The sequence below is a fragment of the Coregonus lavaretus genome (genome assembly GCF_964263955.1).
Source record: "Coregonus lavaretus genome assembly, contig: HAP1_SCAFFOLD_2351, whole genome shotgun sequence".
Lineage (NCBI taxonomy): Eukaryota > Metazoa > Chordata > Actinopteri > Salmoniformes > Salmonidae > Coregonus > Coregonus lavaretus.
The window spans coordinates 1-72,089 of record NW_028160015.1 but is presented as its reverse complement, the minus strand read 5'-3'; the positions used below and the strand labels follow the sequence as shown (position 1 = coordinate 72,089).

General features: G+C 45.6%; 1 protein-coding gene across 1 annotated transcript; it reads left to right on the top strand.

Moving 5' to 3' along the window:
- Positions 1 to 28,103: 28,103 nt before the first annotated feature.
- LOC311122271 (retinoic acid receptor alpha-B-like) lies at positions 28,104 to 71,393 on the top strand. The gene is made up of 3 exons (XM_084196660.1): positions 28,104 to 29,134; positions 57,223 to 57,371; positions 71,187 to 71,393. The coding sequence occupies exons 1-3, from the start codon at positions 28,957 to 28,959 to the stop codon at positions 71,376 to 71,378; spliced, it is 519 nt and encodes a 172-aa protein (XP_084052786.1). The 5' UTR covers positions 28,104 to 28,956; the 3' UTR covers positions 71,379 to 71,393.
- Positions 71,394 to 72,089: the final 696 nt, after the last annotated feature.

Sequence of the window (72,089 nt, the reverse complement as noted above, 5' to 3'; positions counted from 1 at the left end):
GTGGGGACTGACCCGGCGTGGAGCGAGCCAAGTAGACCGGGGGTCACAGTGTTTGTTCCTGTCCTACACAGACACACACACACACGCACGCAAGAACACACACACTTCTCCCCCCCTGGTCTGCAGCTGCTAGACTGATGGGAAGTGACCCGCCGGAGAGGCGACTGGACGTGTGTGTGTGTGTGCGTGCGTGCGAGGAACCAAAACAGGCAGGATGCCATGTGCTGTGGGGATTCCCCATCCAGCACTGATACATTTCTCAATGCATACATACATTTATGTTATATGAGTCTGTCAAATTAAATTAGCCCTGTTGGCGAAATGCCCACTGCATGCTTTTTCTACAACATCCCGCCGTGCTGAAGAACCTTAGTGTCTAGTAATGCCACACACAATGACTTCATAGTTGGTATCAGATTGTATGGCAAGATAAGGACCTGCAGAATGTCTGCTTTCATCCATTTTTAGTCAACTTCACCTATGCGTTAGAATTGTTTTGAAGCAGCTGGCTTTGTGTTTAGGATTGAAATTGTGAATGAATAGAAGAGACAGAGGGAGCGAGAGATTTGAAACAGCTGGCCGTGTGTGTGTGTGTGTGTGTGTGAGAGAGAGAGAGAGACTTACTATTGGTAACGCTGAGGTATTAGTGCAATCCAAAGGGACGAGCTGATCTTGAGATTTTGATCTGAATAAAACGATGCATGTGGGATTCAAAAGAGCCAGGAATGGAAACCTGCTAACAAATATTTTGGATGAGAGACACCAGCACTTGGTTAAATAGGGAGGCTGTGTTTGTTGACGTGTACACAGTGTACTGTACAATTATAGAGTGTTTTGAGTCCGAGAGATTGTACTCCACATGTCAACATATGTCCCTCTTAAGTGTTGCGTGTGAGGCCTACAGCCAGGCAAAGTGGGGTAGTGTTGTTCTGACAGTAACATATGGTGTGGGAAGGAAGTCAACAAGAGTAAGATGGGGGAGCTGTATGGGAGGGGAGGTCATGTAGACTTGAACAAAAGCCTAAAGTTGAAATATTGAATCAGGGAGGGGTGAGAGAGAGTGGAAGGGGGGAGCTACAATGGGCAGGCCCAGATGTGTATGGAGAGAAAGAGAGGGGTGGAGTGAAGGGAAGGAAAGAGATGGAGTGAAGGAGGCAGGGAAGGAGGGGAGTTTTGTGTTCTGTTCCAGATGGTTAAACATTATCAGGCTAGTGAATGTGTCAGGGTCCACCATCAGAGGCAGGACTAGTGAGGTATGGGATAGATGGGTTTCTCCCCGTCTCTGTCCCTCTGTTTGTAATATAGGCCTACTAATGTTGCTTTACCTTCTTTAATTAACATTCTCTCCTCTCCCTTGTTCATTATTACTCCTTCTGTTCTGATCTCTCCGTCAGTCTTTTGAAACACTTTGCAAACCTGAAAAGCCTCCAAAGTAAAATGAAATGCACTAAGAAAAGTATTCATAGTATTTTACAATTATTTACCTCCTGCTGCTGTTACTGTTGCCTGAGCTGCTCATGTAATTCTGCCTCCTAATTTGCATTGAGGTAATTCACTATCAGGAGAGTATCGTCTTACCGAAGTCCAAAATGAACAAAAACGTCACAATGTTGTCATAATATATGCACAAACTCTTCCAAACTGTTTCGGCTGGGAAGCTTGCGGACGCCTTGAGTCTACAGACATTAGGATCTCGTTGAGAATCAATGAGATGATACCTTCCGTATCTGAATACTAATCGCTAGCTACTGAGCTCAGCTCCTATTGATATGCATGGTTCTGAAGGATGAAAAAGCGCTGCCGCTCACTTCTCTCTTCTGTTACTGGCCCTGGCTGTATTGTGTATTGCCCCGAGGCTCTGGGCCAGGGCCCCCCACTGATGCTGTTGTTGACAGAGATCAGGGGCTTTATGGGAAGTTGTTGTCCTTTTGATAAAGGATGACCTCTCTGTCCCCTGGCCAGCGTCCTCCATTGACCCGTACTCAAAACCACCCCATCTGACATATAGATATAGGAATATATTTACACTATGGAACATTGTACTGTGTATCTGCATAGAGAGAACATTATCAGTGTGGTCCTCTATATCTCAGTTTATAGAGTATTCATAGAGCTCTTGAAACGGCAGGATTGTGGGTTCGATTCCCAGGACCACTCATATTCAAAATGTATGCTTGCATGATTGTAAATCGTTTTGGATAAAAGCGTCTGTTAAATGTCATATTATTTTATTCTTATTCTGTTCCATTTTGTAACAGGGTAACAAAGAGCCTCTAGCAATGAAAAGCTTCTGGCAAGCTGTCATCTAATAGACTTAAAGCTCATAGTCCTACAGCATACATGTGTAACTAATGAATATCTAGGTTTATACCAGAATCTGCACTGCTTTGCCAGCCATCAGAGAGCTGCAACAGTTTCCTGGGTCGGTCTGGTACAGGGTATATGTGGAGTTGAGGTCTGTTTTTGTGGCTGTGTCCCCCAAGTGTGATGTCCATGATGAGTGATGTAACGGAGTCTTCCTGCTCAGGCCCCCATTACAAAGCCTTCCCACAGGGCCTTTCTCTACTCTCCGGGCCTGCCGGCCCAGCCCTGGGGGAGGATAGTGGGGTGTGCGGGACACTGTACTACCGACAGGGGTGAGGTGGGGGTCAGGCTAACAGGTCTGTTTGTGGATCAAAACTTCCCTCCTGGTTTCTCTCTCCTTGCTCACATGCTCTCTTTCTTTTCTTGCTCTGTCTTTCCCTTGTCTCTCGCTCCTTCCTTCCCTCCATCCTCATTTTCTCTGTGTCCAGCGGGAGATGATGGGGGTCATTTTCATTTCCATCTACAGAGGTGGATTAGTCCAGCGGGGCCCTGGAGGTAGGGGAGGGGAGAGGGAGAGAGAAAGAGGGAGCAGGAAGTTCCCCCCCTATACTCCTCCACCCCCCAACTTTGAAATGGTGATGATATGACTCCCTTCACTCTAATCCCCCTCCCCACCCCACATCAATATCTCCAGGCCTTCGTGGGGTTGGGTGGAGTTGTGTTGGGGGGTTCCTCTGCCCCCTTGCCCCAGCATTGGTCCCAGCAGCATTTGTCATGTTCAGGGCCTGGAAGGCTGCAGCTCTATGGGGCTTTTGTTCCTCGACCTGCTGGCTAAGCAGGGGATTTCACATGTCCCATTACCATTTGAACTGGCTCGGCACATTTCCACATTTCTAAATCGCTCGCCGGGGCTATTACAAGTGAAAAAGCACACCATCCATAACACCCGACGCAGGAGGTGATCATTTATAAAGCCCCGCTCTATATATATGTGTGCGTATGTGGGCAATTCCACAGTAACGGAATTAGACTTTTGACTCATATTTTTCACTTTAAAATGAATGCCAAACAAAAAACATTGATTTAAAAGTTTAATAAACCATACAACTCTATGCACAAGGACTACTTTGAACAATTTACACAGAAAATGTCACAAACTGTGCAGATGCAAAGTTTGGTAACAGAATTACGGTCAAATCTGCTTCAGATTTTTTCTCTCCAAAAACTCAGTTAAATATCGGCTCCAAATTAAGATTCAAAGATGTCTGCAGAACAAATGGGGTGTCAGCTATGACATGACACCTTGACATTTTTGGGGGGGATATTTAACTACAGTAGGTGAAGTGAATTTACATCTGGTAAAGGATTTACGGTAACGGAATTACATCATGGGTGCCTGATCTGTACTATACAGAAATTCATAATTATAAAAACATTTATATAATTCTCTTCATGGTGGTGTATCCTGAATAGGTACATAAAGGTAGAAATATATGCAATATACTTATTTTGCATATTTGGTTATTATTCTACAAACTGGCTATTATTGTAATGAGCTCTGTCCCCAAACAAAACAACATTTGGTTGGTCCGGGCCAGACCAAATCTGAACCAACCATAGACATCTATGTTTCACAAGTTTGGACATCACAGCACAGTAGAGTACAGTGCAGCACAGTACAGTAGAGTACAGTAAAGTAAAGTAGATATCTACAGTAGAGTACAATACTGTACTGTTTCTTACTGTGCTCTGCTGTATTGTACTGTACTGTGCTGTCCAAACTTGTGAAACATAGATGTCTATGATTGGTTCAGATTTAGTTTGACCAGGGTGGACTGACCAAATTTCAACTACTTTTCAACGTCCATGGATGTCCGGTGTCGGTCGGTGCTCAGTGGGTGAGGATGCTTGTTACAGTAAATGGAAAGAGGGTAGGTGTCATGGTTGGTGTCAGTAAAAGCCGGGAGAGGTGACATTAACTGGAGAGAGAGAAGAGAGAGAGCGGCAGGGAGAGAGAGAGGGGTAGAGTGAGAGGGAGGGATTATCCAGACTGTTTTCACAGTCTCGCTTTGACCATCAGACTACTAAAAAAAGGCATGAGCTGAGCATAACAGTATGCCAGTGGAAGGGAGGACTGTAGCAGGTGACCCAACTGTGGTTTGTGACTAATATGATTTCCCATTGTAGCCAATTAAATTGCAGTAATTCCGTTACAGATTTTAAGGTAATTCCGTTAGAGTAAAAAAAAAAGTTTACAAATCATAAACTTGATATCAGTAAAAACACTATAACTAATTGGTAGGTCTACTTTTACTTGTTACTTCTGTGAACTTTCATTATCCTCCCTCCTCATGAGGAAGAGAAATTAGAAAATATCTTAGATATGTGGGTTTTTGGTAACATAATTATAAGGCACAAGGCAGTGTTTCTTAAACTTACAGAAAGTAAACAATTTCTCCAAAACGAAATATAAGTGTTGATATTAGTTTGCAGTGGTCTTTACTTCAACATTATTGTGTTTTGATGTATTTCTGATACCTTGCAATACTTTTTTCTGATAGGTGTTGTCTAAGACCCCTTTGACGTCTGTTTGATAAGAAAACAAAGCCTTTACTTATTCGTAATATTTAGGATGGACAATTTTTTTGTTGTTGTATATATATATATGCTTGAATTTCTCAAATATAGACTCTTATCTTTCATTTGACACCCAGTTTGACATAATCCTATGAACTTCACATGTTGGTGCTCATGGGTCCTTTTAGATGGAAATGCCAGTGTGTATTGTGCCATTACAGCGCATTAGGCAGGCAGACACACAAGTGCAGTTGCAAACACACACTCCTACACACCTGCTGGCATGTAGCACCACTCTTTGTTATCTGTCAGTACAAAGACTATTTGCACACACACATAAACACACACATACACACAATCCTACACTCATGCTCATATGTACAAAGGGTCATTGTGTGTGTAGCCTAATCCGGCAGCACAAAGCCCCCCCCCCCTCACCCACACACACCTCACACACACGGGGTATGATCAGGCTTTAAAGGCGTCAGGGAGGAGGATACATCTGGTGTTTGGGGTCATTACTGTAGGTCATCAGGGTGTTATAAAGCACTGGCCTTGGAGCACATGGTGCACACACACTGCACTCAATGCCCTCTCCCTCCCTCCATCTCTCTCTATCAGTCTCTCTCCATCCCTCACTCCATTTCTTCCTCCCTCAATTTCTCTCTATCAGTCTCTCTCCATCCCTCCCTCCATTTCTCCCTCCCTCAATCTCTCTCTATCACTCCCTCCCTCCCTCCACATCTCCCTCCACTTCTCTCTCCCGCAATTGCTCTCTCCTGCAATCGCCCTCCTTTCATCTCTCCTTCCCTCTATCCCTCCCTCCATCTCTTGCTCTATCCCTCCTGCTATCCTTCTACAGCACTCTCTCTGTGCTCCACAACTCACATCAAATCAGAAACCAAATGCATATTTTATAATACTGTAACTACACTATCCTACTATCGTACTTAAACATATTACGCCCTCTATAGCCTCTCCCTCCATCTCTCCCTTCCTTCCCTTTCTACCACCCTCTCTCTGGGCTCCACAACAAGTATAAAATCGGAACCAAATGGTGAATATTTTGTGGAGATCAGTTTGAATTGCACACAGCGACGAGAATCGAAGAAAATCCACCTCCTTCTACCTGTATACTATCCTTGAAAAATGAATCACTGAAAAACTGGATGCTCTGAGATTTTTTTATAGATCTCGATCATCCAAAGGCACACACAGATGTCCACATAACACTCAGAAATGGGTAAAACCATTTGAATTCAATAACTTTTTGACAGCATCCCTTTTGATTTTAACAAAACTTTCATGTTTGCCCATGAAAGAAGTTGTCAGAAAGTGACTTTTTGGACCTGAATGTCAACAGGTGAGTTTGATATAATTTAAAAGCTTACAAACTGTTCTGTCAAACTATTTAATTATTTCTAAAAAATATATATATATAAAAAAATATGATTTTTTTTACAACATTTAACGTCAATTAACTACAGACGTTAAGATTACAAGACAGCTCTGGCCTCTTCAACACGTCCTCTGGCCCATTACGGAGATAATGAGACAGGTTTTCACAGGCTCAAACCTCCAAACGTAGTGTGTGGTTGTGTGTGTGTGTTTCTTTGTTTCTCCATTCATGCGTGTGTGCATGTACATGTGTGTGTTACCCTTCCCAGAACCTTCCCAGAACTCAGTATGCCCACATAACCTCTGCACATATGGAGGAGCCAGGCAGAGGCTAACAGTAGCTAATCCACGCCATATGCTAACAGCTAACTCAAGACATCACCATTACCCTTGGCCTAGCTACAGAGTACACAGACATGTCACCACTCTCTTGCAGGTAAAAGCTCTTATTTTCATTCTGAGGTGTTTGGACAAGGGATTTTGGGGGATTTGCTCGTAAAAAATTGATTTCATGCAATGCAACCGCCATATGGTCACGGATTTAGAAATGTACACACACACCCAATCCATACACATACATGAGAATATATTATCTATACTGCAGCTGTCTTTCCCATACAGTTATGTAGCTTATAACATGTCACACACACCCCACTCTTCTTTCACCCTTGCCCACAGACCGAGCGATGAGCAGGGTGATAAGGGAGGTGTGAGGCAAGCGATTGAGCAACATGTCAAACCCACTCTGCTGTCAGATAGGGGAGGCTCTGCTACATCTCAAAAGGCTCCCTATTCCCTATGTAGTGGACTACTTTTGACCAGTGGCCTATCCCTAAATACAGAATAGCATGCCATTTGGAACTAGGGCTTGGCGATATACTGTATTTTACGATATACTTGTATTGATGCACAGACGGTTTGAGTTTTTATGTTACTTTCTATAACGATATTTGAATGTTTGGTTTGTTAAATGTGATACGCCGTGTGTAACGTCATTTGTTTTAGTTTACTCTGCAACTTCAGTAATCTCTCTGCTCTCTCTCTCTCCATGCCGCTTTCCACACAGACCTAGCCCCGCCCCCTGTCACTCAAGGAGCATGTTTGTTGTTCCTGGACAAAGACACACTTGCATTCAGCCTGCATGGTCAATGCAGCACATGCAGCAATGTTGATGACAATGATATTGTTTTCACTTTGGTTCTTAATATAAATCCACTAGCGTTCTATGATTACACTATTCGTTTGTTTCTTACATCTGCAAACGGCTAGTTTGCCTTTTCTTAGTAAGTTGGGCCTGAATCGTGTTAACCGCTAATGCTAATCGCTAGTTAGCTGGCTAGCTAGCTAATAAACGTACTGAGTCAGAGCAAACGTAACTAGCTATACAGCCTGATAATACCAGTGATGGTGTAGACCTAAATCAGTATGTTGTTTGTGCAACAGTATCTTCTAAATCAAAGAGAAATACATGAAGCATTAATATGTTAGCTACATGAAGTTGCTAAGTGAAAACATTAAATATAGCTAAAGATTATAGGGTCCCCTCGGAAACACTTATTAAAACTTGGTTCCCACCCTGTCATAAAACTCCTGGCATTTTCATTCGTTGTCATATTAAACAACACGGTATTCAAAGTGCCCACTATTCTATTCTAACTATAGAATTAGAATAATAATTATATTTCCATGATTCCAACAGTTCACCCAAGTCTTTTGCTCTAAATTGCAAGTCAAATCGCAATTGCAACATTTGGTTAAAAATAAGGCCTAGGTTGTTCGGCAATATCGTGCAGCCCTACGTGGCAGTGTGGAAATTACCTCAAATGAGTGCAGGAAATGCAGAAATTGATGAAAATGCTGAAAATAGTTTTTGGTTGAATTGAACTGTATAAAACAAATGGAGAAAGACCCATTGAATTCACTTATAATGTATGTGTTGCCACTTTAGGGTCACATACTACTCATGAAGCAAATTTTGAACTTTTATTATTCAAAAACATAAAATACCGTCAAATACCGTCATACTGTAAAGAATTATAATATATGAAATACCGTGATATGAGATTTTGCCCATATCGCTCAGCCCTATATGGGACACAGTCCAGCTCTTCAAAGTGGAGCTCTTTAATGGGTTCATTACACCATCCACTCCTCTCTACAAAGTGGAGTGGAGAGGAGTGTATGGTGTAATGAACACATAGCATAGCTGCAATGCATGCTGGGAGAAAAGAGGGCAATGTGTCTGACATCCTACATACCCATGTACATAACCATGATAAGCAGCTAACCCTTTTTCTGATATCTGCAGGGACAGGGAGAGAAACACACACACATGCATGCACACAGGGACAAAGTCTGTCTTTCTCTCTTCTCTCAGCTAGTTGATGTTCTGAAGTGTATTATATTAATGGAAGTGACAGAAATGTCACAAGTCGACTCCTCCGACTGTCTTGTGTGAGAAACACTATACTGGGCAGCTTCTTCCTGTGGCTATCAATCTATTTCATTAGTGGTCAGGCTACGCCGCTATTGAGCTAGTGTCCCTGTTCTTCCCTGTGTGTGTGTGTGTGTGTGTGTGTGTGTGTGTGTGTGTGTGTGTGTGTGTGTGTGTGGTGCTGCAGCAGAGAGCTGGATAGCCTATCATCCATTTGTGGAGGAGAAGGTAATTACTGTAACAGAGTTGATATAACGCTAATGACTCCTTCCATTTTGTTTTCTGTCACCGAACCAACTGATCTCATAAAGGAAATAATGTAACGTAATGACGGCGGGTGTGAGATTCACAATGATACTTAGTCGGTAGAAACACAATGAGGCCAATATCTCTGGTAATCCTCAGTTAAAAAGGGGAGAGGGGGAGGGGGGGGGGGGGGTCAGGGATGAGGGGGTAATAAATAGTTTAGTGCTTTGAAGTTACCGTCAGGTTTTCCCACGCATTTCCTCCCATCACATCATAAACCTCTTCAATCCCCCCATCCCATACCCCCATCCCTTGCTAAATCTCATCTCCTCCATCCCTCCCTGCACCACTTGGGCTCCAAAGACTAATGCTAATTCCTCTTATCAAGGACACCATGTAATCTACTCTCATTATCTCAAGTTCATCTGCCCGCAATTCATTTGAGGGTTGTAAAGTACCTTAGAAGTATATATCTTCAATATCTCCTTGATTTGTTATCAGTACACTACAATTATCTCTTTGAATGCAAAGATGAGGTGTATTGCCCTAAACATGCCATATCAATGTACCACAGCATTTCACTTGTACAAAATAGCCAATTCTTTCCCACTTCTCCTTAAATCTGGAATCCATAGTGGTGAAACTGCCATGTCCGTTTGCGATATTACAAAGACGTTACTTCAAACAACGAACACTGTTTTTTCCCCTCGGACATCATTGCACATCATTGCACGCGATAGCACAGTAGAGTATGTACTACGATTACATTTTTACCACGATGCTGGATGCTAATTTCCTCAAAACAAAACACCTATCGCGGATAAAAATTTTAACCAAGGCCAATTTGAGGGTTGACCTTTTAAGGTGGTTGAAAATGTGTAACTGTTCCTAATTAGCATCATCAGGTCCAATGTGTTGGCATGTATCACTGTTTTCCCTAATGTGCCCAGGAAGAGCCCGGCCAGTCGGTCGCTCTCGTATATACTCTACTACCTTCAAGCAGGCTGCCAACTCATTGCCTTTTCCAGTGGCGATTTTAGCATGTAAATCTTGGTGGGGCAAAAAAAAAAAAGTGGGATGCATGCCAGAAAATCCACGACACAACACAACACTAAAGAATACATGAATTGCACTTGCACTATGACAAACGGTGCACACAAAATGTTAGGGCCTACATAAGGCTGTCAGCAGTCCCAACATCTTACCACTGCTACACCTGGCTATCAGTGAAGCCTTGTCTGGCAGCGAAACAGTTCATTCAGCCTCATTTACTGACTTTTAAAAAAACATAGCTGATATGGCTGACTTGCTTAAACAAATGTGGTTTCTAATGACAATTGAGATGTAAAAACTATGGCATAAGGGGATAACAAGCAGATAAGTGGCAATCCGTAATTTCGGTTAAGACATTAATGAGCGAGCTAGGATGTACGTAGTCAATATAACTATTTGTTTAGCACTTTTTAAATGTACAGCGACAGAATTCAGAACATGGGCCATTCTCCCTGTACACCAAGTCAGAACCGTAGGATAAATAAAGGGGGCATATAAGCAGACAATGAAAGCTCTTACAATATTCATGATTACATTTCTCTAAAACAGGTTATAGGCTACATGAGCACCACCAAGTCAGAACAGTAGGCAAAATTAAGAGGGGTAAATAAACCAAATTATTAGGGTGAGGCACATGGGATACTAGCATCTTACTACACAACATACACTTAGTATTACTTTCTTAGCTACAGTATACATATCTCCCTGGCATATTACATAATTTATGCAGCAGCATACAATACATTTTTTGACTCACCTTGTTATGCTGTGCTCATTTGAACATGAAGGTGGCGCGGCGGTCCTTCGTGGGCAAATTTTGTCATCAAAGAAAGAGAAAGAGGCCGGATTTACAATTCCGAGTTGGATGACCGTTCAAAACGTATTTTCCCCGTCGGAGCTCGTTTATTCCCAACTTCCCAGTTGTCTTGAACTCACTGGAAGTCAAGTTTTCGCAGCACAAATCATGCTTCAGTGACAGCATGGCCAATGTTGAATGTTTATCATTTTAAACTTAGAAAAGAGCCCCTTAATCCCAGACTTGGGACCACACAGTCAATCCAGTGAATAGCAGGCTAGTGATTGCTTTGCAATGCTTGCAGTTAGCGACTGTCACCAATTCCTTCCAAACCACTCATTGTTGAATTTGCAATTTCCAACTTGTTGTGTAACGTTTATGGCTGATGAGCACTGATGCGTTTTATCTATAATTTCTCTTCATTATTTCTCCGTACGCACTACAGAGGGTAGTGTGTACGGCCCAGTACATCACTGGGGCCAAGCTTCCTGCCATCCAGGACCTCTATACCAGGGGGTGTCAGAGGAAGGCCCTAAAAATTGTCAAAGACTCCAGCCACCCTAGTCATAAACTGTTCTCTCTGCTACCGCACGGCAAGCGGTACCGGAGCGTCAAGTCTAGGTCCAAAAGGCTTCTTAACAGCTTCTACCTCCAAGCCAGAAGACTCCTGAACAGCTAATCATGGCAACCCGGACTATTTGCATTGCTCAGACCGGTGGCTCAGTAGACCGGCGAATCAGAGCGCCGGAGGGGAGCAACGGGAGGAGATGTGACAGTACAACCACCCCCCCCCCCCCGCAGAACGTCGCCAGCCAGGAGGACGACCCCGAGGACAAGGAGCGGGCCGGTCAGGGCGGCGACGGTGGCAGTTCCAAATCAGGACCATACCCCTCCCAGTCCACCAGGTAACGGAGCCGTCCCCCACGGAACCTGGAGTCCAGCAGGTCCCTCACCGCATACGCCGGACTCCCATCAATGTCCAGGGGCGGAGGGGGCATACCCCGGGGGACGGCATCCGCCAGAGGATCAGGAACCACCGGCATGAGGAAAGACACATGAAAAGTGGGTGAGACACGGTAGTGAGGGGGAAGGAGCAGCCGGTACGATACCTCATTTTTCCGCCGGAGGACCATAAACGGCTCACAAACCGGGGGCTCAGTTTCTTGCAGGGCAGGCGGAGAGGGAGGTTTTTAGTGGACAGCCAGACACGATCACCAGGTTGGAATACGGGGGTCTCACTGCGGTTGCGGTCGGCTTGGTACTTCTGCCGACGAATGGCCCTCTGGAGATGGACATGGGCGGCGTCCCAGACCTGTCCGGCCTGCAGAACCACTTGTCGACAGCGGGCGCATCGGTCTGGCTGGGTGTCCAAGGGGCCCGTGCCGGCTGGTACCCCAGGATGTACTGGAGTGAGCCCCATGGAGGAGTGAACGAGGGAGTTCTGGGCATATTCTGCCCAGGGTAGAAACCTCGCCCACTCACCCTACCGGTCCTGACAGTGGCAACGAAGGAACCTCCCCAGTTCCTGGTTCATGCGCTCCACCTACCCAGTCGACTGAGGCCTATACCCGGAAGTGAGGCTGGCCGTGGTCCCCATCTTCTCCACGAAAGCCTTCCACACTCGGGAGGTGAATTGGGGGCCACAGTCCGAGATGATGTCCTCCGGAAGTCCATAATACCGGAAGACCTGTTGGCACAGGACCTCAGCGACCTGGAGAGCAGATGGAAGACCAGTTAGTGGCAAAAAATGGCATGATTTGGAGAACCTATCTACGACCACCAGGACAGCGGTGCAGCCGTCAGAACGTGGGAGGTCGGTGACAAAGTCTATGGACAGGTTTGACCAAGGTAACTGAGGCACTGGGAGAGGAACTAGTTTGCCTGCTGGGGCATTCCGAGGTGTCTTCGTTTGGGCACATACAGAACAGGAGTTGATATAGTGGGAGACATCAGCAGCCAAGGTGGGCCACTAGTATTTTTGTGAGAGAGAATGTAGGGTGTGCGTCATACCGGAGTGCCCTGCCGTAAGGGTGGTGTGCGTCCAGATCAGCAGGCAGTTTGGGACCCTGGTGGGTACATACATGCACCCCGGAGGGTCGTCGGCAGGCGTTGGGTCCTCCTGAGTCGCCAGGTGGATTTATTTGTCCACATCCCAAACGACAGGTGCCACGATGAGAGGCGGAGGCAGGATAGGACCCCCCAGATCCTTCCTTTCTCCGGTATGGTGCATCCTGGAGAGTGCGTCGGCTTAAACATTCTGGGATCCTGGGTGGTAGGACAGAATAAACTGAAAGCGAGTACGAAAATGGGCCCACCTGGTTTGACGAGATTTCATCCGTTTCGAGGCCCCGCTTAAGGAGAGAGGTGAGCGGGGCAGCAATGGAGCTGAAGGACCTGATGAAACGCCGGTAGAAATTTGCGAAGCCCAGGAAGCTCTGTAGGCCCTTGATGGTAGTGGGGACTGGCCATGACCTGACGGTGTCCATCTTCGCTCTTTCCATGAACACCCCCTGAGGACTGATCCTGAATCCCAGGAATGAGATGGCCTGTTGGTGGAATTCGCATTTCTCCTCCTTCACCAACAAGCTGTGTTCCCGGAGGCGGAGTAGGACCGCTCTGACGTCCCTGACGTGCTCCTCGAACGTAGCCGAGTAGATCAGGATATCGTCGATGTACACCACCAACTGTCTACTCAGCATGACTCGGAACATGTCATTGACGAAGGACTGGAACACGAAAGGTGTGTTTGTGAGGCCGTAGGCCATGACGCAATATTCATAGTGACCTGAGGTAGTGCTGAATGCCATCTTCCAATCGTCTCCTTCCCGGATTCAGATCAGGTTGAAGGCACTCCTCAGGTCCAACTTGGTAAAGTACCGGGCCCCTCGCAGCTGCTCGATGGCCGGCGGAACCAGTGGGAGGGGGTACCGGTACTTGGTGGTGACGGCGTTCAGCCCCCGGTAGTCAATGCACGGCCTCAGTCCTCTGTCTTATTTGGCCACGAAGAAGAAGCTGGCGGAGGCAGGAGAGGTAGAGCGTCTGATGAACCCTTGTTTCAGGGTCTCCGCCACATACTTCTCCATGGCCTCAGTCTCCGCTACGGGGCCCCGTGTAGCTCAGTTGGTAGAACATGGCGCTTGCAACGCCAGGGTTGTGGGTTCGTTTCCCACGGGGGGCCAGTATGAAAATGTATGCACTCACTAACTGTAAATTGCTCTGGATAAGAGTGTCTGCTAAAATGACTAAAACAATGAGAGGGAGTAAATGCGACTCTTTGGGGGGTGTTGTCCCTCCAGCAGGTCAATGGCGCAGTCCCAGGGCCTGTGAGGAGGGAGACACTTAGCCTTGGAGGCAGAGAAGACATCGGAGAGATCTAAATACTCACGTGGAATGTTGGGCTGGAGGGCGGACTCCGGACTCTCCACTGACGTAGAACAACAAACCACCGGCAGGCAGGTCCTCCGGCATGAGGGAGACCAGGCTGTGATCCTCTTGGTGATCCAATTGATGGTGGGGCTTTGTAGTCTGAGCCAGGGCAATCCCAAGACGATCCGGTGAAGGGGTGACGTGACGATGTGGAAGGACAGCTCCTCGTGGTGCTCCGGTAGTGTGGGAATGGTAATGGTGATGGGGAGAGTAACGTGCGTAATGGTGCCTGATCCAAGTGGTTTATTGTCCAGCGAGGTGACATGTAGCGGAGATGGCAGTGGCACGGTGGGCAACCCCCATTCAGAGACCAGCTCCCTATCTATAAGGTGCCCCGCTGATCCGGAATCTATCATTGCCGTGGAAAGCGAAGAGAAGGAAGAACCATTCGCCGTTAGGGGAACTAAAAACAATGGTTTGGTGACAGATGATGACAGAACACTCACGGAGCGGTAACGGGAGTCATACCGCCTAGATAGGGAGCCGCCAGAAGATCTGTGGTCCGTGGTTTAGACTTGGCGGTGACGTAGTGTCTGTGTCCTTAGACTTGGCGGTGACGTAGTGTCCCCATGAGTGACAGAACAATGAGCCAATCATGGCGCAACACTCCGTATTTTCTGCTGGCATGCCCCACCACCACAGAAAGCGCTGAGCTAGGCTGAAACACCTGCATTTTGGAGCTGCCTTTCTACCTCAAGAAGAAAAAAAGAGACAATGTTTGTATGTGCCTTCATTAACTCAATTATACATATATTTTTTTACATTGTTTGCAAACTGATATGTGACACGTATTAATGCCAAAATAACATGCAAAACAGGCAAGCCCCCCCAAAAAACGGCTCTGCCCCACTTGCCCTCAATGGTCGCCACTGGCCTTTTCAGAATGTAATGGCTTGATTTACCTGTGGTCCGCTGTCTATCACTCAAAGTGGGCAGCGGTTCAGAAGTTTTAGCTCTTAAGAGCGAGAAGAATTACTGTCTTCCTTCACAGGTTCCATAAAGTGATTCATGGCGTTTAAATGTTTAGAAGTGTCGGTGCGTTTCTCAAAGTCAGATCCAGCCAGGACGTTTTCAGCAAGATAAGAAATTAGCAAGAAAAATTGCTTCAGTTCCATTACTTTCTCTGTAGAACTCCTTGAGGCATTGGGGTGTCCAGGGCTTGTATTCAAAAAGTAGGAGTGCTAATCTAGGATCAGGTCCCCTCTGTCCATGTAATCTTATTCATTAAGGCCAAACTTATCCTATATGAGCACTCCTACTCAGAGACTCTTTGTGAATACTTGCTTCATCATCTAGTGGTGTGTTGTTTCTTGCCAGTTGACACACACTCCATGAAAGGTTATCTGTAAGAGTAAAGAGTGTTGGCCCATGTGTTGAAATAGTGTCACTGAACAGGCAGCCTAAGGTTACTGACCTGATTGACATTTTTGGTTGATAACAAGACCCTTTAGAACTCCTGTGCACCTTATCCGTTGGAAAGCAATATTTTTATGCTTAGAGTGCAAAACCTGTGAGACTGACTCGGAGCCAACAGTCGAAGGGCGCAATCTCAAAACATGCCAGACCAGCTGGCAAGTGTCTTCATGGACATTTTCAATCTCTCATTGTACCAGTCTGTAATCCCAACATGTTTCAAGCTGACCACCATTGTCCCTGTTCCCAAGAGCTCCAAGGTAACCTGCCTAAATGACTATCACCCTGTAGCACTCACATTTGTAATTATGAAGTGCTTTGAAAGGCTGGTCATGACACACATCAACACCATCATCCCAGACACCCTAGACCCACTCCAATTCGCATACCGCCCCAACAGATCCACAGATGATGCAATGTCAGTTGCACTTCACACTGCCCTCTCCCACCTGGACAAGAGGTGAATAACTGAGAATACTGTTTATAGACCACAGCTCAGTGTTCAACACCATAGTCCCTTCCAAGCTCATCATCAAGCTAGGGACCCTGGGAGTGAACCCCTCCCTCTGCAACTGGATCCTGGACTTCCTGACAGGCCGGCCCCAGGTGGTGAGGGTAGGCAACAACACCTCCGCCACGCTGACCCTCAACACAGGGGCCCCTCAGGGGTGTGTGCTTAGTCCCCTTCTGTACTCCCTGTTCACCCACGACTACATGGCCGCGCACGACTCCAACACCATCATCAAGTTTGCTGACGACACGACGGCGATGAGACAGACTACAGGGAGGAGGTCAGAGACTTAGCAGTGTGGTGTCATGACAACAACCTCTCCCTCAACATCAGTAAAACCAAGGAGCTGAATGTGCACTATAGGAGAGCACGCCCCCATCCATATCGACAGGGCTGTTGTGGAGCGGGTCGAGAGCTTCAAGTTCCTTGGCGTCCACATCACTAATGACTTAACATGGTCCACACACATCTGCACAGTCGTGAAAAGGGCACGGCAGCACCTCTTCCCCCTCAGGAGGCTGATAATATTTGTCATGGGTACTCGGATCCTCAAAAGGTTCTACAGCTGCACCATCAAGAGCATCTTGACTTGCTGCATCACCTGTTGGTATGGCAAATGCACCGCCCTTGACCGCAAAGTGCTACAGACAGTGATGCGGACAGCGTAGTACATCACTGGAGCCGAGCTCCCTGCCATCCAGGACCTCTATATCAGGCGGTATCAGAGGAAGGCCTGACAAATTGCCAAAGACTCCATCCACCCAAGCCATAGACTGTTCACTCTGCTACCATCCGGCAAACAGCACCGGAGCATCGGCTCTCGGACCAACAATCTCAGAGACAGTTTCTACCCCCAAGCCATAAGACTGCTAAATAGCCGACTGCTAAATAGTCAGTTAATGGTACCCAAACTATCTGCACTGACTCCATCTTACACCGGCCCTACGCACACTCACTAGACTATATATACACACCATATACACACTACCTCACACACGCTTCATTGACACTCCCGCAGAAATCTCACAAGCATTCAAATACAATACATATATATGCACACACACAACAGACGCACACCAACAAAACACAAACACACATACAGTGCCTTTGGAAAGTATTCAGACCCCTTGACTTTTTCCACATTTTACAGCCTTATTATAAAATTGATTAAATTGTATTTCCCCCTAATCAATCTACACACAATACCCCATAATGACAACGCAAAAACAGGTTTTTATAAATGTTTGTAAATGTATAAAAATATATATATCACATTTACATAAGTATTCAGACACTTTACTCAGTACGTTCTTGAAGCACCTTTGGCAGTGATTACAGCATCGAGTCTTCTTAGGTATGACGCTACAAGCTTGGCACACCTGTATTTGGGGAGGGTCTCCCATTCTCTGCAGATCCTCTCAAGCTCTGTCAGGTTGGATGGGGAGCGTTGCTGCACAGCTATTTTCAGGTCTCTCCAGAGACGTTTGACCGGGCTCTGGCTGGGCTACTCAAAGACATTAAGAGACTTGTCCCGAAGCCGCTCCTGCGTTGTCTTGGCTGTGTGCTTAGGGTCGTTGTCCTGTTGAAAGGTGAACCTTCGCCCTAGTCTGAGGTCCTGAGTGCTTTGGAGCAGGTTTTCATCAAGGATCTCTCTGTACTTTGCTCCGTTCATCTTTTCCTCGATCCTGACTAGTCTCCCAGTCCCTGCCGCTGAAAAACATCTCCACAGCATGATGCTGCCACCACCATGCTTCACCGTAGGGATGGTGCCAGATTTCCTCCAGACGTGACGCTTGGCATTCAGGCCTTCCTCCAGACGTGACACTTGGCATTCAGGCCAAAGAGTTCAATTTTGGTTTCATCAGACCAGAGAATCTTGTTTCTAATGGTCTGAGAGTCTTTAGGTGCCTTTTGGCAAACTCCAAGCAGGCTGTCATGTGCCTTTTACTGAGGAGTGGCTTCCATCTGGCCCCTCTACCATAAAGGCCTGATTGGTGGAGTGCTGCAGAGATGGTTGTCCTTCTGGAAGGTTCTCCCATCTCCACAGAGAAACTCTAGAGCTCTGTCAGAGTGACCATTGGGTTCTTGGTCACCTCCCTGACCAAGGCCCTTCTCCCCCGATTTCTCAGTTTGGCCGGGCGGCCAGCTGTAGGAAGTGTCTTGGTGGTTCCATGATGGAGGCCACTGTGTTCTTGGGGCCCTTCAATGCTTCAGACATGTTTTGGTACCCTTCCCTAGATCTGTGCCTCGACATAATCCTGTCTCTGAGCTCTACGGACAATTTCTTCGACCTCATGGTTTGGTTTTTGCTCTGACATGCACTGTCAACTGTGGGACCTTATATAGACAGGTGTGTGCCTTTCCAAATCATGTCCAATCAATTGCATTTACCACAGGTGAACTCCAATCAAGTTGTAGAAACATCTCAAAGAAGATCAATGGAAACAGGATGCACCTGAGCTCAATTTCGAGTCTCATAGCAAAGGGTCTGAATAATTATGTAAATAAGGTATTTCTGTTTTTTTATACATTTGCAAACATTTCTATAGACCAGTTTTCGCTTTGTCATTATGGGGTATTGTGTGTAGATTGCTGAGGATTATTATTATTTTAAATCCATTTTAGAATAAGGCTGTAACGTAACAAAATGTGGAAAAAGTCAAGGGGTCTGAGTACTTTCCGACGGCACTGTACATACAGTGGGGAAAAAAAGTATTTAGTCAGCCACCAATTGTGCAAGTTCTCCCACTTAAAAAGATGAGAGAGGCCTGTCTTTTTCATCATAGGTACAGGTCAACTATGACAGACAAATGAGAAAAGAAAATCCAGAAAATCACATTGTAGGATTTTTAATGAATTTATTTGCAAATTATGGTGGAAAATAAGTATTTGGTCAATAACAAAAGTTTCTCAATACTTTGTTATATACCCTTTGTTGGCAATGACACAGGTCAAACGTTTTCTGTAAGTCTTCACAAGGTTTTCACACACTGTTGCTGGTATTTTGGCCCATTCCTCCATGCAGATCTCCTCTAGAGCAGTGATGTTTTGGGGCTGTCACTGGGCAACACAGACTTTCAACTCCCTCCAAAGATTTTCTATGGGGTTGAGATCTGGAGACTGGCTAGGCCACTCCAGGACCTTGAAATGCTTCTTACGAAGCCACTCCTTCGTTGCCCGGGCGGTGTGTTTGGGATCATTGTCATGCTGAAAGACCCAGCCACGTTTCATCTTCAATGCCTTTGCTGATGGAAGGAGGTTTTCACTCAAAATCTCACGATACATGGCCCCATTCATTCTTTCCTTTACACGGATCAGTCGTCCTGGTCCCTTTGCAGAAAAACAGCCCCAAAGCATGATGTTTCCACCCCCATGCTTCACAGTAGGTATGGTGTTCTTTGGATGCAACTCAGCATTCTTTGTCCTCCAAACACGACGAGTTGAGTTTTTACCAAAAAGTTATATTTTGGTTTCATCTGACCATATGACATTCTCCCAATCCTCTTCTGGATCATCCAAATGCACTCTAGCAAACTTCAGACGGGCCTGGACATGTACTGGCTTAAGCAGGGGGACACGTCTGGCACTGCAGGATTTGAGTCCCTGGCGGCGTAGTGTGTTACTGATGGTAGGCTTTGTTACTTTGGTCCCAGCTCTCTGCAGGTCATTCACTAGGTCCCCCCGTGTGGTTCTGGGATTTTTGCTCACCGTTCTTGTGATCATTTTGACCCCACAGGGTGAGATCTTGCGTGGAGCCCCAGATCTAGGGAGATTATCATTGGACTTGTATGTCTTCCATTTCCTAATAATTGCTCCCACGGTTGATTTCTTCAAACCAAGCTGCTTACCTATTGCAGATTCAGTCTTCCCAGCCTGGTGCAGGTCTACAATTTTGTTTCTGGTGTCCTTTGACAGCTCTTTGGTCTTGACCATAGTGGAGTTTGGAGTGTGACTGTTTGAGGTTGTGGACAGGTGTCTTTTATACTGATAACAAGTTCAAACAGGTGCCATTAATACAGGTAACGAGTGGAGGACAGAGGAGCCTCTTAAAGAAGAAGTTACAGGTCTGTGAGAGCCAGAAATCTTGCTTGTTTGTAGGTGACCAAATACTTATTTTCCACCATAATTTGCAAATAAATTCATAAAAAATCCTACAATGTGATTTTCTGGAAGAAAAAAATCCTCAATTTGTCTGTCATAGTTGACGTGTACCTATGATGAAAATTACAGGCCTCTCTCATCTTTTTAAGTGGGAGAACTTGCACAATTGGTGGCTGACTAAATAAAAAAAATTCCCCACTGTACCTACACACGCACACTCACACACTTTTGCAATCAATCTTTGCTGCGGCTACTCTGTTCTTTATTTTATTCGTATTATTATCTATCCTGATGCCTAGTCACTTTACCCTGCCTTCATGTATATATCTACCTCAAATACCTCATACCTCTGCACGTTGATCTGGTACTGGAACTCCCTGTGTATAGCCCCATTCTTGTGTATTTTTTTCCCTCTTGTGTTACTATTTTATTATTTTAAAACATGGGAAGGGCTCATAAGCAAGCATTTCAGTTGTATTCGCTGCGTGTGACAAATAACATTTGATTTGAATCAGTCAAAGGTCAGACAGATTGCGTGCACGTGTGATTATTAGTGTCAAGAGGTGAAGGCCTACAATATATGAGTGCACTTAGCAGTGCCTCAGAAACAAAGGCAATATTTGGCTGTTGTGTAAAACGTGTTTCTTTACTTAATCATCAACTGACCTCGAACGAAAATATGTTGTGCAATGGTAATAAGCAAACTGGGCTAAAGCCAAAGGCAATGATGTAAGCTTAAGTAATAGCACATTTCTCTGTACCGTACATTTACAATGAAGTAAATTTTCAATACGCAGATTGCCAGGCGCTGCTCGATCGCTTACATACCCATCAGAACATTTAAATATCCTATATAGTCCCGTGTCTGTGGCCCTGCCGCCACTCTCAATGGATTGAATGCCTCCTATCGATTTAACGAATGTGTATTTATTTGATGTGTGGTCTTTTATCCCGAGCAGCTAATATGTTAAACAGACGAAAATCAATACCCGAGCACTTTCACTTCAAGGAAAAAAATGGGATCAGCCGAGGCATGAAAATAAGAGGTTGATACATTGTTCTACTTACAGATGGGGACTTCTTTCACTCACTGACAGCAACCTTGGTTTAGCTCGTTGACTGATGCACAGTGGCGCCACGACTTGACTATTCATTGCCTTGTTACAGTGAGGGAAAAAAGTATTTGATCCCCTGCTGATTTTGTACGTTTGCCCACTGACAAAGACATGATCAGTCTATAAATTTAATGGTAGGTGTATTTGAACAGTGAGAGACAGAATAACAACAAAAAAATCCAGAAAAACCCATGTCAAAAATGTAATAAATTGATTTGCATTTTAATGAGGGAAATAAGTATTTGACCCCCTCTCAATCAGAAAGATTTCTGGCTCCCAGGTGTCTTTTATACAGGTAACGAGCTGAGAATAGGAGCACACTCTTAAAGGGAATGCTCCTAATCTCAGCTGGTTACCTGTATAATGTAACACCCTGGCTCTGGGACTCTATATGTTGAGCCAGGGTGTGTTCTTTCTAGTTTGTTTATTTCTATGTTGGCCTGAGTGACTCCCAATCAGAGGCAACGAGTGTCAGCTGTGGCTGGTTGTCTCTGATTGGGAGCCATATTTAAACTGTCTGTTTTTCCCTTTGTGTTTGTGGGTTCTTGTTCCGTGTTGGTCTATGTTACCTAGGACGTTACGAGTCGTTTGTTGTTTTTGTTTACTGTCCGTGTTTATCGCTAATGATAAATAAACATGTTCGTTCATCACGCTGTGCCTTGGTCCTCCTCTCTTAACGACGATCGTGACAGAAGAACCCACCATCACCATACAAGGACCAAGCAGCGTGTCCAGGAGCAGGCAGACTGGACATGGGAGGAAGCGCCGGGGAAGGAGATGGAGAGGTTGGCGATGGCCCAGGTGGGCAAATCGTGGTCCTGGGAGGACATGCTCGGGGGCAAAGGGCCATGGGCTAGGATTAAGGCCCTGGCGAGAGAGGAGCAGCGGCGTCAGCAGTGTCATCGTCGGACGGACGAGAGGCAACCCCAAAAAAAAATTAAGTGGGGGGGCACACGGCATGGGCGGCTGGGCAGCAGGAGGCTGCCACAGGGCGATTTGGAGAGGAGGCCACCGGGTTTGGGGGGCCAGAAGGCAGGTTGGCGGAGCCTGGATGGAGAGCGGAACCAACTTCCCGTACTCGGGCATGGCAGCATGGGACTGGGCAGGTTCCGCGGTATGCGGAGCGGCGTTCTGTGCCACGAGTGGTCCGGCATAGTCCTGTACGTCCTGTGCGAGCACCCCGCACGTGTTGTGCGAAGGTGGGCATGCAGCCAGGACGGAGTGTGCCGGCTCAGCGCTCGTGGCCTCCAGTGCCTCTCCTCGGTCCCGGATATCCTGCGCCAGTGTCACGTGCTGTTATGCCAGTACGGGTACACAGCCCTGTACGTCCTGTGCTGATGCCTCACACAGAGTGTGTGAGGGTAGGCATTCAGCCAGGACGGGTTGTGGCAGCTCTTCACTCCAGGTCTCCTATCCGTCTCCACAGCCCGGCCCGGCCTGTCCCTGCTCCTCGCACCAAGCCTACGGTGTGCGTCGCCAGCCCGGTCCGGCCTGTCCCTGCTCCACGCACCAAGCCTACGGTGTGCGTCGCCAGCCCGGTCCGGCCTGTCCCTGCTCCACGCACCAAGCCTACGGTGTGCGTCGCCAGCCCGGTCCGGCCTGTCCCTGCTCCACGCACCAAGCCTACGGTGTGCGTCGCCAGCCCGGTCCGGCCTGTCCCTGCTCCACGCACCAAGCCTACGGTGTGCGTCGCCAGCCCGGTCCGGCCTGTTCCTGCCACTCGCACCAAGCCAGGGGTGTGAGTCGTCAGCCTGGTCCGGCCTGTCCCTGCTCCTCGCACCAAGCCTACGGTGTGCGTCGCCAGCCCGGTCCGGCCTGTCCCTGCTCCTCGCACCAAGCCTACGGTGTGCGTCGCCAGCCCGGTCCGGCCTGTTCCTACTCCACGCACCAAGCCAGGGGTGCGCATCGTCAGCCCCGTCCGGCCCGTTCCTACTCCACGCACCAAGCCAGGGGTGCGAGTCGTCAGCCCGGTCCGGCCCGTTCCGGCTCCACGCACCAAGCCAGGGGTGCGCGTCGTCAGTCCAGCACAACCCGTGCCTGGGTCACCGGTGCCTGGTAAGGTATCGGTCAACGGCTCCACTACGGAGCTGAAGCTAACCGCTCCTGCTACGTCCAGTTCAGCTCCAGCCAGCGGGGCCAGACCGGACCAGGGGCGCTATGGGGGGTTTATTGGAGGATGGTGGGCAAGGCCGGAGCCAGAACCGCCGCCGAGGAGGAATGCCCACCCAGCCCTCCCCTGTTTTGCTCTAGTTGAGGCGCGGTCGCAGTCCGCGCCTTTAGGGGGGGGGGGGTACTGTAACACCCTGGCTCTGGGACTCTATATGTTGAGCCAGGGTGTGTTCTTTCTAGTTTGTTTATTTCTATGTTGGCCTGAGTGACTCCCAATCAGAGGCAACGAGTGTCAGCTGTGGCTGGTTGTCTCTGATTGGGAGCCATATTTAAACTGTCTGTTTTTCCCTTTGTGTTTGTGGGTTCTTGTTCCGTGTTGGTCTATGTTACCTAGGACGTTACGAGTCGTTTGTTGTTTTTTTTTTACTGTCCGTGTTTATCGCTAATGATAAATAAACATGTTCGTTCATCACGCTGCGCCTTGGTCCTCCTCTCTTAACGACGATCGTGACATATAAAAGACACCTGTCCACAGAAGTAATCAATCAATCAGATTCCAAACTCTCCACCATGGCCAAGACCAAAGAGCTCTCCAAGGATGTCAGGGACAAGATTGTAGACCTACACAAGGCTGGAATGGGCTACAAGACCATTACCAAGCAGCTTGGTGAGAAGGTGACAACAGTTGGTGCGATTGTTCGCAAATGGAAGAAACACAAAATAACTGTCAATCTCCCTCGGCCTGGGGATCCATGCAAGATCTCACCTTGTGGAGTTGCAATTATCATGAGAACGGTGAGGAATCAGCCCAGAACTACATGGGAGGATCTTGTCAATGATCTCAAGGCAGATGGGACCATAGTCACCAAGAAAACAATTGGTAACACACTACGCCGTGAAGGACTGAAATCCTGCAGCGCCCGCAAGGTCCCCCTGCTCAAGAAAGCACATATACAGGGCCGTCTGAAGTTTGCCAATGAACATCTGAATGATTCAGAGGAGAACTGGGTGAAAGTGTTGTGGTCAGATGAGACCAAAATCGAGCTCTTTGGCATCAACTCAACTTGCCGTGTTTGGTGGAGGAGGAATGCTGCCTATGGCTCCAAGAACATGGGTGGTCCTCTGTAGGGTGGTCCTCTGTAGCTCAATTGGTAGAGCATGGCGCTTGTAACGCCAAGGTAGTGGGTTCGATCCCCGGGACCACCCATATGTAAAAATGTATGCACACATGACTGTAAGTCGCTTTGGATAAAAGCGTCTGCTAAATGGCATATTATTATATTTATTATAACACCATCCCCACCGTCAAACATGGAGGTGGAAACATTGTGCTTTGGGGGTGTTTTTCTGCTAAGGGGACAGGACAACTTCACCGCATCAAAGGGACGATGGACGGGGCCATGTACCGTCAAATCTTGGGTGAGAACCTCCTTCCCTCAACCAGGGCATTGAAAATGGGTCGTGGATGGGTATTCCAGCATGACAATGTCCCAAAACACACGGCCAAGGCAACAAAGGAGTGGCTCAAGAAGAAGCACATTAAGGTTCTGGAGTGGCCTAGCCAGTCTCCAGACCTTAATGCCATAGAAAATCTGTGAAGCGAGCTGAAGGTTCGAGTTGCCAAACGTCAGCCTCGAAACCTTATTGACTTGGAGAAGATCTGCAAAGAGGAGTGGAACAAAATCCCTCCTGAGATGTGTGCAAACCTGGTGGCCAACTACAAGAAACGTCTGACCTCTGTGATTGCCAACAAGGGTTTTGCCACCAAGTACTAAGTCATGTTTTGCTGAGGGGTCAAATACTTATTTCCCTCATTAAAATGCAAATAAATGTAAAACATTTTTGACAAGTGTTTTTTCTGGATTTTTTTATTGTTGTTAAATAAACCTACCATTTAAAATTATAGACTGATCATGTCTTTGTCAGTGGGGGATCAAATACTTTTTTCCCTCACTGTATATGCACACTGCTCTCCCCCCTAGCGAGTGTGTGTGCAACCTCTGCCCAGGGAAGTGAAACCAAGGAAGGTGTGTGTGTGTGTGTGTGTGTGGGGAGGGGTGTTCCTACCGGGGGGTTCCTACCGGATTACAGGAGAACTTTGGGGTGATGTCAGTTGCAAGGTGCAGAGGTGCGAAGTGAGAAGGTGAGTGCGTGGTGGGCCAACACGAGGTAAGGCTTTTGCCTGGTTTGTTGGGTTCACAGAGAGTTCAGCTGCACTGTGAAAGGTGTTTGTGTAATTGGTGGGCAGTCAATAGGCGTATTTACGGTAAAAGGACAGGGATGGAAGGAAAGGTGGAACAATATTAACAAGTGTCTTGTTTTGTCTCAGAATAACACCCACCACACTTGTTTTCAGTAAATACATTATTCTGCATTCAGGCTTAACCCTACTGATTTGTCACTCATATTTTAAACTGTCCAAGCCTTTTTTGGGGTTTTGAATAGAATACAACTTTATTAAAGCTGCAATATGTACATTTTTGGGTGACCTGACCAAATTCACATAGAAATGTGTGTTATAGATCTGTAATTCTCATTGAAAGCAAGTCTAAGAAGCTGTAGATCTGTTCTCTGTCTGATATTTCTATGCTTCCTGGTCATAAGTTTCGTTTTTGCGTATTTTACTTTCGGTTTTGTACACCAGCTTCAAACAGATGAAAATATACTGAACAAAAATAGAAACGCAACATGCAAAAATGTCAAAGGTTTTACTGAGTTACAGTTCATATAAGGAAATCAATCAATTAAAATAAATGTATTAGGCCCTAATCTATGGATTTCACATGACTGGGAATACAGGTATGCATCTGTTGGCCACAGATACCTTTAAAAAACTTGTAGGGTTGTGGATCCGAAAACCAGTCAGTATCTGGTGTGACCACCATTTGCCTCATGCAGCGCGACACATCTCCTTCGCACAGAGTTGATCAGGCTGTTGATTGTGGCCTGTGGAATGTTGTCCCACTCCTCTTCTATGGCTGTGTGAAGTTGCTGTATATTGACGGGAAGTGGAACACGCTGTCGTACACGTCAATCCAGAGCATCCCAAACATGCTCAATGGGTGACATGTCTGGTGAGTATGCAGGCCATGGAAGAACTGGGACATTTTCAGCTTCCATGAATTGTGTACAGATCCTTGCGACATGGGGCTGTGCATTATCATGCTGAAACATGAGGTGATGGCGGCGGATGAATGGCATGACAATGGGCCTCGGGATCTCGTCACGGTATCTCTGTGCATTCAAATGGCCATCGATAAAATGCAATTGTGTTAGTTGTCCATAGCTTATGCCTGCCCATACCATAACCCCACCTCCACCATGGGGCATTCTGTTCACAACATTGACATCAGCAAACAGCTCGCCCACACAACGCCATACACGTGGTCTGCAGTTATGAGGCCGGTTGGATGTACTGCCAAATTCTCTAAAACAACGTTGGAGGACACTTATGGTAGAGGAATGAACATAAAACTATCTGGCAACAGCTCTGGTGGACATTCCTGCAGCCAGCATGCCAATTGCACGCTCCCTGAAAACTTGAGACATCTTTGGTGTTGTATGACAAAACTGCGCATTTTAGAGTGGCCTTTTATTGTCCCGAGCACAAGGTGCACCTGTGTAATGATCATGATGTTTAATCAGCTTCTTGATATGCCACACCTGTCAGGTGGATGGATTACCTTGGAAAGGGAGAAATGCTCACTAACAGGGATGTAAACAAATTTGTGCACAAAATTGGAGGGAAATACGTTTTTTGAGTGTATGGAACATTTCTGGGATCTTTTATTTCAGCTCATGAAACATGGGACCATCACTTCACATGTTGCGTTTATATTTTTGTTCAGTGTACAACATTTTTGGTTATGGAAAATATATTTAATAGCGGTTTAGATGGTACAATGATTCTCTACACTATACTTGCTTGTTTTGTACAATAAACAAACATTTGGCAAACTATTAGAATTTTAGCAACCAGGAAATGGCAGAGAGATTTCTGCATTGTGCACTTTTAAAGGGCCATTGGCCGACTTCAGTCATTGTAACAAAATGACAGCCCAGTTGCTGTCAAGTCCCACTACAGTCATAGATCAATTAGGGCTGTACTGTTATTATCATGTTCCACTTCAAATCTCATGCAGAATAGATACTCCACCTCAGAGTCATCTGTTGAAATCCTTCAACTACATCAAATGCCCCCCTCTATGATTTACAACCTGAGAAGGTTACATTTGGCCGGAGCCAGTGAGGGAGAGCTGAGATTTAATTTTTATTGTTTATTTCACTTTTGGTTACTATCTACTTCACTTGCTTTGGCAATGTTAACATACGTTTCCCATGCCAATAAAGCCCTTAAATTGAAAATTGAAATTGAAATTTAAATTGATAGACAGACGAAGGGTAACCTAAGGTAGCAGGCGTAAAAGAAACGCCTGAGCCGGTTTACGGGCTTCGCCTGTTCCGCTATGCTTTTCCCCAAAACGGGATGCTTCCGGTTTTAAACACCCAGCTGAAGTTTTAGGAAGGAGAAGTGAGGCTGGGTAGGTGGAGCTAATGCGCAGCTGCTGATACTCGTCAAATATTGCAGGGCAGGATTTGGAAACTGAATGAACGGTGAGCAGAGGTCCCTTCACAAGACATGGACGCCGGCCCTCAAGTATCCTTATGTAACGCGAGGAGCCCGAAAACAACAGGATGCTCAACAGATTCTCGAGATTTTTCGGCGAATCTTAAACCTATTGTGTTTGAGATTAAATATTATAGCGTTCGCCGTCGTCTATCGAAGAGATAGGATATTACTCCTGGACATATTATCCGTAATGGTGTTGTCATAGTTGGAGTTGGAATTATAATATCTATTTCCACTTGATTCGGTTGGTGAGGCGACATACTGTATCTCTAAATACGAGATTGGGTGGACACTTCACTGACGCTGGACTATAATTTATCATAGGCGACTTTTCTATAGTACTGGCATTCTACACATGCTTGCATTGGAGTGAAAAGGCAGCTCGACGGGCGGGATAGCGTGGTCCACTTTTATCCCTGTGTCGCCCGAGTTGGTCAACAGCTTAAGAAACACCATTCAAAAACACTGAATCGTGGACTCATATATTCCCAAAACGAGCGGAGCAAATAACGGACGGAATAATTATGTTTGAACATTTTGCCTAATGATTTTTCCTAATCACAACCGTTTGTTTGCTACCGTTTGTGCCCACTGAATTAAACCACAATATAGGTCGGTTACGTCAGTTCATCGGATAAATTGGATAACAAGAAGTTGTTACGTTGTTGTAATATTGTTACAACTCTGTTAGGGAGGAAACCCTCCAATGCGTTCTATCTCCGCGATATGTGATGACATCCTTCGTTGCGCTCGGTGTTTTTGAAACCGTCTCTTGTCTTCTTTATTTGAACGGGAGGAGATCAAAGGAAATTCGCTTTCTATTTCGGGCTGCAGTTGTTTTGCATGATGTACGACAGTGAGGATGTGGTGGGACTCACGCCTAGCCCGAACCCGTTTTTAACTATGGATTACTACCACCAGAACCGAGGATGTCTAATCCCTGAGAAGGGCCTCGTACCTGGGGCACCCCGTCCCTTCAGCTCGTCCATCAGAAATCAACACTGGAATGGATCAAACCACTGTATGTTGATGTCCACTTTAATTGTTTTGAGAATTGTTGAAAGAAACATGCATGTACCAAGGCGCACATATAATGTAATCTGTAGATATTACGCGCATGCCATGATGTGTGCTGTGGATTGTTGCACGATCCGGCGTTGTTATAATGTTTCGCTCTTCGGTAGGCTTCATGTTCTGTCTCTGTTTGAAGTTATTTAATGTAGGCCAAACTTACTTTTGTCGACAGTGCATCGTCAGATCAATTTAATTATTTGAACTGGTATACTTAGCCAACTCGTTACATTATATCGCCCTACAACAGTTTATCATCGTGAAAACATGCAGCATTTATTTGCAACATCGTAATAACATTGTGGCAATGCGTTCTCACCACCGTATTACATTTGTTTCAAATTGCTTGCAAAAACTGAAACCATGCCATGCTTGAGGCGTCTTGTGACTCATGACTATGCGGCCATGTCTGTGTTGCTATACTAGTGTTTATATATTCAACGACATGCTATATATAGCCAAGGCCTACTTTCTCACATGGAAAAAAAAAGTAGACCTAACCATATTTACATTTTAGTCATTTAGCAGACGCTCTTATCCAGAGCGACTTACAGTTAGTGAGTGCATACATTTTTTTTCCTTTTTTTTTTTCATACTGGTCCCCCGTGGGAAACGAACCCACAACCCTGGCGTTGCAAACGCCATGCTCTACCAACTGAGCTACACGGGACTGCATATCAAGTAACATTGCCATACAAATACATTTTAAATTATCTTTAATGATCAGTATGACCGAATAGATACACAATGCTTGCAGTTCTTTGCTTGCATATATTTTTTACAGCCTTTATTGGAGTTGAACGTCCAAAGATCACACAATGGGTAGGATAGTAAGGTAATGTATTTGTAACTTGCTGACTCATTCGTCTTTTTTATAGTAGCCTACACGTCACAGTGTATGTGTCTTGTGAGGAGAAGCTATCTTTTATATTTAAAACATGTCTGCTCCAAATTCACAAGAAGTGTGATGACGGAACAATTCCTGGTATGTGCTCACAGTACAAGTGTGACGTTTTGATGGTCAAAGTCTGCCTGGAAATGTGGTCTCCAGTGATTGTTTGGACATGTCAACAGTGCTAAGCTTGTGTAAGCCTGTTGGAGGGATCATTTGTTCACTGGCTCAGTTCCCCTTTCTCATGGAGATGGCTACAATTGACCCAAGTATATATGCCCCTCTGAAGGGGGCAAAGAGGTCAGGAAGACACAGAGGGCCACATCTTAAGGAGGTTAAGATTTAGCCTTACTCCAAAAGATAATATGGTGGCACCCACAATAAAATATTATATATATAGATAGATAATAATAATAATTGGTCATTTAGCAGACGCTCTTATCCAGAGCGACTTACAGGAGCAATTAGGGTTAAGTGCCTTGCTCAAGGGCACATCGACAGATTTTTCACCTAGTCGGCTTGGGGATTAGAACCAGCGACCTTTCGGTTACTGGTACAACGCTCTTAACCACTAAGCCACCTGCCGCCAGATAGATAGATAGATAGATAGATAGATATTCATTCTACAATCTGGAAAAAGCTTGTTCAATAACAACACTTGGGCGTCTTTGATTTAAACTCTGAGAGATATTTTATTGCATGCTCATCCCTACACTTTTAGGTCTATTTTGATGTTGATAGTTGCTTGTTGTGGTCATGGAGAATGAAAGTTGACCAGAGCCCTTTCTCAGTTTCAGCTGAGTCAGACAGTCAGAGCCGCTCTTTGAAGGTCTCCCATAGCAATGTCCTCATGAGAGAACAACCCTGCTGGGATCTCAACAGGGTGTTGCGTTGAGTCACAAACCAGGGTCCTGTTCAGTAGAGACTAAATGTTTTGGAACTGAATGGAACAGAGAAGTTCTTGCTTACCTGAACTTGTCCAACAACTAGAGGACTGATTTTCATTGCAAAACCTTTTGCTATACGTTAGGGCTGGGCGATATGGCCTAAAAATCATATCTCTATTTTTTTCGGACTTATGGCAGATTCACGATATAGATCTCGGTTATATATGTATTTTTTTCTAAATAAGCTTTGTTGTACAATTTAAAGGTACAATACACTGTATTTCAGACAGTAAGTAATAATCTAATGAATTCAGGAAGTTATACCTAGGCTAAATATAAGCCTTCCACAACCATAAGACCCAGTAAGAATGTATTTTTATTTATTATAGTTTAATCTGCTTTTTTGCAATAATCACTGATCTTGATTTCAAGTCTGTTTATGAAAATGCCCTTTTTGTAAAAAAAATTATACCAGAACCATGCATAATGCACATTCACTAATAATGACTAACTTCTTGTAGCAGGCATTATAGAAAATTAACACAGGTCTCATAAACAATCTCTCAAGCACAAGCTCATGTGCTAGTGAGTAGCCAGCTAATCTTTATATTTCAAGCTGATCAACTTTGATCTACTTGCTTGCTAACAAGGTAGAACAGTTTAACTGTTATGAGAATGAGAACAAGTTGCCAATTCCTTATATAATTGTGTTTTATGCTTATTGCACATTTATAAAACACAGACTTTGGCTAAAATGCTGCTAACGGTATGTGGTAACACAATGCCTTGTGTGACAAACTAAGCATACATTTTCCAGAATCAATGTTCATTGATACTCTTGTTTTAGTTCTCTGCCCTGCTTGCAATTTGAGGAGTTGAGACATAAAAAGGGTATCGTTAAAAAGGTTAACTTCTCCTCTATTACAGTAAAATAATTGTTCAATGTGTTTCAGTGTCCATATGAGCGATGTTTCCGGTGGACCAAACCTCAAATGGAAATAGTGAGTTGAATCCGCTTGTCAGATAGGAGGAAGTGATCTCTCATCTTTGTTGTTGTGCGTGGCAGGGGCTTGGTGTGTGTGTGTGTAAATTGGAAGGTGCACAGCCTACAAGCCATTGCACACAGCACAGAGGAGCGAAGGAGACGAGACCAAGAAGACAACATGAGAACAAGCGGACATAAATGCTCATAAAAACAGAACAAATTAAACGTTGATTATTGCGATATAGACATTTGGAATATCGCTCAAAAACATATATTTGAATTAATCAAATTAATTTGATATATGGCCCAGCCCTACTATACTTGTGCCTTAATGAACAAACCCGACCAAATTCACATAGAAATGTGAATTATAGATCTATCATGCTGCTTGAAAGCAAGTCTAAGAAGCGGTAGATCTGTTCTATGTGCGCTTTTTCTATGCTTCCCGTGCTTAAGTTTTGTTTTTGCATCTTTTATTTATGGTTTTGTACACTAGCTTCAAACAGCTTAAACAACAATATTTTTGGTTATGGAAAATATATTTCATAGCGGTTTAGATGGTACAATGATTCTCTACACTACACTATCTTATTTTGTCACATAAACTGAAATTAGGCGAATTATTAGAGTTTTAGTAACCAGGAAATCGCGGAGTGATTTCTGCATAGTGCAACTTTAAAAACAGCTCAGAGATCCAGACAAACTGTGATGTGAAGACAGGCCCTGTGCAAAGCTGCCTTGCCCTCTCTCTCTCTCTCTCTCTCTCTGTCTCTCTCTCTCTCTCTCTCTCTCTCTCTCTCTCTCTCTCTCTCTCTCTCTCTCTCTCTCTGTCTCTCTCTCATTGTGCTCTGTCTGAAGGCCGAGGATGACTAACGGTGTTGTATTGTGCGCCCAGCAACACTCACCAAATATGCAGCAGCCACCTTGCTAAATTGAACTATAGCCCCAGCTTTTGCCAGACTTTTTGTAAGGAAAATAAGCCCCCATTCGATTCATGAATGTTTGCCGGACGCCCTGCCGCTGACCATTTCATGCCAAAACAAACCTGTGGCAATCGCAGCTCACAAAGAGGTAGACAGCCATTCAGTCCCGGCAGTAAAGTGCTATTGAGTGAAGTGCCATTTACTTCAGCCCTCCTCGGGATAATCCCCCAGAGCACTCAAGTCAGAAAGCACGGTTATTTTGAGCTTTGTCTCCCCTCCCCAAGCCGTTCTCACCTATAGGTCACTTTGACGTAGAATGGAAGTCGTTGGGTTTCCTGACACTTCAGTGTCTTTATTTATTTCGGAAGTGTTTTATAAAAGCAAGCCTTAACTATTATTATTGAATTGAGTGATATTGTTAGTCGTAGGATAAAATAGGGCAGGAAATAAGCCACCCAGTCTGTCTGTTTTATCAGTGTGGTCCTTGAAGGAGTGCCTGACAATAGTAATTGGATAGCCTTGATGCTTGAGCAAGCTCAGACACTTTCACTGGCATGAAAGGTCTCCCCTTGAAAAATGAAAAATCCTTGTAGGAGTGTATGAGCAACACCTAGTAAAAGCAGGTACTCAACTCAAGCACCCTGCCTCACTGTTGGCAAAGTCACCACACCTCATCAGGGCAGCGAGAGTCACCATCCAGGACAACTAAACTCGGGGCACATCAATCACAGGTTGTTTGAAATGTCCTCCATCATGCTGACTGCTGCTGCTGCCCAGGGAAGAGTCTTGCAGGCAGGGGAGGAGACAGGAGCCTGGAATGAGATGGCCCTCTAGAGCCTGGAGTAGAACCACAGACCAGGACTTTGATAGCCTGGACCCAGATCTGTTGTGCTTTTGCGTACTTCATTGGCAAGGTGAACATTTCTCATGACAATTCTATTAGGAGTTGAGCAGAACAGACAGGCTCCCAGGCTAGGACTTCGATGCTTATTACACTGTTGTTATCAACTATGTTGGCCAAAGGAAATTTGTTTGTTCCAGGATTAGACTTTCAGCCCATCTCCTCAATTCCTGGACTAAGTCTACCTTTATGTCCATGTCTTCACCATATTAGAGGACCAACCACCTCAAAAAATATAAAGTTCATTTATATTTAGCATTTACAATGCATTAGCAAGCATGCATAAAGACAAATACAGTCAAGTCTGGTTTGGTGGCATGTCATTCATCCTTAAAAAGTCCTGGCATCCAAAGACGAAACACTGTCACCTTGAATTTCCCTTTACAGCTGCCTGTCTAGATTCCTCCAGCTGCCTCTGGTCTAATGGCTCTCTGGTGTGGTGTGTGTTTGGGATGGAGTGTGTGTGTGTGTGTGTGTGTGTGTGTGTGTGTGTGTGTATCTGTGTGTGGAGCTACTGGGATCCTGACGGCCGTTACGGCACTCCTGTGGCGCCTCAGAAAGGAAGTCCTTACTAAGGAAGACCATGTGGCGTTTAATTGTTTCCCATGGACAGCGTTGCTCCGCGCCGGCAGGGAACAATCACCCGGCATGGAGGAAGTGGAGAAAAGGCAGCATGAGAAGGAAAGATAGAAAGAAAAGTGTGGTAGGTGAAAGAGAGAGATGGAGGTAAGAAAGAGAGGAAGAGAGAGAGCTGGACATAGAGTGGGAGGACGGGAGCGAGCGAGCAAGGGACAGACATAAAACGAGGAAGCAGGGAGTAAGTAGGAAGAAAAGTAAGTGGTCGTAAAAGAATGTTCCGGTCTACTGGGTCTACTGTGGCTTTTGGGGGTTGCAGTTTGCGCTCCAGACAGCGTGGCGAGACCGCTGTCAAATGCAGATCTCGCGGACAGGCAGGCGGGCGGCCTCTCTGGCCCTGCCAACAGCCCAACATGGCTGGCAGCGTCTGCTCGGTGTTCCCGTGGTTTGGCCGACCAGTAGTAGGCTGGCTCTGCATTTTAAGAGATGCGAGGATTAAACAGTTTGGCAACAGACACTGGAGTCAACAAAAGCGGCTGCAGTCTCCTCGTGGCCACAGTGTGTAAATAAAGCCGGCGTGTAGCCCTACGCCCCCTCCCACGTCTTTGCCATGCGGTGTGTGACGTCTTAGACGGGGGTGCGGTGCTTTCTTTAGGGACTGCCAGCTGGTATGGGATCTAGCTGTGGTTTTAAAGCGAGGGCCTATTCTACTGTTGCTGCTGCAGCTCTGTGTTTTGGGGCCTCCCCTCTTACCATGAGTAATAGCCTGTTGAGAAGGGAAATGTGTAGAGCTGGGCTCCGAATTCAGAAGTGGCTACTCAAACTTCAATGGACTGTGTCCAAAACAAAGGGGATACTGTTGTCTAAAGAGCCGAGGGCACAACTTCGTTGTGTTGCATGTGTTAGAAGCGGAATGCAGAACGCTGGAACGCTGCGCTTTCGAGGACTAGAAATGTTCTCGTATAAAGTGCATTTGGGAAATGTAATTGATTTCCGTCTCATTCACTTCCCTCTTGTGCTCATGTTTTCTTTACACCCACACACATTTCAGCATAAACGTATGATCCCATCTTTACTACAATGCAACTCTATTTACCCCACGCTCTCACACACACACACAACCTCTCACAGAGCACAGTGCCCTCTGTGGCAGAGACAGACGCACTCCAGTACCTGCAGGCGAACCATTAGCCTAGCTCCTCTGTAATCAGGGAAGGCTGACAGACACTAGCGCTCATCATCACATCATATACCGCACTGAGAGAGAGAGAGGACCAGAGGGCAGGATTTCACAACCCCGTTTGGCGGCTTCTCTTCCACCCCAGAGCCCACGTCCTGTGCCAGTACGCTCCGCAACCACGCCTGCTTCTTTTAACATGCCACCTCTTTAAAGAGAAAAAAAACGAATAGCAGCGAAACCACAAACTCCCATTTAAACTCTCGCTGAACAGGCTGTTCCTAGAGCTAGTGCTAAGTCTACTTACTAGCAGACGGTGTTGCACAACTTAATGATTTAATGGCCTGACAGCCCTGTTGTTGTGGTGCCTGGTAGATTAGAAAGTGGTGCCTGGTACTGGATATGGCATGGTGGGGTCTGTTTGGGATTATAGAGTGGATATTGGGAATTGTACTGTCAGTTTAGTGAAGGGAATTAGGGAGTGTTGTGTCTGGGGCTGGTTGGTCCATGGTTCTGTTAGTCCTCACAGTGTTGAAATGGAACTACGGGGTCCTTCACTTGAAATTACATTTACATTTACATTTTAGTCATTTAGCAGACGCTCTTATCCAGAGCGACTTACAGTTAGCACATACATTATTTTATCGAACCCACAACCCTGGCGTTGCAAACGCCATGCTCTACCAACTGAGCTACATCCCCTGCCAGCCATTCCCTCCCCTACCCTGGACGACGCTGGGCCAATTGTGCGCCGCCCCATGGGTCTCCCGGTTGCCGGCAAATTAAATATTGCGACACATTATTTATAGTGTACTTTAATAAGGATTTGTAAAGTAGTTTATAAATCGAGATTTGTTTGTAGTCTATATGCAAAGGTATACCTACATTTCTTAAATTTTTATGAAAGACTTGTGTAGGTGTACTTAATTTTTTATTTTCTCCATAAGTTTGTATTACAAGGTTCGTACGGTCATGAAAAGTCATGGAATTTTAAAATGGTGTTTTCCAGGCTTGGAAAAGTTTTGGAAAATGATCAAATCCAAAAAGTTTTAGGAAAGTCATTGAAAATAATTTCATAATTTCTGATAATGTAAATATTTTATAAATAAAATAAAAATCAACATATCAGCCAGGATCGGAATGACACTAGTGCATCTGGGTTTGCATGGTGCGAGACAAATGGGCAGTTGCTCAAGGAGAACGAGACAGCCGGACATTGCAGCAGCACGTAGGTCTAGCTTATAAAATATGATAGAGAACAGATGAACTAGGTAGCCAATTCAAAACATGTCTTGTACCCTCTAGGTAACTGTTTAGCTATTATTAGCATGTGTTCATGTTTTCGGCATGTCCCAAAAAACGTTCCACGACCTTCACCTTGATAAAATGTCTCTGATGTGTTTGAGCAGGGCTGTATCAAAAGCCTGCATGCCCAGTAGCTCTCCAGACTGAGGGTTGACCACATGTGTTTTATACAGTTGCCTAACAGGTATTCTACTTTGTGGGAGGTGAAGTGCCTTGCTCAATGACAGGAGATGGTACATGGGATCAGATATCAGAATCCCATTGTTGATACCACATTACGCTAACTGTTTTATACGTACAATTGTTGGTCATGGAAATTTGGTTAAAAGTCATGGAGAAGTCATGAAATTCCATCTGTCAAAATGTGTATTAACCCTGCTATTAGGATTGGTCCACTCCAAGTTAGTGTTTGGGTTGCAACGAGCTTAGCTTGTGGTGGAATGCAGGTCTATAGCTTTTGGCCTAGAATAAGTCCTGAAGTGTCTGATGTCTGTTTTGGTCTGAGGGTTTGTTTTTCCTCTCAATAATCCACTCCTCTCTGTCCTCTGTCTCCTTTTCTTGATCGGGACTTTACTTAGAAGTGGGAGAGCTAAGGGAAGGGATCTGGAGCTAGATGGAGGTCTATTTGTGCTGTGCTAAGGCGGATTTGAAGGGCGCTGTGCCCAAGCACACTGACAGTTTCTGGGCTACGGATAAACCTGCCTAAGTCACTCTCAGCCTGTGGGCTTGGGCTGCTCTCATACCCCTAAACCACTGACTTCCATTGTATCTTTCTCACTTCTGTGTGGATCACACTGAGCTAGGAAGGAAGGAAGGATATGGTGTGAGCGATTGGATAGAATGAATGAAGTGAAGGCAAATAAGGGTGATGCAATAGTCTTATAAGAAATTAATTATCCAAAAAATGTAGGCTATAGCTAGTCTATAGCAAAAAGTATAGCCGATGACAAATGTATAGGTTACATTAAATGTAGATGCAGCCAAGACCGTAAACCTAGCCAGCTATCAATCCATATGATATTCCCTCCCTCCCATGGAATTCCCCCTGGCTTCCCTCAACACCACCACTAAGTAATATACATGTGCTGCTAACGCTAAGTGCTAACTAATGTGAATTGCACACAGGCATAACTTGCGTAGTTTGAGCAGCACTTAGAAAGAGCAGACCAGACGGCTGGGGGGATGGGAGCCATCTTCTCTTCTGTTACACGCCGTTAAAACACCAAGGAAAAGAAACTGAAGAGCGCTTGTAAAATGTGGGCTGTAAAAATAAGGGAGGGAGGAGAGCCTGCGGGCGAAACCTGCACTGGCAGGGGGCCCAGAGGGGAACAAAGGTGGGTGGTGTCTGCTCAGAGTGGCAGAGGGCATCAGGAGTGAGGGAAGGGGGATATATGGGGGCAAAGGGGGGTGGAAAGGAAGGGTGGCTGCCCATCATGGAGTTAATTTCCAGCAGAAGTCCCAGAGAGGGTCAAAGGTCAGATGATTCAGCCTGTAACCGCTGCTTATCAGTAATTTAGTCAAGTCACTAAACTTAGAGTCCGAGTCCCAAGTACCTAGTGTTCGTGTCCAAGTCCGAGTCCTTTATCCTTGAGTCACAAGTCCCTTGGTAGTGCTAAAAGCTGCGTTCCAACCATTTTTACTCGAGTACTACAACACCGCTGCTTATCCAAACACACAAGCACACGTACACACACCAAACTCCATTCCAGACTCACTAACACACATACCCACACACACTCAATCCCAAACACACATATACACACACAATCACACACTCTGTGCCAACCCGATCCCATGAAAGCACCCATCACCCTCTCACCTGCTAGTTAATTATGCAGATGAGCTCCGTAGGGTGCTTCAAATTAGCACATTAGCCTAATGAGCCGACAACCTCCATCGAGTTACCACAACGACCGCTTGACCCGTTGAGTCGTTTGAACACCACCGTCTGAACCGACGCGGTCATGAACAGGAGACTGTGTGGCTCAGTTGGTAAGAGCACGGTCGTGGGTTCAGTTCACGCAGCCATCCCATGCACATACTAAAGTGTCTTCACGAACAGTAGCCTGTACACCACTGGTTGGAGTGTCAGACCGCAGTCAGAGGAAAGAGAATACACTGATATGTTGGAGTGTCCTTCTCCTGTTCCTGTTGGTGTATTGACTCATCTGTCTGCTAGGGTGATTCTGTATGGCATTGGATATCGAGATGTCTCTCTACCTGACCCTTGTAGGTAAGAGGAGCTAGTGTAAACATGTAGCCTACTGTAATTTGCCAGGGGGCATAGGTTGGTATGCTTAACTATTCCTGGTATACCACAAGACGTTCTAAAAACGTATTTTTGGTTGAAAATACGTCTTTCAACTAATTTAGCTCACTGGGGTGGTGCTGCTTGTCCTGATCAAGTATAGATACATGTATATCTATGTTAAGGGGAAGAACGTGGCCATTGGGAGAATCCATAGATCTATGAAAGAAGTGAAATGTGTTTTATTCCATCCATCCTATCATAGCACCCCTCCCTCTTTTTCTCTCTTTTGATCGCTCCCACACTCTCGCTCCCTTGCTCCCCGCCGAAACCCATCCTATATTTAATGTCATTGCCAGAAGGGCGTGTGCGTTTGTCAGATCTGCAAGCGCATGAACATGGAGAATGCCATTCGTCACCAGCGGAGATGAAAGCGCAGCTTCAGTTAGGCGCTCATTGGAGCGAGAACTCAGGGGAGGGAAGAGAAGGTGAGCGTCCGTAAGCACTTAAAATTATGGATTAAGGCGACAGAGAAACAACTCGAGACAAATGTAATAATGGCTGGCGTCACCTCCCAAAGACAGAATAATAATAATACAATTTCTGCTATTATGATGAAGCTCATCTACACATCCACATGTTTATTGTACTTATAAACTCTCTCTCTCTTTCTCTCTCTCACTCACGCACACACACACACACACACACACACACACACACACACAGTACTTACCGTATACTAGCAGACCCACAGACACTTCACCTTGGGGCTGTGGTTGCCTTTGGTTAAAGCTGTGTGGCAGCTTAAAGTAATGCTCCGGTACTTTGGTGACTAAGAAAGTATTTTCCTAACTTCCCGGTTTGGGCTGGATGTGTCTGTGTAGTTCATTCTTGCATAATCTATGAGCAGAATTACTGTCTTACCTCAATTAACCATGAAATCCCTAGTTTGGAAGCAACTGTTTTCTTTAAGCTGTGCCGCACCATTTCCCCTACATTTCCCCCCATGTGGGCCACTAAAAAGTATACAAAAGTACCGGAGAATCTCTTTAATTCAAGAGCTAATAAAAGGGATTGTAGGTCAAGCCACACTAAAGAAAGTGTAAACGGACCAAGCCGGTCGGCCTGCCAGCCGGACACCCAACCCCCCCTGCTCCCCCCAGACCCGTCTCCCCACATTGAGGAAGTTAACCTTTGCACCACTTTGATTCTATCCCTCTCTCTCTCTCCCTCCCCTCATCTTTCTTCGCTTTCTTTCTTTTCTATTTAAAAAATATATATTTTTTGAGCTTACAGCGGTCTCCCGTCCCGGTACTAACCAGGCCCGACCCTCAGGGTGGTATGGCCACAAGCATATTTTTTAAAACTCTGAGTTAGGTCCTTTGGCTTATCTCTGCAACTCCTTAATGGGCTCGGGAGAGGAGAAGATAGGATCCTGAGTCCTCCGAAACACGACCTACTTCTTATCACACCGCTCGTTTGACCTGGATGTCAGCCGCACCAATGTGTCGGAAGAAACACAGTTCGACTGACGACCGGGGTCAGCTTGCAGGCGCCCGGCCCTGTCACAAGGAGTCGCTAGAGCACGATGAGCCAAGGAAAACACACCGGCCAAACCGTCCCCTACTCCCGGACGTGCGCTGGGCTGTCCTATGGTTGTGACAGCCTGGGATCAAACCCCAGGCTGCGCCACCCAGGACCCCTTCTCCTCTCTCTCTCATCCAACTCCCGTCAGTGTCTCCCATCTTCCTGGCCCCCTCTTCTTGCTGTCTCTCCCAACCCCTTTCCTGTCTCTCTCACTCACTCTTTCCACCTCTCCTGTCATACCATTTACATTACATTTAAGTCATTTAGCAGACACTCTTATCCAGAGCGACTTACAGTTAGTGCATACATTTTTTATTTATTTTTTTGGCCCCCCGTGGGAACCCACAACCCCTATGTCTTTCTCCCTCCTCCTCTCTCTCTCCTTCACCTCCTCCTCTCCTTTATGCCCTGCAGAAAGCCCCTGTCCCGTTTAGGGGTCAGGCTCAGTAGCCAACCCCCTTCCCCCACTGGGTTTGGAATGTGATCATTCCATTTTTACATTTTAGTCATTTAACAGACGCTCTTATCCAGAGCGACTTACAGGAGCAATTAGGGTTAAGTGCCTTGCTCAAGGGCACATCGACAGATTTTTCACCTAGTCGGCTTGGGGATTAGAACCAGCGACCTTTCGGTTACTGGCACAACGCTCTTAACCACTAAGCTACCTGCCACTCCTCTAATGTGAATGAGAGAGTTCATTATTAAAGGAGAGAGAGAGAGTGTGTGTGTATCTGTGTATGTGTGTGTGGCTGGAAGGGTGAGGGGTGGGTGTAGGTCTAATGGTCGGTTCTCGTTCGTTAGGACAAACCAACCAACACTGCTTCCTTCCAGCCACACACACATACACAGATACACACATACTCTCTCTCTCTCCTTTACTAATGAACTCTCTCATTCACATTAGAGGAGTCTCAACATGCTCCTTTAAACAGAAGAATAACAAAGCAGTAGCCTTGGGAGGGAGACATTAAGAGACTTATTTACAGTTGATACACACAGTGATGCACATGAATGTATACACATGACACAGTGCTTGTAGGAAAGGCAAGCTGTGCTGACGATGCTTTGGGGCATTTAAAGGGTGTTGAGGTTCTTAAATCTCACACGCATGCTTGCTTATAGAGGCACACACACACACAGACATAAACACACACACAACATTTGCTAATAGACACAAACATATGCTCATATCCATTCAGTCACACACATACATACACACACACCCCTACCTCTGGAGAAATCCCCCAGTGCTGCCTCCCTCTCTCAGACATGGCCCAGCAGCTGCAGCTGAATGTAGGTCAGTGGCTGTCGCTGGGAGATCACGGATCTCCTCAGCCATGACTGGGCTGTTTTAACATTGCTACTGGTCCTAGGTCAATCCCCTCAGCCGTGATTGTACTGTTTTTGTCATTAATACAAACTGTGAGACTGGCCCTAGGTCAGTTATGTTAGTTGTGACTGGTCTGTTCTAACATTACTACTGATCCTAGGTCAGGTCTGATAGTCGTGACTGGTCTGTTCTAACATTGCTACTGATCATGGGTCAGGTCTGATAGTCGTGACTGGTCTGTTCTAACATTACTACTGATCATAGGTCAGTTCTGTTAGTAGAGACTGAACTGTCATTGCTAGTCTCTCAGACTGATCCTAGGTCAGTTCCCTCAGCCGTGACTGTATTTTTTCTTCAATACTACTCACTGTGAGACTGGCCCTAGGTCTGTACTGTTAGTCGTGAGTGTGCTGTTCCCTCATTACTGTGAGACTATTCTAGGTCAGCTCCCTGAGCTGGGACTAAGCTGTTCCCTCATCAAGCTGTTCCCTCATCACTAGAGCCCATTGCTCTGTTTCAGGGTGAGCCATCTAAAAACATGCAGAAAGCAAAGCAACGCTTGTATGTTAAGAGTGGCGCTGAAAATACCTTCTCTGGATCAGGACACACACACACACACGGCTAATCTCATTACTAATCTTGATCTAATTAAACAATTTCCTTGTTTGGCTCCTATTTCCTCCTCTCAGCTTGGTTGTGGAAGAGGAGACGAAGACAAGTCATATCTGTTTTTAGCAACAGTTCAGTTTGTTTCCAGCCTTTTAGAGACAGACCGATATAGCCTGATCCTCTCCCCCTCCAACGTGCTGCTGTTCCTTCTCACACTTATTAGTTTGTTTTCTTGTCTTGACTTATCTCCTTTTCTTATCTCCACTCCTCAGTTTGGTCGAGGGGTGGAGGAGCCACTGGCAGTCATTTGAGTCTTACCCAGCTGAGCTTTGCCACGCGATGAAATAGGCTATTTCTGCCCACAGCGGCTGGCTAGCGCATGCCTGAGTAAAAACCATGACACAGCCACACTGAGGCCTCCAAGGCCTAGCAGAAAATGAAGAAGAAAAAGCGTAACAGTGTTCCCTGTTAACTTACTTTAGTCCATGAACGGTTTCAATCTACTCTTGTATGTCCTAGACATTTGAAGTGATTTGTTTTCGGAACACTGTTTTTGTAGCAAAGGTCTGTTCTGATTTGTTTTCGGAACACTGTTTTTGTAGCAAAGGTGTGTTCTGATTTGTTTTCGGAACACTGTTTTTGTAGCAAAGGTGTGTTCTGATTTGTTTTGGAACACTGTTTTTGTAGTTAAAGGTCTGTCCTGATTTGTTTTGGGAGCACTGTTTTTGTAGTTAAAGGTCTGTCCTGATTTGTTTTGGAACACTGTTTTTGTAGTTAAAGGTCTGTCCTGATTTGTTTTGGAACACAGTTTTTGTAGTTAAAGGTCTGTCCTGATTTGTTTTGGAACACTGTTTTTGTAGTTAAAGGTCTGTCCTGATTTGTTTTGGGAACACTGTTTTTGTAGTTAAAGGTCTGTCCTGTTTTGTTTTGGGAACACTGTTTTTGTAGTTAAAGGTCTGTCCTGATTTGTTTTGGGAACACTGTTTTTGTAGTTAAAGGTCTGTCCTGATTTGTTTTGGAACACTGTTTTTGTAGTTAAAGGTCTGTCCTGATTTGTTTTGGAACACTGTTTTTGTAGTTAAAGGTCTGTCCTGATTTGTTTTGGGAGCACTGTTTTTGTAGTTAAAGGTCTGTCCTGATTTGTTTTGGAACACTGTTTTTGTAGTTAAAGGTCTGTCCTGTTTTGTTTTGGGAAATGGTAACTGCTGTTATTGTTGTTTTAGAAAGACTTCCAGCACATTGCTCCAGGCCCTTGTTTTTGAAAAGTATGGACACATCTTCTGAAACTATTAGCAACGATCGCTAGGATTCTTGTTTGAATATTCCTTAACGTTTTGGGGTTACCATGCTTGTCTGTTGCAAGCAGGGAATCCATTTCCCTATTTCCCCCATAGCTACCGACCATTGCTTTTCAAGACAGCCATAATGTACCAGAACATAATGGAGAACACAAGTGGCCAGTCACAGTTCCCCCTCAGAGAAGATGGCGTGTTAAAGACACAAGCCAGTGCCCTGCCCCATTGCGCACATTCCGCTCTGCAGTCATGCATGATATGATGTGAGTGCTCTGGCATTTCACCAAGCCTCGTGGGGGTCTCTTCTTCTCCTCCTCCAGTCAGACTCAGAGAAATGCCCTCTAGCCCAGCTCTGAGCCTAGCTCTGAGGCACATGGCATGCTCTCGGCTGGCTGGGAGGAAGGATGTAGATGTAGCCCAGCTTTGGGGCATGACACGCTGCTGGCAGGCTGGGTGGGAGAAGTTCAAACCCACCTCTGAGGCACATGGCATGGTACACTGCTGGGTATTTTTTTTATTTTTTATTTCACCTTTATTTAACCAGGTAAGCCAGTTGAGAACAGGTTCTCATTTACAACTGCGACCTGGCCAAGACAAAGCAAAGTAGTGCAACAAAAACAACACAGAGTTACATATGGGGTAAAAAAAAAACATAAAGTCAGAAATACAACAGAAAATATATATACAGTGTGTGCAAATGTAGCAAGTTATGGAGGTAAGGCAATAAATAGGCTATAGTGCAGAATAATTACAATAGTATTAACACTGGAATGCTAGATGTGCAAGAGATTATGTGCAAATAGAGATACTGGGGTGCAAAAGAGCAAATTAAATAACAATATAGGGATGAGGTAGTTGGGTGGGCTAATTTCAGATGGGCTGTGTACAGGTGCAGTGATCGGTAAGGTGCTCTGACAACTGATGCTTAAAGTTATTGAGGGAGATAAGAGTCTCCAGCTTCAGAGATTTTTGCAATTCGTTCCAGTCATTGGCAGCAGAGAACTGGAAGGAATGGCGGCCAAAGGAGGTGTTGGCTTTGGGAATGACCAGTGAGATATACCTGCTGGAGCGCAGACTACGGGTGGGTGCTGCTATGGTGACCAATGAGCTAAGATAAGGCGGGGATTTGCCTAGCAGTGATTTATAGATGGCCTGGAGCCAGTGGGTTTGACGACGAACATGTAGTGAGGACCAGCCAACAAGAGCGTACAGGTCACAGTGGTGGGTAGTGTATGGGGCTTTGGAGACAAAACGGATGGCACTGTGATAGACTACATCCAATTTGCTGAGTAGAGTGTTGGAGGCTATTTTATAAATGACATCGCCGAAGTCAAGGATCGGTAGGTGGGTAGATGGAAGTAGATCCGCACACTTCAGAGTGAGGTTGGGGGCAGGTTGAAACCCTGCTGTTATCTCCCAGCACCACGGCTGAGATTCTACCTTATGTCCGCAAGTCCAAAATCACAACTGAGTCGCAGAAATGGGTTAAAATGTTAACAGAAATAAGACTGGAACGGTTTCAAAAAGTTTAGTGTCACTGATAGTCATTTTTGCAGCAAGAGGAGCGTCTGTGCTGTTTGTGGTTACAGAACTGATGACTGTTGTCATGGTTTTATGTTCTGTAATGACAGTTGTAGCTTAAGTATAGTAGTAATAGCATTGGTTGTAATTATGGTTATTGTTGTGGTAGTAAGTAGATGTACCAAAAGAGAGAACATCGCCATTTATTCTCTTCTAAAACGAAGCACAGTCTTTCCCTCTCCTCCTCTCCTTATCTGCCTCCCTCTCGGTCTCGCTCTCTCGCTCTCTCTCTCTCTCTCTCTCTCTCTCTCTCTCTCTCTCTCTCTCTCTCTCACTCACTCACTCACTCACTCACTCACTCACTCACTCACTCACTCACTCACTCACTCACTCACTCACTCACTCACTCACTCACTCACTCACTCACTCACTCACTCACTCTCACACACACACACACTGGTGAGTCAGCCAGCCTCAATAGCTCCAAGCAACTCCCTCACTCTCCTCCCCTCCTCCTCTTCTCTCCCTTCATCTCTTCATTCCTGGAGAGGCTGTCTGGGGCGAGCAGCGGTGGGGATGAAAGGCGAGGGGGAAGAGATTAAGACTTCAAGTGGAGATGAGCGAGATGAGAGAGGGAGAGACTAGAGAGCTGAGCAGGGCAGGTCTGAGGAAATCATCGAGCCCATTGTTCCCTGAACTCCTCTAGGAGAGAGCGAGCGCGAGAGAGAGAAGAGGGAGACGCTAGCGTGTCACAGCAGCAGAAATGGCAGAGGCACTGGGGTTTCCGTCTATCCCCCTGAGGCTAGCCAGCTAGCGTAGCATCACTGCCTTTGCTATACTTAGCTGGAATAGCTAGTCTGCCATAGCTTCACTTTATGACCTCTGAGCTCGATGACCAGGGTCAAATATGAAATTGTACAAATTTACAAAAACAACATTTTCATCCCCGTATTTTGAAAAGTAAAGGATGTCAACAGACTTGTTTTATTTGAGTTAAATGTAGTTATGTTAATTTATTAACGAAAAGAAAGTTCCTAGTATGAGACCAAGTAGGCTAATGGCCCAAAAACCTCTATACTTTGGGATTGGACCAGTCCCCAGGTTACTCTAATTCTGTGTCATGCAAGGTGATTAACCCAGATTACCTCTGCCAATATCCTACCACTCACCACAGCACCACAGACAACAGCTCAAGTGTTACACAACAACCATAAAAAAAACGTACAAATATCCCAGAACGAGGTCCTAACCTCCCGGGCCAACAGCCCGAATCAGCCCAGCCTGGCCCTAACCCAGCCTGGCCTAATGGACCAGAGTAACTGACCCATGGTACTCCCTCTGCACGTTATGCTGGGCTGGGCGGATTACGATGCCATTGTCTGCTGGGGCGCTAATTCCTGCAGATTTAGCGGTCAGAAACAAAGCCCAGAGATGAAATGGTGGTTAACACCCTGGTTCCCCCCAGTGGACTGTGGACTTGTGCCAGGCTTTAGCCCTATTCCCAAAGGCTTCACTGCCAGGCTTTTTCCCCGGTCCCAATGGTTTCACTACCAGACTTTAGCCCCGGTCCCAATGGTTTCACTGCCAGACTTTAGCCCCGGTCCCAATGGTTTCACTGCCAGACTTTAGCCCCGGTCCCAATGGTTTCACTGCCAGACTTTAGCCCCGGTCCCAATGGTTTCACTGCCAGGCTTTAGCCCCAGTCCCAATGGTTTCACTGCCAGACTTTAGCCCTGGTCCCAATGGTTTCACTGCCAGACTTTAGCCCTGGTCCCAATGGTTTCACTGCCAGACTTTAGTCCCGGTCCCAATGGTTTCACTGCCAGACTTTAGCCCCGGTCCCAATTGTTTCACTGCCAGACTTTAGCCCCGGTCCCAATGGTTTCACTGCCAGACTTTAGCCCCGGTCCAAATGGTTTCACTGCCAGGCTTTAGCCCCGGTCCCAATGGTTTCACTGCCAGACTTTAGCCCTGGTCCCAATGGTTTCACTGCCAGACTTTAGTCCCGGTCCCAATGGTTTCACTGCCAGACTTTAGTCCCGGTCCCAATGGTTTCACTGCAAGGCTTTAGTCCCGGTCCCAATGGTTTCACTGCCAGACTTTAGCCCCGGTCCAAATGGTTTCACTGCCAGGCTTTAGCCCCGGTCCCAATGGTTTCACTGCCAGACTTTAGCCCTGGTCCCAATGGTTTCACTGCCAGACTTTAGTCCCGGTCCCAATGGTTTCACTGCCAGACTTTAGTCCCGGTCCCAATGGTTTCACTGCAAGGCTTTAGTCCCGGTCCCAATGGTTTCACTGCCACTCCTCTCCCCCGCTGCTAGCACTAAAGGGGGGAGAAGCCCCATGCTGCTGAGGCACTGACTGCTCACTTTGGGAGGGATCAAGGTGAGGAAAAAGGGAAGAGATGCACCATGGGTTTTTCTGGCGAATCTGCGGATGCAGAATGACCTCCAGATGCAGGACTGTGCAGGAAAAGGCAATTGTGCATTAAAACATTCCAACTGTTTGTTCACCAGTCATTGCAGCCAACCCCTCTGGCATGTTTACACTTTCACTCATGACCTTGGTTGCATACTGTAACCCTTTTTGCCTGTTTACATACAGCGTAATGTTCAGCAAAACAAAAGGATGGATCTCTCCCTGTTCTCCCTCCAACAGAAATTATTCTCTGTCAACAGTACGAGCCCTAGGGACCATTGAGGGTTATCTCATGTCTTTTTTCTGCTATGTAAACAGTCCTCCGGTCCACCAATCAGAGGCTGGGGGCCAGGGGCCGGAGCTTGGAGGGACGAGTCACCCTGTGTGTGTGTGTTGCTGTTGGAGCCTGTAGGTTGGGGGTTTGTTGGGCTGAATCCAGGCCTGTGACTCACACAGCACTGACAGTCTAGAGCTGGATCTGGAGAAAGAGTTGGCCTGGCTGCCTCACTGAATGACCTACATCCTGGCTGCCTTCTCTCTCTCTCTCTCTCTCTCTCTCTCTCTCTCTCTCTCTCTCTCTCTCTCTCTCTCTCTCTCTCTCTCTCTCTCTCTCTCTCTCTCTCTCTCTCTCTCTCTCTCTCTCTCTCTCTCTCTCTCTCTCTCTCTCTCTCTCTCTCTCTCTCTCTCTCTCTCTCTCTCTCTCTCTCTCTCTCTCTCTCTCTCTCTCTCTCTCTCTCTCTCTCTCTCTCTCTCTCTCTCTCTCTCTCTCTCTCTCTCTCTCTCTCTCTCTCTCTCCCTATCTCTCTCTCTCTATCTCTCTCATGATCACACACATTCTTATACATATAGGCAAGCACACGTACGTCAATGTACACTCTTGCCTCCACCCAGGTCTAACATGATGAGGATAGTAATGAGGAACTCTGATGAACGTTTCAACCATAGATTCTGACAACCATCGCTGTCCAAGACGAACCATTATCTTACACCGCCCACTAAGCTGAGTTGTATATAGTATTGTCACGATACCATAATTTTGACTTTGATACCAGGTTTAGTATCACGATTCTCAATACCATCGCGATACTCAATTCCAAAACGATACCACTGCAAAAAAAGAAGGCACACTAACCAAAGTCACAGAATTGCACTTGATCCAGACAGATAAACTCAGCTACTCTCTGTTCCATCGTTTGGCATCTTTGAGTTAAATATCATTACATTTGACATTTTTCAGAGACAGTCATGTATGCATTAATGAATCAATTATACAGTCATACACTCAAAAAATGTTTGGCAATCTAACTACATGACAACATAATGGTAATCATTTATTTGAATGATACATCTTTATTGATAAACAGGGTAAATCAATGTAGCCTAGGCCTATTCACAATAGAGGTGAATGTGCATGCCTTTTGTTAATGAGCTTGTTTTGGCTGATTTCATGGGGCTACAGATGACAAACAATCTCCTTCCCTTCCATTTGGGACCTATTTTATTGTACTTATCAACAACATTTACATAGAAGTAGCTTATTTTACAAATCTGCGCGCTGTCTCATTAACCAGTAATGACGTCATTCACGAGGCAAGAGGGGGACGCTCCGGAGTCAGTTCGTGGAGGCAATAGAGAGAAATATTAATGGTGTCTTTCCACCATGGTTCATTGGACAAAGCCTATGGTGAAATTAATGCTGTTTTTTATGGCTTTTGGATAAACGCCAAAAATAAAGTCTGTGGTAGACACGGTCTTAAGAGATATTATATGTTTTGTTCTTTTAGATAATCTTAATCAGCCAACGTCACTTTTTGTGAATTTTGAAGCAATTACACTACCGGTCAGAAGCTTTAGAACACCTACTCATTCAAGGGTTTTTCTTTATTTTTACTATTTTTGACATTGTAGAATAATAGTGAAGACATCAAAACTATGAAATAACACATATGGAATCATGTAGTAACCAAAAAAGTGTTAACAAATCAAAATATATTTTATATTTGAGATTCTTCAAATAGCCACCCTTTGCCTTGATGACAGCTTTTTGCATTCTCTCAACCAGCTTCACCTGGAATGCTTGCATATTATCACAAACAAAGTACCAGGGTAGTGAATTGATGTTAGCTTCAGCTATAAGCTAGAAGAAAAGTTAGCCTACAAAGCTGGAAGCGACCGGTATCTTCTTGCATTGTAAAGTGTTCTAGCCTGTATGGACATTGTTTTACGAATAGTAATTAACAGTTTCAACATTCCTACATGCATTATATATCGCGTTATTCAAGTGTGTTAACTTCTGTGCAGCATGAGTAGGGAGCTAACATGATGCAGTCCAGACTCCTAGTGGAACAGGCACTGTGCTTTCGCGCTATAAGGGAAATCGTCTGTGCTGATAGACAGAGTTGATACGTGAGACACATTTGACAGATGTAACAAAAATTCTAGTGCCGAACCGTTTTTGATGTTCTAGTATCGAGAAAGTACCGACATTTTTTGACATTTTGCCTCATCCTTGTTTTTAGTTTCCTCAGTCAGTGAGTTAGTCTTGATATATATCCCATATCTGTCCCTGGTTCCCCACTTGCATGACAAAACTAGAAGTTATTTTCTGTGAGAAGAGCCGAATGTTGTCTGTGAGAGGAGAGGAGTGTACAGTACGGTCACAGTGAGCCTTTTGAAGGGAGAGAAGAGAGAGCGAGGGAGGTTTAATAACTGTACCAGGATCCTCTTTCTCCCCCGGGGATTACCGCCAAATCCGCTGCGAGGTATGCAGCCGCTTCCCTTTCATGCTCTGCCCTATTTTATTCTCTTTATCTCGCTCTCTCTTTCTCACACACACACACACACACACACACACTCACATATCCCTCTGATTGTCTCTCTGTCTAGTCCCCCGTAATCCCACTCTTAGACACATTCACTTGTACACACACACACACACACACACACACACACACACCATCCCTCTTCTTCCTCTGCTTTTTTCCCCACTTTCCTCTTCTACTGTTTTACTCTATAACACAGACACCTCCTTCCCCTCACACTCTCCTCCACTGGCCTCATCCATTTACCTTGTAGCACTAGAATGATTGGGGCTTTTCAATATTTCAGAGGGAAACAGCGGCCTCTATCCTATCCAGGCTATTCTCTGGTGAGAGGGTAAATGGTGGGTGTGTAGCACTGGGAGACGTGTGTTTACTAATTCATAGCTCCCTCTTCCAAAGCCTTCTCAGGAGGAGCTGCTAGGCCTATATTCGCCCTCCCCCTCTAATGCCCCAGATGTGTGTGTGGATAATGTCTGTAGTATATGGGACTTTAGGTTAACTCCACGATGTATTAGTGTGTTTGTGCATTCTTCAACTGTATTTCTGCGACGGCCATTGTGTGTGTTTATTATGCGTTTGTAGTTGTTTAGTCTGTGTGTACGTGGTTAAATGTATACATGATTGTTTTTGTCTGTGCCTCTGTCTGTGACGTGACCCTCAGACCTGACACTAACACTAATGGCCCTCTCAGCCAGCCAAACAGGCCCATCTGTCAGCTAGGGGTCAAATGGTGCAAGCACAAGGTCACGCCAGGCAGACAGACAGGTCAACAGGGCCCAGGGGGGTTATGGGAAATATGAGAGCCCTCTGCCACTCGCCGTCCCTCCCCCCTCTGACCCCTCCCCCTCTCCCCCTCTCCCCCTCTCCCCCTCTCCCCCTCTCCACCATACAACCCCCACCCCTGTTACAGTCTGGTCAGGTGATCAGCACTCCATGTGATCAGCTCTTAAAATGAGCAGCTAAGGAAGCTCTTAAATGCGCAATATGTAGAACTCGCTCCGCCATTTCATGGTTGATAAAATTCTATCATGTTCGCCTAATTTCGGTTTATGTGGCAAAACAAGCAATGTATAGTGTAGAAAGTAATTGTACAATCTAAACTGCTGTGAAATATATTTTCAAAAACCAAAGATATTGTATTTTCAGCTGTTTGAAGCCGGTGTACAAAACCGAAACAAAAAATATGCAAAAACAAAACTTAGGAACGGGAAGCATAGAAATGGAGCACAAAGAATGGATCTACTGCTTATCAGACTTGCTTTCAAAGAGAATGAAAGCTCTATAACTAATATTTCTATGTGAATTTGGTGCGGTCACCCTGATGGCTACATACTGGATCTTTAACAATAGCTCTTTTAGTCAGTGTTGTGCTGATATCACCAGGGTTGTGGGTGATGTGCTGCATGTAACTGAAATTGAATGCTCGATGACCCAATAATTATTAATAACAAGAACAGAAAACGTGAAGAGTAAGCCAGATTCAGAGAGAAAACACTTTTCTTTATTCAACCACAACAACAAAAACTCTTGTTCATGCTTTGACAATGGCTCGCCCCCAGTTAGCATGCCTCCATGAAAACACTTGTGTTTGGAATCGAGACTGAGCTTAAAGCAAAAAGCGAGGGATGGAGGGGTGGAAAGAAAGAGGGAAGGAAAAAGTCCTCAGATCCTCAAAAAGTTATACAGCTGCACCCTCGAGAGCATCCTGACTGGTTGCATCATCGCTTGGTATGGCAACTGCTCGGAATCCGTCCGCAAGGTGCTACGGAGGGTAGTGCGTACGGCCCAGTACATCACTGGGGCAGAGCTTCCTGCCATCCTATGTGGTCTTCTGTAGCTCAATTGGTAGAGCATGGCGCTTGAACGCCAGTGTAGTGGGTTCGATCCCCGGGACCACCCATACGTAAAAATGTGTGCACACATGACTGTAAGTCGCTTTGGATAAAAGCGTCTGCTAAATGGCATGTTATGTTATGTTATCCAAGAGCTCTATACCAGGCAGTGTCAGAGGAAGGCCCTAAAAATTGTCAAAGACTCCAGCCACCCAGTCATAGACTGTTCTCTCTGCTACTACACGGCAAGCGGTACCAGAGCGCCAAGTCTAGGTCCAACTGGCTCCTTAACAGCTTCTACCCCCAAGCGATACGACTGCTAAACAGTTAATCAAATGGCTAACCGGACTATTTGCATTGACCCCCTTTTTTTACGCTGCTGCTACTCGCTGTTTATTGTCTATGCATAGTCACTTTACCCCTACCAATATGTACATATTACCTCAAATACCTCGACTGGGTAACGGTACCCCCTGTATACTAAAGTAGATGTCAGTTTGGGTGTGTGGGAACTCCCTTTTTGGTTCTAGGTCAAGATGCACTTTGGAGCCCTTCATAAAAGTCCAGTCATGTCCTTGATCAGGGTGAACTCCCTTTGGCATCTTGTTGGCTTCTTCTCAAATGTCCCTATTTAGCTGAGATGACAAGAAAGCTAGCGGAGGCTAGTCGTTAGAGAAGCTAGCTCACTATAGCTCGTATATATTGCCTACCTGGAAGGATTGATTAGTGATAACCTGATCAATGTGTCTTTTCATCTAATAAAGTCCAGGATCATTATTACACGTGGTTTATTTAACACATGGTATCTGAGACCAGTTTGGGTGGCATAGCCCCAGGTGTGCAGGTAGAGTTCCATGTGAGGGCGAGGACGTCCCTCTTTCACCCTGAAATGTGCCACTCATACAAGAGTCAGGACTCATACAAGGACAGCCTAGCAGAAAAGAGGTCAGACAGGGCTCCAGGGAACAGGAGGCTGGCGCGCCACAAAAATACTGAGTGCGAAGGCGGGAGAGGGAAGGAGAGAAAGAGAAGAAGTGTGAGAGAAACAGAGATGGTGAGAGAAGAGAGGGGAGTGAAAAAATAGAGTGTATTGTGAAATAAGCTAGCGGAAAGAGAAGGATAGAAGTGTTTGAAATGTCTTACTTCCTGTGTTTTTTTGTAGTAAAAAAAAACAAACTTGAAACGTGTTGGTTTGATTCCATATAGCAGCACAAGATCAGTGTGTCCCTCTCTCACTCCCCCTTTTCTTTTCACCCGTCTCTCAACATAGCTGTCTTTCAGCTGGTTTCTGAGCCTGCTTTCTGAGCCTGCTTTCTGTCGCCCTTTTTTGTCTGTGTGCCTACCTGCCCAAAATACCTCCCTTAGCTGGCACAAAGACACACACGTAAGCCTCAACCGCCACTCACTTCCTGTGTGTCTGTGTGTGTGTGCCTGGAGAGGAGATAAATACTTCACCTCCTTCTCTCTCTAGTCTTCTTTCTGTCTCGGTTAAGGGTGGTGTATTTTTAGTGACACCGTGGCTTTATTTTGAACACAGGAAACACCGGCTGGTTTAGGTAGTGGATATACTTGGAAAGATGCAGCTAAGCATAGACTAAAAAAAGTAGATGTGGCTCAGGCTCAAATGGGATATATAGAACTGGTACTGTTCATCATAGTGATCGTCTAGTATCTATGTATCTAGACATCTATAAAAAGTCTAGTAGATCCGAGACAGTAATCCTCAAAGTTGTTCCTGGAAAATCCATTGGTAATTGACCTGCAAGGAAAACGGATTCACTTCCCCCTCCACACACCTGAACCACTGTGCTCGGGTCAAAAACGGAATGCATCCTACAGTTAGTATCGTAGAGATGCTCCCATTACCTCTGATTCAGGATCTGTGCTGAATGACAGAGAGTGATGGGGTGATCTGGTAGCATTTAGGCTAGTCTGAATTCCAGCATCCCAAGGCCAAGTGAGCCAGACCTTTTCATTGTGTATTTGTCAAGTTTTATTCCTTTTATTTTTTTATGTGTGTTGTATTTGAGCTATTCAGAGCGACCGAGGACACTAGGGGAAGGGTCTTGGCAGGACAACAACAGGCAGAGAATGCATTGTTTTCTCATTTAGTTTTTTTGTCCCCTGTTTTTATGTTGAATAAATTGTCAGTAGGAAAAACAGCACATTGTCAAAGCTAATACAGTGGTGCTTTGGCGTGCCATGTTTTCTAAACTGCCGGCAAACAGTGGTCCTGTTCTTCATCTGTTCCAAACCCAGCGATCACTGGAGTGATCCTGGTAGTCTCTATCATTTTTCATCATCCTCTGTTTCGCTCTCTCTCTCTCTCTTTGTATCTCTCTCATGTTCCTCCAGACTATCCGTGTCTCTCTCCCCCTAAATGTCTTCCTTTCTGAACTTTTCCCTCTCGTTTCATTCTCACACACAGCATAAATGTTGTCTGTTTTGAAAATAATACTTTGTAGACCTAGGATGATGTACCATAAGTATGCACGCACGCACGCACGCACGCACGCACACACACACACACACACACACACACACACACACACACACACACACACACACACACACACACACACACACACACACACACACACACACACACACACACACACACACACACACACACACACACACACTAAAATGATAAGAGGTGTTTTGGAATTTCCCCCCAGCCCCTATACCAGTGTTATTGTTGGCACCTATCCGGCACTGCGGGGAAGGTGGACTGGGCTTGCAGAAATAAGAGGGGGGGGGTGGGCAGACACTGGAATGTGTGGTATGTCAGGAGATATAGGGGGGAAGCCGGTAAGGGAGGGGACCGGAGATGGCTGGGGGTCAAAGGGGAAAAGGCAGAGGGGAACATGGCTGGGGATTGGAGGACAGAAGTACAGGGGGAATAGCAAATGCGGGGGTAGGGTGTTTGGCATGTAGAGAGAGAATGGAAAGAATCTGGAGAGGGAGAGAGAAAGGAGAGATACAGGGGGAGGTAAATGTAGAGGGAGTGAAAGAGATAAGGGTGGAAGGTAGAAGAATGTGTGGGGGTTTAGGGTGGTGATGATGGACAGAAGTAAGATTGTACACTGAGAAGTCACACACACACAAACACACACACACACACACACACACACACTAGAACATGTAGGACAGATTCATGCATCAACTTTCACATGGTGGGTTAGGGCCAGAAATATGTGTGTTATTGGGTCAGGTCAAGGTGCGTGTGTGTTCCTTTCCCCCTTTCTTTCTCTCATGCTGCCTTGCAGATTCTATGAGTCCTGGGGTAAAAATAGAGCACTTACTAACACTCCAGTGTTCAGTCGGACCCCTAGGCATAACACACACACACACACACAATTTGGCAGTACGTCCAACCGGCCTCACAACCGCAGACCTCGTGTAACCACGCCAGCCCAGGACCTCCACATCCGGCTTTTTCACCTGCGGGATTGTCTGAGACCAGCCACCCGGACTGAGTATTTCTGTCTGTAATAAAGCCCTTTTGTGGGGAAAACTAATTCTGATTGGCTGGGCCTGGCTCCCCAGTGGGTGGGCCTGGCTTCCAAGTGGGTGGGCCTATGCCCTCCCAGGCCCACCCATGGCTGCGCCCCTGCCCGGTCATGAGAAATCCATAGATTAGGGCCTAATTTATTTATTTCAATTGACTGATTTCCTTATATGAACTGTAACTCAGTAAAATTGTTGCATGTTCCATTTATATTTTTGTTCAGTATAGATTACATTTAAGGGGTGATTAGACTTTCACTAGGCACTGTATATAGTCTACTTTCTGCTGTTAAAAACTAGCAGCGAATAAACTACTCATTTGAATGTGGTTTGAATGCACTCATGTGACTGAGATATTATTCATTGCTATGATAATTCATCATTAGCAAAAGCGTCTAATAAGACACTAATGTTGGAGCTCATTTGCTCATTGTCACCATGGAAATTGTACCGTTGTGGATAATGATTGGTCGCTATGGCTCCCTAGTGGACTGTGATGAGCTGCAATAATGCCTGAGTGAGCCCTGATTGGTCGCTAAGGCTCCAGGGGGGACTCTTGATTGGCTGGTAAGCCATGGTTGTTAACACGGCTGTGTTTTCTCTAGAACTCTTTAATGGAGCGGTTTTGTGTAGTTCTGCCTCGTTCTCTCTCCTCCTCGGTGACGAACACAACTCCATTCATTATTGCTGGCACTACTCCCAGTGTGTGCGTGTGTGCATGCCTTCTATGAAGCAGAAAGCAGGTCGTTGGTCAACTCAACCTATTCTACACAGCAGGTTGCCTCTCACACGTGGTGATGGTATTATAGAGGCTTTCTAGGGAGAGGCCCACCACAGGGGGTAACATCAAATCTGCTTCTCTCTCTCGCTCATATTCCCATCCTCTTATTGTCATTCACTCTCTTTCATCCTAATTCTCCTTTGATCTATTTGAATCTCTCACTTAACCTCCGTCTCTCTCTCTCTCTCTCTCTCTCTCTCTCTCTCTCTCTCTCTCTCTCTCTCCGGTGCAACATGCAGTTACATCAGAAAGTGTGGTAATTATTTAATTGAACTCTGTTACAAGTTACCTACCCAATTACCAACTGTGCTTCCACTGAATCTTTCATACGGTCAACTTGTTGCAATGTCTTAATCGCTGATTAGGCTAAATAATAGCATAGTTGTATGTCTTTAAGATCATCCAGCTAACCTCATCTCCCACTCCCCTTTCTCTGCAGCCATAGAGACCCAGAGCACCAGCTCGGAGGAGATAGTCCCCAGCCCCCCCTCGCCGCCCCCTCCTCCACGAATCTACAAACCCTGCTTCGTTTGTGCGGACAAGTCCTCAGGATACCACTATGGAGTCAGCGCCTGCGAGGGCTGCAAGGTGAGACACTTGACACACATTTCTCTCTCTTCACCTCCCTCGCTTTTGCTCGCTCGCTCGTTCCTACTCTTCCCTCGCCTCTACCTCGAGCTCCCTCTCTCTCGCTTTGTACCCCAGGACTTGGGAAAGCTGATCTCTCTGGCCAGTGAATTACTTTAAATATCAGTCAAGTGCTGAGGAGAGATTTAAACAAGTACCAGTTATACACCATTACCATAACTGTGTAGACTGCCTACTCTGGCCACACAACATATTGCCTGGAAAAGCCTCCCGCTACTAGATTGAGCTCCAGCATGCTATATAAACTATCCTCAGTAATTGAAGGCTGCCAGCATGTAAATGTATATTGGCCCTCCACTGGGACTGAGGTAAAGCACAGGTTAGTGCTCACCTAACTAGCATGACTACACAGTCCCCCTCCCATAGGGACCCTGTGTTTTCGATGGTTATAACGGTAGGCTCACTCTCATGAAACACACACACAGTCCTCTCCTGCAAACCCTTCTTCTATCTTCTGGAAGAAAACACACGTCTTCATTACATTTCTTTTTTTTTCTCCCTCTTTTTCTTCTTTGTTGTTTCTCTCTTTTTGGGTCCCGGGAGGACGTGTATCTGTGGTCTACTTTTCATTTGTATTTTTTTTTAACTGGTTGGAACGCTCATTCTCGGCGCACGCACATGCACGTTCACCCAAACACACATACACACTCATCCCCCATCCCCAGATTGAGGGAAATGGCTGTCTGCAAATGTGCAGTTGTTTGGGCTTTAGCCTAGTTGTCATCCGTAATAACAGAGCTGTCAAAATAGCAGAGGAACTTAAACACACACACTCATGCACTGCACCATACTCATACAGTATAATCTATTGATGTACACAGGCATTCAGACCTGATGAGTATGTGCACAGCCGCTCACACACACACACATACGTACACACACACATGTGTACACACACACATTCATACACACACACATACGTACACACACACACACATACGTACGTACACACACACATACGTACACACAGACGTAGTGTGGTAATATTGATCATATTTGTGTATATATACAGTGGGGTCTGAAATTATTGACACCTTTTGATAAAGATGAGCAATAATGACTGTATAAAATAAATGATTAAAATACTGAGCTATATTGTATGCTACGTTTTGTTTTAACAAGTAATAATTTTTCTTCTCAAAAAGGAAGGGGTCAAAATTACTTATAAATAAAGTAGTCAAAAGTTTAGTATTTGGTCCCATATTCCTAACATACAATGACTACATCAACGTTATGACTCTACAAAGTTGTTGGATGCATTTGCAGTTCATTTTGGTTGTGTTTCAGATTATTTTTTGCCCAATAGAAATGAATGGTAAATAATGCTTTGTGTCAGTTTGGAGTCACTTCTATTGTAAATAATAACAGAATGTTTCTAAACACTTTTACGTGAATGTGGATGCTACCATGGTTATGGATACTATATTGTGAATAATGATGAGTGAGAAAGTTACAGAGGGTCAAAGATCATACCCCCAGGACATGCCAATAACAGGGGAGGTTAGCATGTATTAAAGCCACTCCAAAACGACATTATTTACCATTCATTTATTTTGGGCACAAAATAATCTGAAACGAAACCAAAACCAACTGCAAATGCATCCAACAAGCATGAACAAAACAGACCCACTGGCCATAGGCCTATGGGCTAACCTAAAAGAGAGAAGCACTTTCATAAAACCTTTTTCCATGGGCAGGATACAGGAAAAGAGTGAACAACAGACCTTCATTCCATTTATACCAGATCTGACTCAATGTTTGACTAATCCACAGACCAAAGTAATAAAACTAAGATATCCAATCAGATGGAACCAGCCGACATCCTCAAGGAAGGGGGTCACATCTATGTGTGATGACCTGCTGAAACTAGTGTAGCTGCAACTGAATGGCTACTTGCTATTAGTCACCGTTAGCGTCTTCACCATTGTCCGTGGCCTACACTATCCACCAGCCAGCTCTAGCTCTAGCCTGGACAATTCGTCGGCCAGTCTGCACAGCGTGCTATCGACCCAGAGCTTATTGGACTTTCTGCCGGAATCACTGGACCCTAGCGCCGGATCATCGCAACCAGCTAGCTAGCTGCAACCTGTTGTTGGCTAATTACCATTGCCCTATAGCAAGCACCAGTTAGCCTTGAGCTAGCCTCAGGCCCATCTCCCGGCTATCTACCTCTCTGTCAACCGGACGGGACCTCCTAGTGTTGACACTGAGCCCCGCCGATCCAACACGACTGGTTTGCCGACGAAATCGTCTGATGTGGTTTCAACAGGCTTCCCGTTGCGACGACCACGAAGATCCATCTGCCAGCCCCGGCCCGCTAGCACACGCAAACTACAACTGTGCTCCCTGCTAGCTGTGCTGAAGCACCAATTTGAACTGCTCTCGGACTCACATATTGCTGTTCACTGGACCTTATGATCACTCAGCTGCACAGCTGATGCCTGCTGGACTGTTCCTTTACACGGTACCCTGTCCTGTTTATTCTGTTTAGCCTCAGCCCAAACTTTATTGCTATTACCAGTTGTTGTCTTAGCTCTCTCTAATAACACCTGTGATTGCTTTATGCCTCTCTCCCATGTCAATTATGCCTTGCCTATTGCTGTTTGGGTTAGTTCTTATTATACAATTTCACTGTAGAACCCCTAGTCCCTCTCAAACTGCCTCAAATAGTTCCTTTGTTCCACCCCCCATACACGCCGAGACCGGCTCAATCGGTGCCTCCAGTGATGCTATCTCTTTCATTGTTACCCAACGCTTAGGGTTACCTCAACTGTACTCATATCCTTCCATATCCTTTTCTGTACATAATGCCCTGAATCTTTTCTACAACGCCCGGAGAACTGCCCCCTTTATTCTATGTACCCAACGCACTAGAAGACCAGTTCTTAAAGCCTTTAGTCGTATCCTTATTCTAGTCCTCCTCTGTTCCTCTGGTGATGTAGAGGCTAACCCAGGCCCTGCAGCCCCCAGTATCACTCCTACTCCCCAGGAGCTATCATTTGTTGACTTCTGTAACCGTAAAAGCCTTGGTTTTCTGCACGTAAATATCAGAAGCCTCCTTCCTAAGTTTGAGTTATTCACTGTGTTAGCACACTCCGCCAACCCTGATGTTCTAGCAGTGTCTGAATCCTGACTTAGGAAGGCCACCAAAAATTCTGAAATGTCCATCCCCAACTATAACATTTTCCGTCTAGATAGAACTGCCAAAGGGGGTGGAGTTGCAATCTACTGTAGAGATAGCCTGCAGAGCTCTATCATACTATCCAGGTCTGTGCCCAAACAGTTTGAGCTTCTACTTCTAAAAATCCACCTTTCCAGACATAAATCTCTCACTGTTGCCGCTTGCTACAGACCCCCCTCAGCCCCCAGCTGTGCCCTGGACACCATATGTGAATTGATTGCCCCCCATCTATCCTCAGAGTTCGTACTGCTTGGTGACCTAAATTGGGATATGCTTAACACCCCCCGGCCATCCTACAATCTAAACTAGATGCCCTCAATCTCACACAAATTATCAACGAACCTACCAGGTACAACCCTAAATCCGTAAACATGGGTACCCTCATAGATATCATCCTGACTAACTTACCCTCTAAATACATCTCCGCTGTCTTCAACCGGGATCTCAGCGATCACTGCCTTATTGCCTGCGTCCGTAACGGGTACGCGGTCAAACGGCCACCCCTCATCACTGTCAAACGCTCCCAAAAACACTTCAGCGAGCAGGCCTTCCTAATTGACCTGGCCCAGGTATCCTGGGTGGATATAGATCTCATTCCGTCAGTAGAGGATGCCTGGTTGTTCTTTAAAAGTAATTTCCTCTCAATCTTAAATAAACATGCCCCATTCAAAAAATACAGAACTAAGAACAGATATAGCCCCTGGTTCTCCTCAGACTTGACTGCCCTTGACCAGCACAAAAACATTCTGTGGCGTACTGCATTAGCATCAAAAAGCCCCCGCGATATGCAACTTTTCAGGGAAGTTAGGAACCAATATACACAAGCAGTTAGGAAAGCAAAGGCTAACTTTTTCAAACAGAAATTTGCATCCTGTAGCACTAACTCCAAAAAGTTTTGGGACACTGTAAAGTCCATGGAAAATAAGAGCACTTCCTCCCAGCTGCCCACTGCACTGAGGCTAGGAAACACTATCACCACCGATAAATCTACAATAATCGAGAATTTCAACAAGCATTTTGCTACGGCTGGCCATGCTTTCCACCTGGCTACCACTACCCCGGCCACCAGCTCTGCACCCTCCGCTGCAACTTGCCCATGCCCCCCCCGCTTCTCCTTCACACAAATCCAGACAGCTGGTGTTCTGAAAGAGCTGCAAAATCTGGACCCCTACAAATCATCTGGGCTAGACAATCTGGACCCTTTCTTTCTAAAACTAGCCGCCGAAATTGTCGCAACCCCTATTACTAGCCTGTTCAACCTCTCTTTCGTAACGTCTGAGATCCCCAGAGATTGGAAAGCTGCCGCGGTCATCCCCCTCTTCAAAGGGGGTGACACTCTAGATCCAAACTGTTACAGACCCATATCCATCCTGCCCTGCCTTTCAAAAGTTTTTGAAAGCCAAGTTAACAAACAGATCACCGACCATTTCGAATCCCACCGTACCTTCTCCGCTATGCAATCCGGTTTCCGAGCTGGTCATGGGTGCACTTCAGCCACGCTCAAGGTCCTAAATGATATTATAACCGCGATCGATAATAGACAGTACTGTGCAGCCGTTTTCATTGACCTGGCCAAGGCTTTCGACTCTGTCAACCACCGCATTCTTATTGGCAGACTAAATAGCCTTGGTTTCTCAAATGACTGCCTCGCCTGGTTCACCAACTACTTCTCTGATAGAGTTCAATGTGTCAAATCGGAGGGCCTGTTGTCTGGACCTATAGCAGTCTCTATGGGGGTGCCACAGGGTTCAATTCTTGGGCCGACTCTTTTCTCTGTGTATATCAATGACGTCGCTCTTGCTGCTGGTGACTCTCAGATCCACCTCTACGCAGACGACACCATTTTGTATACATCTGGCCCTTCATTGGACACTGTGTTAACAAACCTCCAAACGAGCTTCAATGCCATACAACACTCCTTCAGTAGCCTCCAACTGCTCTTAAACACTAGTAAAACTAAATGCATGCTCTTCAACCGAACGCTGCTTGCACCCGCCCATCTGACTAGAATCACTACTCTCGACGGGTCTGACCTAGAGTATGTGGACAACTACAAATATCTAGGTGTCTGGTTAGACTGTAAACTCTCCTTCCAGACTCACATTAAGAATATCCAATCCAAAGTTAAATCTAGAATCGGTTTCCTATTTCGCAACAAAGCCTCCTTCACTCATGCTGCCAAACATGCCCTCGTAAAACTGACTATCCTACCGATCCTTGACTTCGGCGATGTCATTTACAAAATAGCCTCCAACACTCTACTCAGCAAATTGGATGTAGTCTATCACAGTGCCATCCGTTTTGTCTCCAAAGCCCCATATACTACCCACCACTGTGACCTGTACGCTCTTGTTGGCTGGTCCTCACTACATATTCGTCGCCAAACCCACTGGCTCCAGGCCATCTATAAATCACTGCTAGGCAAATCCCCGCCTTATCTTAGCTCATTGGTCACCATAGCAACACCCACCCGTAGTATGCGCTCCAGCAGGTATATCTCACTGGTCATCCCCAAAGCCAACACCTCCTTTGGCCGCCATTCCTTCCAGTTCTCTGCTGCCAATGACTGGAACAAATTGCAAAAATCTCTGAAGCTGGAGACACTTATCTCCCTCACTAACTTTAAGCATCAGTTGTCAGAGCACCTTACCGATCACTGCACCTGTACACAGCCCATCTGAAATTAGCCCGCCCAACTACCTCATCCCTATATTGTTATTTATTTTGCTCATTTGTACCCCAGTATCTCTATTTGCACATCATCTCTTGCACATCTATCATTCCAGTGTTAATACTAATTGTAATTATTTTGCACTATAGCCTATTTATTGCCTTACCTCCATAACTTGCTACATTTGCACACACTGTATATATATTTATTTCTGTTGTATTTTTGACTTTGTTTTGTTTTACCCCATATGTAACTCTGTGTTGTTGTTTTTATCGCACTGCTTTGCTTTATCTTGGCCAGGTCGCAGTTGTAAATGAGAACTTGTTCTCAACTGGTTTACCTGGTTAAATAAAGGTTAAATAAAAATAAATTTAAAAAAAGGTGGTGGCCTGTGTACAATAGAGATAAGACCGCATTCCTGAGACAGCACAAAGGAAATCGTTGCATACAGTGTCATCAGAGTTCACTCTGAACAACTACAAATAACCACAGAGATCATACATCCATATAAATGGCATCAGAGTTATCTTCAGGGAAGAAGTTTCGAATACAGATACCAAACATGGCTGCAGTAGTATTATTCTGTCACACATTCCAATAGTCAGTCCGCTGGATACTGTGTGTGAGAGAGAGAGATTTTGGGGAAGGGCTGACTGGCCCTTGAGAATTTTCCTTAGTGTTTTCCTTGTGTTCCTGGGCCATTTGCCATGCAGACCCAGAGGTGACAGAGAGCACATAGATTAGATTAGGGCCGAGGATTTAGCCATGTTACATACACACATGACATACTGTGACCCCTGTGCATATACACAAGTAATCTACACACACACACACACACACACACACACACACACACACACACACACACACACACACACACTCCCAGGCTGTTACCGGGGGTTAGGATTAGTGGTGCAGCTCAAAAGGCTTACAGGACGGGGCAGGCAGGACATGGTGTGGAGTGGTGCATAGGTGATGACCCCCCACTGTAGAAGGTCACCGTACCGTGAGTAGATCCCCTGTCCCAGGTCGCAGCAGGGTCAATACCAGGCTCCCAGGGGTCGGCCGGTGGCCAGGAAGAGATCAAGGATCCCAGATCAGATATAGGTCCACAAAGTCCTGTCAGGCTGTTCTCTCCCTCCTCTCTGTATCATCCTCCTCTCTTATTGCATCTCTCTTTTTCTATCTATTTCCATCTCACTCTGATAATCTTTCTCTCTGTATTTTCATCTTTATCTACCTGCACACATCTCCCATGTGTCTTCATTCTCTCTCTCTCTCTCTCTCTCTCTCTCGCTTTCTCTTGCTCTCGCTCTCTCTCGCTCTCTGTCATCCTCTCTTTATTTATAGACCCTTAACCCATGGGTTCCACAGGGCATTCTGCCTGGCTGAAACCTGTGTGTGTTTCAGGTGTGTGGATGGGCAGTGTAGTTTGTGTTCCCTACATCTGTATGTGTACTTTTAACCCTCACCAAACCTAGACCTTCTCTCTACTCCTGTCTCACCTGAGCCTGCAAACACTAGACACCTAGTCCCCATTTTCACTTCTCTCCTGTATAGCGCTAATTCCCCCTTTCTTCTCTTCTGTAGTTCAGTTATATTGCTGTAGTTCAGTTATATTGCTGTAGTTCAGTTATATTGCTGTAGTTCAGTTATATTGCTGTAGTTCAGTTATATGGCTGTAGTTCAGTTATATTGCTGTAGTTCAGTTATATGGCTGTAGTTCAGTTATATTGCTGTAGTTCAGTTATATTGCTGTAGTTCAGTTATATTGCTGTAGTTCAGTTATATTGCTGTAGTTCAGTTATATGGCTGTAGTTCAGTTATATTGCTGTAGTTCCAGTATTGTAAGGTTTAGCTCCTGTAGTTGTTAAGCTCTATAGTTGTAGTTCCAGTACTGTAAGGTTTAGCTCCTGTAGTTGTTAAGCTCTATGGTTGTAGTTCCAGTACTGTAAGGTTTAGCTCCTGTAGTTGTTAAGCTCTATGGTTGTAGTTCCAGTACTGTAAGGTTTAGCTCCTGTAGTTGTTAAGCTCTATGGTTGTAGTTTCAGTACTGTAAGGTTTAGCTCCTGTAGTTGTTAAGCTCTATAGTTGTAGTTCCAGTACTGTAAGGTTTAGCTCCTGTAGTTGTTAAGCTCTATAGTTGTAGTTCCAGTACTGTAAGGTTTAGCTCCTGTAGTTGTTAAGCTCTATGGTTGTAGTTCCAGTACTGTAAGGTTTAGCTCCTGTAGTTGTTAAGCTATGGTTGTAGTTCCAGTGCTTTAGGCCAGTCTTCGACCACGGTACCAGCCCTCTGCTGCCAGAACATTCTTCACACCTTGTAATTACTGAGCTTCAGTCCAGGGGATTTCAGGCCACTTACAGCTGTAGCTGTCAAAAGACAAGAGAGATGAAACAGACTGTTTTGGACATACTATTTAGTGGGTGCATGTGCATTTGTGTGTGCGTAGTACACCTCTCAACAGAGGTCCATATTTATCATAGTGACTCCCATCTGTACAAAGTGCTCTTCGCTCCCCACTCAACCTATCCCTCCCTTCTATACCTCTTCCCCACTCAACCTCTTTCTCCTTTCACATATGGAAATGCACCCTCAGTGGCTTGGCGGCTCGGAGCCATCAGAGGTCATTAAGAGGGCTTTTCCACTGCAGGGCCGTGCCGTGAATATCACAGTTCCTATTTCATTTCCATTTGCCCGTGGCCCACTTGATTCCTGGAACCAAGCGGGAGATTCAGCCTCGTTTGATATCTGGTACTGACCTCGAACCAAGTAGGCCGGTGGGTGGGGTTACAAATGCCTGTACTCAATGATTGGTCTCACGCAATGATGTCAGTGTGTGTTGCATATGTTGTTAATACTCATGCACGAGTCAATGGTTCCATTTTTAAAAGAGAAGGAGAATCTGACTACGAACGGTACAGCTACACTAACGAATAACTCTAAAGAAAACTAATTATAATGGAAGGGCTTTTGAGCGTCTGGGCAGACTCATAAGCTGGTCTTTCAACCGGCTGAAACGATCCTCTCTCCGCATGATGATACGTTGTGAATTTCTCCGTCTCTTTTTAGCGGTCTCCTCTATTCTGTTCACTCTCCATTGCTGCCCACACACAAAAGTTTAAAGGATGGCACAAAATAGTGAGGCTAACACCTCCAGTACGTCTCCCTCCTCCATACTTACAAAATGCCAGTCACTGAGGATCACGTCATCGGTCGCTCTCCTAAAATCATCACTAGCAGTTTTTCCTGCGAATGAAACCTAGTCCTGTTTCCAGTTCCAATGCAAATGGAAAACAACCAAGAACGAACAAGGCTAGTTCGTGCTGGTTCCGGCACGGCCCGTCGTTGTTTGGTTCCTCTAGTGGAATTGCGCCATTAGAGACCTTCTTGCCTGAGGTATCCTTCCTCTCTGACCTCAAACCCAGGACGTCTCTAGTAAGAGAGAGCAGAGGAGCGTCAAAAGGCATCACCCACCACCCAGCTGAATGCCAAATGGCCACTTAGAGGTTAGAACCCTCATCCCGGACCATAGCAGAATCAGAGAGAAAGAGTTCCTCCCTGTGACTGCGTCCCAAATGGCACCCTATTGAGATGCTGTTTGGGACGTACGCTGTGGCGCCATAATAAAATCACAGCCCAGGACTGCATGAGGAGTGATAGGGGGGTTTCACGACCACAGTGTTTGCAGCGGTGCGAAATCACCTAGCTCACCTCTTTCCACCATGATTATTTCATGATGGCTGAGGTATGTGTTGGACGGACTGTGATATTGGAATGCATATTTGAGGGATTGAGAGGGTATCACTCTTGCACTCTCTTTCTAGGGAGTGTTGACCTGCGCTAGTCTTTCTAGATCAGTTCCTAGATATCTGTAGCTTGAGGAGTAAGGTCTCGCTCTACTGTTGTTCCTGTGCCTTGTGTTTGATGCTGATTGGCCTGTGTAGGGCAGCATGATCCCATAAAGCATCAAACACCCACCACTAGAACAACAGTAGAGACCTTACTATTTTAGTGCTTACTACTAGTTTTCCATGGATTCCAAGTTGACCTGATACTAATGCCAGATGTTATGAAGCATTTGCTGTTTGAATCAGTGGGAGTTGAGTCTATAAATATGACAGCACGGAGACTCACCCAGTAAAAGGGATTGAGTGGACTCGAGAGATTTTCATGGTTGTGACACTGCCATGCCAAGCAGTGCCGTTGCCAAACTGGCCTGAGGAATCTCCTCTGGCATGTGGAGAGGGCACCACCCACCACATTGGCAGTGCCCCTGTCGTAACATGACTACCTTCTGCTAGGAGGGTAGGCTTACATACAGCATGTTCACTATGTGACCGCAGCGCAGTGGAACGGGGCTAGATTCACGCCCCATCATGTCCACACTGACTCCATCACCGGCTGCATTCAGTTACATTTCCCTACCTTTACAAAACCCATAAGCTGAGGAAACCATTTGACACAAAATGGACAACATCAGATTTGCTATGTTTGCTAATGTATAGTATGTTTCATGTCATCCATGTTGGCTCTGCTGATCCTGATTGAGGGCGACAGACAAAGGGAGGTGGGGGCTTAACGGGTCACCTGACCTTCACACAGGACTCAGAGCAGAGGAGTGTTTGGCCTGGCCTATGCACGCTGCCGAAGCCGAAACTCTGTTCTGCCGCCACACACACACACACACACACACACACACACCAGCTCTGGTCTGCCGACATTAGGGGCTATCACCACTTAATCTCCCCCACAATACTGTGTGTGTGTGTGTGTGTGTGCGCGCACACGTTGGAGTGGATTAATGATATTGCTGGGCAAAGTGCAACACCAGAGGGGCACACAAATTGTCGCCACAAGCAATACTCTTAGTTGCTGCATCTTTCTTTTTCCTTCACTCAATCGTTCAATCAGTTCATTATTCTGTGCCTCTGGCTGTACATCTGTCCATGTTGGCTCTCCATTTCTCTTTCTTTACAGCCTGTTCATTCATCACTTTCTATCTGTTTACATTTGATATTTTTGTTTGCTTGCTTGTCTGTCCGTCCGTCCTTTTTAACTGTGTTTTTGTCCATCTGTATGTTTTGCTTTTTACCTGTCTTTTCTAATATTAATCTCTGTCTTGCTGTAAAATCTGTTTTCCTATTGCACGTACACTGAGTGTACAAAACATTAGGAACACCTGCTCTTTCCATGACATAGACTGACCAGGTGAATCCGGGTGAAAGCTATGATCCCTTATTGATGGCATTTGTTAAATCCACTTCAATCAGTGGAGATGGAAGGGGAGGAGACCAGTTAAAGAGACAATTGAGCCGTGGATTGTGTGCCATTCAGAGGGTCAATGGGCAAGACAAAAGATTGAAGTGCCTTTGAACAGGGTATGGTAGTAGGTGCCAGGCACACTGGTTTGTGTCAATAACTTTTTTTTTCACGCTCAACAGTTTCTCGTGTGTATCAAGAATGGTCCACCGCCCAAAGGACATCCAGCCAACTTGACATAATTGTGGGAAACATTGGTGTCAAAATGGGCCAGCATCGCTGTGGAACGCTTTCGACACCTTGTAGAGTCCATGCCCCGACGAGTTGAGGCTGTTCTGAGGGCAAAAGGGGTTGTAACTCAATATTAGGAAGGTGTTCCTAATGTTTTGTACGTCAGTGTGTTTCTGTCCAGTACCTCTCTCTGTATGCCATCTCTTACTCATCCCGTCCCGATGACTGGTTCATAGGTCAGCAACAAAGGCTCTCCACTTCTGTTGGTCTCTGTATGAATTGCGCTGTATGAATGACTCCAACACACAAACACTATTAAATCTGCACTGTTCATTGTCAATGTTCCGATCAGTGACCTTGATCAACGCATTCACAAGATGAAAGTGAAACATGCATTGTATTTAACAAGCATGCAATGTATTTGCCAAACATCTGCCACACACACACACACTTCAACACAATAGGTGGATAGCTTCCCACACTACTTGCCTGTCAGCCTCTTGCGGTCAATGTCTCTACGGGCGAGGAGTGCACCAGCTGGGGCTTAAGTGGAATGGGAGTTAATATGAAGCCCCCCCTAATGCCACCAGGCCCTGCCTGCCCATAAGCCCCTTAAGGGATTAACCAAATGGGAGCTCATTGGTGCTTAGACTGGTGAGTTAATGCCCACCCAGTGTGGCACAACTAACCTAGCCCCTGGCCAAGCTAGGCCCACACAGACGCATGGATGCACAGACACACACACACTCACATACATATAGAATACACACTTGCACACAAACACACTTGCACACACACACACAGTTAATGGTCCCATTTGGCTCAGTTGGTAGAGCATGGCGCTTGCAACGCCAGGGTTGTGGGTTCGATTCCCACAGCGGATCCAGTACAACAAAAAGAAAGTATGAAAATGTATGCACTCACTACTGTAAGTCGCTCTGGATAAAAGCATCTTAAATTACTAAAATGTCAACTGTTAATCCCCCCCCCCCCCCCCCCCCCACACAAACTTTCTCTTTCCCACACACACCTTTCCACTTCAAATTGCTCTATTGGTACCAAAAGTCTGCACCCGCTGCCAAAGCTTGCACATTTCCTTCAGCTTAGTTGGTTGTAAAAGTCGTGTCATAAAATATGTTAACAGCCTCGTTTAAAATACCCAAATAGCAGAGTGTGATCGGGCATGATTCATAGTAGAGCATAGCACGTGTGGTGGTGGTGACACTAGTTAGTCACTGTGAAGAAACACGTGGCTGGACTCTACGCTCTGTAACAGACAGACACACAGAAAGGGAAGTTGAACACTGTGGGCACTGTTTTAAGGAAGTCGATGTGTCGTATTGATGCATTGGGGGTTGTGTAATGTGTGTGCGTGTGTGTGTGTGTGTGTGTGTGTGTGTGTGTGTGTGTGTGTGTGTGTGTGTGTGTGTGTGTGTGTGTGTGTGTGTGTGTGTGTGTGTGTGTGTGTGTGTGTGTGTGTGTGTGTGTGTGTGTGTGAAGACAGCAGGTTACATATTAGGGCGGGGAATTGCCAGTGACCTCACTATAGGATATCACAATACTTAGGTGCCGATATATGTATTATGATTCTCACGATTCGATATGTATTGCGATTCGATACTGTGATTTTATTGCGATTAGATGTTTCAAACATATTGTTCACATATATGTCTGCTGCAGAGGGACAAGAGAGAGCCTTGAGAAACAAGTTTTGATCAGTCATGGAAATATAAGTGCTGAAAACAAATTGGATCCCTATTTAAAAAGAAGATGGAGAACAAGCTATTAAGTGTTGGTGCAGGTTCAGCCAACTACCGCAAAAATAATATTGCGATATTGTCAGAACAATACGATATATCGTCAAAAATAATATCCCGATATGTAAGTGTATCGATTCCCGCCCATCACTATTACATATGTACTGATGTTGTGACTCACCCTCTATAGGTCAACATGAGAACTTTGGGCCAATACACACACACACACACACACACGTTTGAACATAACTCACCATCATGTTGAGTGTCATTGGAAGTTAGAGCCTGTCATCTATGATGTGGTGTCCTTTGTCATGTGACTTGTTGAGACCGTTGGTCATTCTATCTCCACACATAAACTGTCCTATTCTAGTTTTACTATCTCAATGATACCGCTGCTAGCAATAACCTTTTATCGCCCCAACTCCCTCTCTCTTCTTTCTATTCTTTCTCTCTCTAGCTCTCTCTCTTTTTCAGTTCAATGACGCTACATTGGCATCAAAGCATGTCATTCGTAGGTGTATATTGTCAAAGCAAAACAAGAACATAACAGCAACCTTTTTCCCTTTCTCTCCCGCTTCTTTGTTTTACAATTATATTTTTTTAAATGAGCAAATAAAGCAAATGTAACACCCATCCTCTCTTCTCCTCTCAGGGTTTCTTCCGTAGAAGCATCCAGAAGAACATGGTGTACACCTGTCATCGAGAGAAGGGCTGCATCATCAACAAGGTCACCCGCAACCGCTGCCAGTACTGCCGCCTGCAGAAGTGTTTAGAAGTGGGCATGTCCAAGGAGTGTGAGTACTGTTATATCTCTCTCTCTCAATTCAATTTCAATTCAATTTAAGGGGATTTATTGGCATGGGAAACATGTGTTTCTCTCTCTCGTATGTGTGTGCCTGTCTCTTCTGAGTGAATACTGTCTTCCAAGAAATGTCTTCCCGAAGTAGATTTTCAAAGCACCACACACTGACATGACAAAACGTGATGGTTCCAATACATTTCAAGACGTTTTTATATCAAGGAGCAATAATGCATAACCCACCATACCCCATGATGGCTTCCCTCCCTTGGGTCATGCCCTCCTATACATCCATCACACACACTGTATATCCCCCTATAGCCTTCCATGAGGCTAAGCGCTAAAACAATCTCCTAGCACTTTATCCTCTAGGCCCCCTGTAAGTGAGTTATCCTCCTCAGTGTTCCGAGCCGCTGGTTTATAGCAACATTCATCCCAGTCGAGGCCGCTAGGGAAATCAACCACTGCCACCTGGTGGTGGGGAGTATGTTACTACACCTGGGAAGTGGCACAGTGTGTTTTGGTGCTTTTTCTTTTTAATTTATTTTTTCAAAATCAGCTGTGGGGTGTGTGAGTGTTTAAATTGGGATCTATATTCAGTTGTGTAGCTGGGCTGTGCGTGTGTCCAGGGCTGTTTTAAACCCTCTTGATTGATTGTGTCTGTGTGTCTGTGTGTGCCATGACTGATTGGAGCACCAGGCTAATAGTTCTTTAATGGCTTCGTTAGGTTGTGTTTTCTGGGCCCATGCTGGCAGC

Bases quoted from the DNA above. Each gene is read 5' to 3' on its own strand.
- LOC311122271 (XM_084196660.1), top strand. From the start codon at position 28,957: ATGATGTACGACAGTGAGGATGTGGTGGGACTCACGCCTAGCCCGAAC. The intron at 29,135-57,222 runs GTATGTTGATGT...CTTTCTCTGCAG, and splicing joins CTGGAATGGATCAAACCACT to CCATAGAGACCCAGAGCACC. The intron at 57,372-71,186 runs GTGAGACACTTG...TTCTCCTCTCAG, and splicing joins GCGCCTGCGAGGGCTGCAAG to GGTTTCTTCCGTAGAAGCAT.